Here is a 72089-nt window from a genome sequence, read left to right as displayed (position 1 = left end):
TGCTCCCCCATTATACTTATGTTTTTCAATTCCACTGTAATTTATGTATAAAAAAATAAATAAAACAATAAATAAATAATAAATAAATAAAATAAATAATTATTGAAGTGATAACCGTGGTAACATTATGAGATGTTCTTATTATCACCATGCTTTTGTACTATTCCAGATGATACTAAATGTTACATAATACTTACTTGAGATAAATGTATAGTATATATCAGGAGCCTAAAAGAGAGCTCAGGTTCTCAATTGACTCAGCCATGTTAATATTGTTATTATTATCCACTCTGTATCTGTGTTTTACTGGCTAAATAAACTGTTACAATTCAATTATACAACAGTATAACTTCTTGTTAAGTCCTTATGTTTGTCCCTAGTGTGTGTGTTCTCCCCATTTACTTTTTATTATCTTCTTCCTTTTGTCTCCCTTCTCTGCACCCTCTCAGTTACGCTCTTTCCCCCCCCCCGCTTCCCTCCCACTCCAGTGTTCCTCAAACATCTGAAGGTCATTCACCTTTTCACTGAGGTTATTAGCATTCTTTCTCATTTTAATCGTATTTCATGATATCAAACCCGTAAAAAATAACACTTACTGTTACATGTTTGTGTGACTGGAGTGTGAATTTGAGGAGCGTGATATGAATTGGAATGGAAAAAAAATAATGAGTGGGAATGGGAGTTGGAGTGGGAATGGGAGTGAAAGTGTGACTGCATACTGTAGGTAGTGGGAGTGTGACTGTATGGGAAATAAGTATGTATCTAATGGAGGAGTGGGATTATGACTCAGTGAGGAGTGAGTGATACGACCCTAGGGTAGATCATTACATAAACACAAATCACTGAAGTCTTTCAAATATATCAGTATAAGATTAATCCCAAGTTCTCCCAACAAAGGTCAAGTTAACAGGTCAAAACCCAAGCAAGTCAATAAAAATATGAACATCTATTAACTTATTCCCACCACCACATATGTACACAAAATAAAATAAATAACAATAATAATAAGAGAAGATGTTTGGAAGTGGCTGAGTAAGGACTGAAGGTCCCACAAGATCACACAAAATCAATATTAAGCAATGACAAATCTCAATGGTCAAATGCCAACTCCCAGAACACCAGAGAGATGGTATACTCAACTTAAGACAGCTGTGCCTAGACTGACTAAAGTGTACCAGCCGGCCACCGACCTCACCGCCAAACACTGATGTATCATATCCGGATTGGCCAAAACGTAAACTTTATCTAAATTACCCTACTGACACAAGTTCCACTGTCTAACCTATTTACAAACATAATACAATCAATAACACATGAGAGACAACTGTTTGCATTAACAAATACACAAAGTGATAATGTAATAAAACAAATTTAATACGTAAACGATGGTTCAGTCAGTGTGGGCGAGTAATGAGTGAAACTGCTCTAGCCAACCACACACACCATCCGAACCAACGTATTTCATACCCAGAACAGAAACTTATGGCGGACACTCGCAACAGTGAGTGTGACTAAAATAGTTTTTGGGTAAGAGAGTTTACTGTGCTAATCCAGCTGTAAACATGCCCACCCAATCACAGTTTTGTATAACAATAAAGTGTCGAGACTCACGTGAAAATGACCTCGTATAAAAAAAAAATTAAGAAAACATGAATTCTTATGCATTTGGCTTGTAGAGACGTTACAAACCAATATTTGGAAATAAGGATGTTATGTTAGCCCTCCTATGAGGCACGCAGTCACAAGAACCTGGTACAGCACAAAAATGCATGCACTATTGCAAAGTCAATAGTGATTTCCAAAATTGTGCCGGTAACTTCAGCTCCTATGCTAGGGGAAAGGAATCTGTCTGTTACTATTCGTCTGCATGACAGTTTGTAAGAAAGTAATAGAATATATGTACCGACAAAAGGATGAAAATTTTATCTGAAAAGAGTGCAGTGTCTTTTTGTACTAGATATACAAATACTTTTAGATCATATGTGAAAAAGATATATATTTTTTAATCTGAAGTTACAGTATATATAGCTTCAGGGGACTCATCGAGCCTTTCACTTTTTTCAATATTTGGATGTGTAATTATATTCAGTTTTGAGGTGTCGGAAGGTGATTACTAAGCAGTATTTGTCCCTTGAGTAATTATGCATATTAACTGATGCCTATTTATTTGTTAATGTGGATTAAGAGCTTATCAATGGGTACGCCTCTAGGTATGTACCATGCAAAAACTCGTTTCTACATAGTTTTGCTGGAGCTGCCAAAAGAGAGAATGTTTATGCTAAAGTTACACGCCCATCGCTAGAGTAACAGCACTGAACAATTGTGTTACCGACGAGCCACCGACGTTCACACAAGTACAATCTCTTATCCTGTAAATTATCTAGTGTGACTGAGTGGCGGGTGAGGCGGTGTTTATACCTGGGCTGGGCATGTGAGTATCTGGATGTGGATAATACTGTATGTGTGTGTGTCTTTGAATGTGGTCGTGTGTGGTTCTAGTCGCATGTTAACTGAATACGTTTGTGTAAATTCGAGTGTTTACCGGGCAGTGTAAAATAGTATAGCGTACTTGAGGGCACAAAATTAGATTAATACGCTAGAAGTATATGTTAAGAGAATGTGAATTGATATAATGCAAAGTTCAGAAAGCGTGTTTTATAGTAACAAAAGAGAAGACAATATTACCTAGGAGCTGTAAGTCATTTAATTTATTGAAAAGTTTAGTCAAGTTTTATATTGCCACTATATTACTGAGTTAGGAGTCATTATTTCGCTCTTGGTATATCATAAATTACATCTGACTCTGAATCACTTACTGCTGTCACTTTCATATTAACATTGACACAAGTAATTACCAATTATTCTTTTTTTTGTGAAATATTATCCTAATATTAAAAAAAAAAAAAAAAAAATCACTAATGCCATTTTTGGCAGCTGGGTCGATATGACTGGGTGTTTTATATGTTACTCATTAATCTTACGTAGACCCAAATATAAATTGAAATACAACTGTGCAAAAATAAAAACCTTCTAAAGAGAAGCAGTTTGTCACATGTAATAGCACGTGAATACTTTTTAATTCCCTTTTCCCAAAGCCACTAACTGGATCTCGGTTCACCCTGAGGCATAAAAAAAGGAGAAAATTACGCTGTATTGCAATCGTAAGAGTAATAAACAAAGCAACTTCTCGTAGACTTTGTGCTCAACTTTCTACAGACACGTTTATTATTGTCATTGACCTGTATCAACTTGGTTACCTCTCATTATCTGTACGAGTACACTGAATTATATAGTGTGTTTTAGGCATTACTACCCTCCTCTCCCAGGCCTTTACACTGTACACATTTATCATTGCGTCCAGTTTACATTTTATCATTACAACAAAGACCAATCTACTACCAATCTGTATTCTCCCAGTTTCCTCCGGGCATCATAACAAGATAACTGTGCTCTACAACACACCCTACTACGCTTAGAAATTCAAATTCAAGATTAATTTTAGAGCAAAAATATTTTCTCTCTCAGACTTGGAACTAATCTGTTTAACTACTTTAGTACAGTACTTCCACAATAAAAGAAAAACACCAAAAACCACCACCGATAAATTAGAGGAAGAGAGTAATTAGTGTTACCATTACTAACACCGCCAGCTACCTGTACGTACTCTCTCCCACACTGTAATGTTGATTTTTTTCTCTCTATTTAAATCAAGAGTACGAACCTTTGCTAAACTCGGCCCTTATAATCAACCGTGAAAGTGGTTTTCCGAGGTATGACGCTCCTTGTTTAGCACATAGGAGCCTTTACACAACCTATCAGGAACCTAGAAGCACTCACTCGCTCCTTTGGCGTGCTGCTAACAGCTCTCACGGACTTTATATATATATATTCAGCATTTTTAGTATCCACTCTTGCCAATCGTATGAATATGATTTTTTAAGTTCATATTTTTTTTGTTTTTCGGGTAGGCAGCTATCAAACAGGGAGGTACTACCGCCTGGGAAGATATTGGAAACATATTGTGTTGTCTAATGGTAGACCCTGTCAAGGAATAAAAACAGTAAAGACACAAAGCTGTAACGTCATAAACTTTAGCTCCACCCCATTTAATGACGCATGCTACCTCTGGTGACCAGATGGTGCCCAAGGACTTGCCTTGATTGACGTTTGATCGTTTCATTTTTTTTGTTTAATACTTGTAAGGCTACGACTTTTCTGTGGCCAGGTATAATAAAATGAATGCTTTAATGAGGCATGAGTGTGAGGACGCTCCCACGCATCTAAAACGGGAGGAGAAACCCAACTCATCAAAAACATTGGTTTCTGATGACGAGCTGTGACAGGGTAAACACTGGAAATTCCAAGTTCAAATGGCTCTCTGCCCAAAAAGACCTTAATCCTCATCGCCCCTGAGGCATTACGGTCCTGAGCATTACGGTTGGAACCCATTAAAATTAAGATCATTGGTATTAGTACTTACTGGGATCGGGACGTGTTATTACTAAGCTCCAGTCCCAATGGTTAGCTGAGGTTGCTACGAATTAAGGCTGAAACCTGTTTGACGAATCAACAGCTGATAGAGAGGACATGACGCCTCCAAAACACGAAGCCAATTATCTAATAGCCTGTAAAGCAGGATAATGAAAGCATGGCAGCATGGTGAGGGTCAATTTATCTCAATGTAGCAAAAACTTTCCAGGATATATACGGATGTCTTTCAAACATGTTAGTGGAGATGTGAGGCTCTGACGGGAAGAAGGTTGTGAGGGGGATGACTCCGATACCCTCATACACGGCGTGAGTGAAGGGGAGGTGGAGATCATATAGACAGTGACCGGACCACAGGCGACCACAAAGACGGTGTAAAGACAAGGAGTGAATTAGACATCCGCGTGAACGAGTGAGGGGCATCACGTTAACTCCTTGATAAGGGAGGGACACCGACGTCTTCAAAGACAGAAAGGAAAGCGTAACGTCCCTTTAAACATGTTATGGGATGCGAAAGACTCCAGACTTAGCTGATAATCAATGAATATGATAACTTCCACGTACCTGAAATGGGGTGTGTTAATGTACTTCGAAGTGCTGTTTATCTCACACTTACCTGGAAAAAGAAAAGAAAAATCCATATTAGATTTACCTACCCTGTATCCTACATACAAACACCTATATGATTATTGATTGATTGTGGTGTAGCGACTGAAGAATAATGAATGTAATGTAATATAATGTAATACAGTTAACAATGACTAATTGTTGTAACTAGCAATTCTGTTCATGTAACTGTTGTTGAGTCGGCTGGCTGACGTGGCTGAACTTGGTTTGAGACTTGAGCCGAGACAGCTTCGTTCAATCAGCCGGCATATACTCGTGGGCGGCCTCGGAACGGTCACTCACTCTCGCTTAGTCACCTCCCAGCCAACAGTAACAAATGAGAGACTGTTAAAAGACATTCAAGAAGGAGCAACCAAATACACATACGAAGACAACAGGGTAGAAGAGGGACTCATAGAAACACTAATACACAGAGGAAGAATAAGCAGCAAACATAATAAAATCGAGAGGGTAGACCTAACGAAATTCAAGAAAATAAGAACAGGACTGAAGGAAAAGAGGCAGAGACACTCCCCCTGAGAAACTCGAGCAACCAAACAACACGCACCAAGTTCCTGCGACCCACGATTACGCAAAACAGAACACTGAAAATAATACAACACAGCGTCGTCCTGGCTTGGACACACACAAGAAAAACAGAACTATCAAACATATACAACAACATAGATCCAGATATAATTCTCATAAACTCACACGGACGAAAAAACAATGACAATAAAACTCTTCAACTATTACACACATCAACTGAACATACACGAAGAATTTAGCGAAGGAGCAGCAATAGCCATCAAAAGAAACCTCAAATACAAACTCATAGACAACTACCAAACCAACTTCTTAGCAGTCGAAATCAATACAACTAAAGGCCCAATAGCAATTGGTACAGGAGGACATAGAAAACGGGAGTCAACAAAGCAGAAATTCGTGAAGCTCTCTGTTTTTCGTGGAAATACAGCTGTTGCAGCTGCCTTTGACAGCCCAAAGTTTATTTCAAAGCCCATGAAATCATAGTGCACAAGTAGGTGTAAAGGAATTTTCTGGTGGTGGTGGACGTTGCCAGTTTTTTTCGGAAAACTGGTGGCGCTGGTCGGCCACCTCACCAGGTTTAAACAGCCAAAATGGGGACGTACACACCCCCTTTAAGAAGAAAAGACTCTATCGGACTGTTGTTTTCAGGTAAGCTGAATATGAAAATGTATGTGAGGTAATTTTTGACATACTGAAAATAAAACAGGAACAAATAGTTGGCTTTCAACTCTTAAGAAACAATAAAGTGGTGGTGAAATTTGGGGGAAACACTGTTTTTGAAAAATTTTGCGAAGAATATGATGACAAAATTATAAGAATTCCTAACAGTGATGAGACTGTTAAAGTGATGAATATCAGTAAAACCTTAACTTATGTATCAATTAAAGATGCTCCCTTTGAAATGGGAAATGGAATTATATTGAACATCATAAGTAAATATGGTAAAGTGGAAGAAATGAGGCTGAACAAGTATACAAAAGGACCAGCGGCCGGACTGTTGAATGGAACAAGAACCTTCAAGGGATATTTAAAGAACAACATTACATCATCAGAAACAGTAGGTGGCCATAGTTTAACTTTCCTTTATGCTGGACAGAGGAAAACGTGTTATAAATGTGGACATGAAGGTCATTTGGCAATTGATTGTCACACCGAGGAAGTAGATAAGTTGCACATTTTTAATGAGGAAGACTTCCCTGCGATACAACTTTCTGGTGAGATCCACAACTCAAGGGCAGGTGTTAAAGAAGGAGTAGAAAGTGTCACAGTAAGTCAGGTTCCAGCAACAACCCGGCATGGGGTAGAAAGGGAAGAAGTGCCTGTTCAGACTATATCCCAGGATGCTGTAGATCCAGTAGGTACCACACACCCAGATTGTTCAGAAAATGCAGCACAGGAAACCTCCACTACATGTGAGGCCAAAATACATACAGAGAGGAATAATGTTGATCAAACTAAAGGTAAAATATCTTGTGAAAATATGGAATATGATAAAGCAGATGACACGGAAGCAACAAATATGATGGGGACAGAGTGTGAAGTGGCAAGAGGTGAAAACATGGATAGAATGGAGGAAATTGTAGAGGCTACCTGTAATATGTCACCAAGCATAAACAGGCATGATGCAAACAAGAAAGAACAGAACAAACCGGTGAAAAATGAATTGGAAAATAACGGCAGTGATGATGAAAATCAAGTTAAAGTGAAAACAGATGGTGATACTTCAAAAAATTATGGAAAAAAGGATTGTACGAAGCAAAATAAAAACAATGAAAACCAAAGTAATTTGAGTGGTCAAGTGAATAGCCAGACAGAAAATGGATTAGAATGTGAAAAAGGAAGAAAAGATGATGGGAAGAAAATGGATCCAATTGGAAAAGATGATTCAAGGTGGGAAAAGGTTGAGCATGTACAAAGCTGGAAAGTGGTAGTAAGGTGATGTTAAGTGAGAGGGATGGAAAAGAAATAGCCAAAAAAAGAGGCGAATAAAGGGGATAATAGTACAGATGAAGAAGAAAAACGAGACATAAAGAGGAAAATGTAAATAAATGATCATTTATTACATTATTATAACAATAATTAAGATGTACATAATGTTTGCAACATTAAATGTGAATGGTCTAAATAGTTTAGGTAAACAAATGCAACTATTATCCGTTGTTAAGTATTATAATATTGACATTCTTATGATACAGGAACATAATGTTAAGGATCCAGGGAAATTATCTTATCTAAATGATTACTTTGAAATTATTATAAACAGTACACATTTGTTAAAAGGAGGAACTGCACTATTAGTTAGAAAAAATTCCACTTTCAAAATACTTAACTATGAGATGGATGAGAATGGCCAAATTTTATGTGTCAGAGTTTCCGTGTTAGACCATATACTGTAATTCCCATTATTAATATTTATGCCCTATCAGGGAATACAAGATAAAGGGAGAGAGAAGAACTGTTTTCTGGTGATTTATTATATTATATCAGAAATAATAATGAAAATATAATGATTGGGGGAGACTAACTGTATTACCAGCATGAGAGATTGCAGCATCATGACAACAAAGGGTTGGTATCCAAAGCCTTAACAACTCTTATAAAGGATATAAAACTTAAGGATGTTGCCATGATACAGAATTATCAACCAGAGTTTACATATGTTAGGGATAAATATGGGTCAAGAATAGGTAGGCTTTATGTTAAGGGGCTTGAGAACAAAATAGTAAAATGTGATACAGTTCGAGTTAGTTTTTCAGACCATTCAAAGGTTCTGTCAAAAGTAAACATTAACAAAAATGTAAAAGTTGGTAGAGGTTTCTGGAAACTGAATTGTAGTACTGTATTTTAAACTCGGATGAGGTACAGGAAAACTTTGGAGTGTTTTGGAAACATGTTAAGGAGAAAATAAACAAATACCAGAATATTTTACAGTGGTGGGAACAATGTGCTAAACCAGAATGTAAGAACTTTTTTATAAAAACATGTAAAAGAATGTCGCAAGAAAAATATGGGCTAATTAATTTATTTCAAAGTAGGTTCAGAGAACTTGATGAAGAAGCGAAATACTTTGATGTGAATTATGAAGAAATAAAGGCACTGAAAACCAGAATACATGAATTAAGGAACAAAAGTTGTGAAGGTGTTAAAATAAGATCCAGAATAAAAGACAGAATAGAAGGAGAAAAGCTTTCTCGCCATTTGATCTGTAAAGAAAAAAGTAACGGAAACAAGGAATTAATTACTAAGGTTAAGAGAGAAAATGGTGAAGAAATTGTGAATACAGAAGGCATAAACTATGTAATTAAATAATTTTTTGGGAATCTATATAGAAGAGTTGAAACTAATGATGAATACTGTGAAAACTTTATAGAGAATTGCAAACCAAGACTAAAGGAATCAGAAAAGGAATCTTTAATAAAACCAGTAAACGAGAAGGAAATATGGGAAGCAATTAATAATCTCAACCTTGGTAGATCCCCAGGTAGTGATGGTCTACCTGCAGAGTTTCATAAACATATGTGGAAATTTATCAGGGTAGAGATCATGGAGGTTATTCAGTTTGTCTTTAGCAATAAAGTATTAAGTGTATCACAAAATGCTGGAATAATAGAGCTAGTGCCTAAAAACGGGAATCTGAATTTAATTGAAAACTGGAGACCAATAACCCTCCTAAATGTACATTATAAAATAATTGCAAAAATATTGGCAAGGAGAATTAAACCTTTTTTTTACATTCAATATTGTCAAAGGACCAATACTGTTGTATTTAAGGAAGGTCAATAATAGATTGTAATATCATGGTTAGGGATATAGTGCAATTTGTTAGTAGTGAGAACCAAAAATGTGCCATGATAAACTTAGATTGGTCAAAAGCATTTGACAGCATTGATATAAAATTTGTATTTAGGGTAATGGAAAAATTAGGCATTAACAATGTTTATGTAGACTAGATTAAAATGTTGTATGGAAATTGTGAGAGTAAGGTTTTGGTTAATGGCATACAAAGTAAGTCATTCAGGAATGAAAGATCAGTAAGACAAGGATGTCCACTTTCTATGATTCTCTATATATTTTTCCAAGAACCTTTTTATTTATCAGTAAACAGCAATGCCAGAATAATTCCCCCATAGTTACCAAACAACATAAAAATTCCCATACTGGGATATGCTGATGATTCTACAGTCTTTGTTGTCACAAACAAGTCCATAATTGAGGTTAGCAGAGAAATAGAAAGGTTTGAAGAAGCATCAGGAGCTATACTAAACAAAGATAAAACAAGTATCATGGGCTTGGGTGAGTGGAAGAAGAGAGATTTATGGCCTGTGCTGTGGATGAGATCAGCAGAATATTCCAGAATTTTAGGCACTATATATAATGAAGATTACGAGCACACTGTTAATATGAATTTGAACAAAATCTTGGAAAATATCAGCATTACTGTAAATTGTTTATCAAACAGAAAATTATCCTTGTACCAAAAAGCAATTACTGCATCGTGAACTCAAAAGTTTTGTCCAAGGTATGGTACCGATCCCATACATTTCCATTAAATAAAATGTACCCACAGAAACTTGAATCATGTATTTTTAAATACATATGGAGTGGTATGTACCAACCAATTAAAAGACAAACTCTGTATTTACCTGTCAAACAAGGTGGTATTGGTGTAGTTAATGTGTTTTGTAAAGCAGCTGCTATATTTTGTACAACTTTCATAAAAGTTGCTTCAGACCATGAAAAGAGGAAATCCTTAACTCCATATTATACAAGTATAAGGAGCAGCAATCTATTAGAAATGAAACCTACGGATAATGTTTCCTACTTGTCTCCACCTTATTATAGTATTGCAATCAATACCCTAAGAAGGTTAGCAAGGCATCATAACTTTCCCAATGTCAAGAATAAAGATGTATACAATATGTTAATGATATGGACAAAGCCTGCAGTTGAAGAAAAGTATCCGCTGTTTAAATGGCCTTTTATTTGGGAAAATATTACTTGTAAATATACGGATCCTCACCAGAGAAGCTTCATATATAGGTATATTCATGAAACTCTACCAACAAATCAGAGACTGAAAATGTTTAACATAAAACAAGATGATAGTTGTGTAAGATGTGGTGAGGTAGAATATCCATTACATGTATTTTACTTCTGTTTCCATAACAAAGAGATAATTAAATGGTTTAAAAATCTCCTGACTACAGTCTGCAATGTCAATAGCAAATTATTTCTGCATTTCTTAATGTTTAATATTAACTGTAGTGATAATAAGGATAGGAATACAATGATCATGCTAATGTCAGATTATATTTACTGTATGTGGTTAAGTAGGAAAGAAAATTATAATGTTAAGGAGACTATAGCCTTTATTAAAGGCATGATATATTATAATAAATGGATGATCAAGTGTATTTTAAAAGAAAAGTCATCCAAATATTTCACTTACAAATATGTTAATATGTAATATTATGTATATAGTATACAGTATATGTAAATTGTAAAATTTATAATAATAAAAAAAAATAGCAATTGGTACAACATATTTACCTTACCGACGACAAACATTCCCGACTGGTGACTTACTAAAACTAATGAGACGTAACACACCAGCATATTTTATAGGAGACTTAAACGCGAGACATAACCATACTCGGACACCGAACCAGAAACCCAAGGAGAAAGATAATACGCGAAAACGGCAACATCACACACCTTGGCCCAGATTTCGAAACCTACATAGCTGCATGAAACTCCGGGAAGCCGGATATAGTTCTGACCAATAGACACCACCATTTGAATACACACATGAAACCTGGACCAACCACCACTAGCGATCACCTGCCCATAATTATCACTCTATCAACATCACCAATACAAATCCCCTCCATCCCCAGATTCTCTTTCAACAGAGCAAACTGGGAGGGTTTTAAGGCAGAACTCAACACAAACGAACGAATACATCTACACAACAAAAACACAGCAGACATTGACATAGCCCTGGAAACATGGTACACTAATGTCACCAAAGCCATGGAAAACAACATCCCCAAAACATCTTACCGTACACTACCCCACGCACAATTAACATACGAACAGAAGATAATCCAGACAAGACTGAACAACTTACTAGAACATACAAATACACACGGCTGGAACCAAGAAACAATAACTCTTTTCAGAAACCTAAAGGAAGAGCTGAAAGAAATATGTAAACAATCACACAACGACAAATGGAACCAGCTAATCACAAACACAGAGGCCGACTATCACAATCCAAAACTCTTCTGGAGTAAAATAAAAAACCTAATGGGCACTAACTCCATAGATAACAGCCATCTTACAGATGACAACGGGGTAAAAGCTACAGAATATGTAGACGAAGAACTGATTTTCAGAAATTTCTGGAGTAACATATATAAAATCACAGAAGATGAAAAGAGAAACTACTGTAGAGTAACAGAACAGATGGTAACAACACACCTTACACTAAACACAGAGAAATGGCAACCACCAAGAACAACAGACCTCAACATACTAAACAGTGCAGACACATTAAGCTCGCCAATCACCACAAAAGAAATAACAAACATAATAAACAGTTTTAAAAATAAAGCTCCTGGACTAAGTCAGATAAACAAAACGGTCCTTCAAAACATACCCACAACACTGATAAAACAACTTACACAGATCTTTAACGCCTCACTAGCAACAGGACACTTCCCCACGAGATTCAAAACAGCCAAAATCAGACTCATACCCAAACCCGGAAAAAACCCAACAAGGCCGGAAAATTACAGACTTATATCCCGATTAGAAAAAACCAGGCAAAATACAAGGAAAATAGTCAACAGCAGACTTAGAAACTATCTAGAACAGGAAGATAAATATAACCCCAGACTACATGGATTCCGAAAGAACCGAGGCACAACCACGGCTATTGCACTAAATTACGAAACAATAGCTAACGCCCTCAGCAATAAAAAAAACAGTGCAATATCGTTCTCAGAGATGTATCAAAAGGTTTTTATAAAGTGTGGCACGAAAGCCTCAAAAATAAAATAATTCAACATGACATGTCAAAAAACATGACAACCCTTCTCTGCAACTTCTTAGACAACAGACAAGCCAAATTCATTGTAGACAACTACACTGGAAAAACCTTCAACATACAAAGTGGAGTCCCAGAGGGCAGAAACATTTCACCCACACTGTACACAATCCCTCTTCCTAGTCACAGGCCTGGCATTTGACATTATTAGGGACCTGCCACTCTTTGCCATAAACAGATAAAATGTACCGGGAACTTTCCCCCCACACACTCATCATTCTCTCACTTTATGGAACTTGACAAAACCTATGACCCTTCAGGCTTTTACGCCCTTAATGTACGAGTCATAAAGGCAAGTATGAACTTTTCATACTTCCCTGTTGGGCGCTGTAAACGCTTCTGCGCTTCACCTTGCACAGGATGTAAGGGGGTGCCCAATAAACTAGCCCCCTCGGGGGCAAATCTGAAATCTGAATCTGACTGTACACAATATACACAGCAGACATACCAGACCCAAGACAGTCGGACTACATAGCATGCGCAGACGATATCACACAAATAATACAATGTCCAGGGAGATCTAAACAAATGATGGCCATAAGAACAGGAAGAGAAATTGAAGCAATTAACAACTATGAGAGTGAATGGAAAATTCAAACCAACATCCAAAAACTAAAGATTATATACATTGCAAAAATAAATCCATACTCAATCATAATCAACAATCAACAGTTACCATATGAAGAAAGTGGAAAAACACTGGGACTCAAAATCACCAGAAACGGTATACACCAACACATTAGAGAAAGATTGACGAAAGCCAAATTACAACTAACCAAACTCCGTCGCTTTAGAAAACTAAACACCAAAACACAGCTACACCTGAATCACTCGTCAGACCTCACCTTGAATACCCACCAATTCCACTTAACACAATAACTAAAACATACAAACTCAAGCTGCAAGCAGTTCAAAATACAGCACTAAGAAGAGCAGCACAACATAGCCCGCCATACAGTCAAAAAAATACGAGACATACACATCGAACATAACAGAGAGACAATTAACATAAGAACACACAAACAAGCAAAAGCGGTATGGGACAAACTACACCGAACACAAGACCCTATTTTGCAGGAACTATTACAGGCAAACAACAATATATCACACAGCTGGTGGCCAAGAAGCATCAACATTAACACAATCAGCCCGAAACCATTATACGCTAGAGAATAACACCACTCATATAACTGAAAAGATGGGGACTATCCTGCCAGTTACACAAGGACCTGGTGGGACCCCCCAATTACAATCACAAAAGATGAGGAACATGCCTTCAGCAACACAAGGACCTAAAGGGACCCTCCAACAAACCCTAAAACCACTTTCCCTAGGATGGCACATTAAACCAGCTTAGCTTAGTTTATCTAATCTCCCTTGCCTCTGGAGGACTGAGGGACGTCTGTCACTGGTTAAACCACAAACCAGCCTCCGCAAGGTGGAAAGCCCACCTGCTATCATTTTCCTTCTGTACTTCCCACTTCTTAACTATACCTTGCCCTAAGTCTCCTTGTTCACCTCAGAACCACGGCTCTTTTATGTCGGTGTTCTGACTGACTGTAATTCAGTTGCCTCTGAAGATGTCTTGAGTGAAGACGAAAGCTAAGGTTCTTCAATGTTTTCCTTTTCCCTGTGTGATTTTATCAATATATATATATATATATATATATATATATATATATATATATATATATATATATATATATATATATATATATATATATATATATACTAGCAGAATCGCCGCCCTCTGGGCGGCTCATCCGCTAGGCCACGGTAGGACGCCACCCTCCGGGAGGCTCCACATTGTCTCACTGTTCAGTCCCCAAAACTTCTTCTTCCATCAATAGTTCATTAACGGTGTATGTAAGTTCCACCATGTTTTTCACTACAACGGTACATCAAAGTATATTTTTTTAGCATTAAACGGTTATTATTTTATTGTCTAATCATTACTACATATAACACCACCCATCATCACTACACATAACATCATCCAACATCAATACATATATCAACATCCATCATCACTACATATAACACTACCCATCATCACTACATATAACACCATCCATCATCACTACATATAACACCACCCATCATCACTACATATAACATCATCCATCATCACTACATATAACACTACCCATCATCACTACATATAACACCATAACTCATCAATACTACTACATATAACATCACCCATCATCACTGCATATAACAACATCCATCATCACTACATTTAACACCATCCATCATCAATACTACTACATATAACATCACCCATCATCACTGCATATAACAACATCCATCATCACTACATATAACATCATCCATCATCACTACATATAACACCATCCATCATCACTATTATGTAGGTCAGACAGGAAAAACACTGCAGTGCGGAATCACACACAAACAAAAAACACACAGACATACTTGTTTGTTTTATATATATATATATATATATATATATATATATATATATATATTATATATATATATATATATATATATATCATATATATATATATATATACTTCTATGAAGCTAGTTTGATTAAGGAATTAAAATCAATAAACCTTAGTGATGGTCAGTTCAAAACTGATAATATGTTACATAAATTTATTTGTCAGTGGCCCAAGGTTAAAAATGCTTTGAAAACCTTTGATCTTGATGTATGACAGTTATTTTGTGGGTCCCTTTTTTCTGACCTGACCTGTCTAGTCACGTCACCACCCTTCTCTTAAGCTCCTCTACGGTTGTGTTGGTGTGGGGATTAGTGGATGTCATCATTATGACCTGACCTCATGTTTTTAGGTCACCCTGTATATTTAAGCCTCTCTCTGTCCATGTAATCAGTTGCCTCTGAAGATGTCTTGAATAAAGACGAAAGCTAAGGTACTCCGTTGTTTCCATTTTCCCGTGTGATTTTATCAAGATATATATATATATATATATATATATATATATGTGTGTGTGTGTGTGTGTGTGTGTGTTGGCTTATTTTGGTCACAGGTTAACCATTGCCTTCTAGTATTACCCAATCATTAGTTCCATCTTTACGAGTGATGCTTGAAGTACGTCTGGCAGATGTGTGTGTTTTGGTTGGGGATTGTATATAAGAGAAAACGGCCCAGGAACATCGGTACTAGCAAGCCTCCCCCACCGTATCAAGGCGGTTCCCACTAGGAGGGCTTACAGGAAGAACTAAGGCAGAAACAATGATCCTAAGCATTATTTTATGCCAAGCGGATGACTAAGAGAACTTGTTCAATATGTCAAGAACACAGCAGTCGTAGTATTATAGTTACCTTGTGCTGGTGGTAGCGTAAGACCTGACGCCGTACAGGGTCACCTCCTGGACATCTTGACACTTTTATGACACCTCATGTCCCTTGACGTCACCTTGCTGCTCTCCATGGCACATTTTACAACTTGCGATAGTTCAAGACACTTTGCATCACTTTACGACATTAATGACATTTTACGTCACTTTGCGAAACTTTAAAGCATTATTGGTTTTTTATTGACACTGTACGACATCAATGGCAATTTACGACACTTTGAGAGATTTCACAGCACCTTTAAGGTACTTTTCGATACTGTATGGCACTATTGTATGTTTCTTGGACACTTTATAACTATTCGAGACTTTATGACACTTTGTCACTTTAAGACACTATGAAACTATGTGCCACTTTATGGCACTAAGAGACATAAAACACTTCATAATACGTTAAGACACTGACACTTTACGACACTTTGACACTTTAAGACACTTCATTACACCTCCGACACTTCATAGTGCTTTTTCATTGTGCACTACATCTTATGACATTGTACGATACTTATTAGGCTTAATGGCACTTTATCAGATCTACTGGCACTTAAAAGCACTTTATAAAACTTTTGGATATTGTATGAGTCATTGTGACATAACGTGACTTTATCACTAACACCTTATGCCACTTTACGATACCTTATATCACTCTTATGACACGTATGAGTGTTTTTGGTGCCCAGAATTACTTTGTGGCATTTATAAGTGTTCACGGCACAAACACTCTCCTTCATTTATACAATTTCATAGCAAAAACACTTTACAACACTTATAAACACTTTACGTTACTTACGAACACTTCATAATACCGATGAAAACTTTACGGCACTTAAAAGCACTTTTGAAACTTAAGACAATTTTGAGACACATAACTAACTTACTACACTATAAACACCTTGTGACGCTGGCAAATACTTCATGACACTTACAAACACTTTACAACACGGACGAACACTTTACGTTACTTTGCAGTAGTCGTCAATTTCAGTCTCTTCACCGGCTATTTGTTTGTCTATAGCCTTCGTGTACTTCCTTACCGGCATTGAGGCAGAGACATCACTGCGTAGACGGTAGATCTAGTTTTGTTAGAGACCTCTGTTGACATTCTCATGAATCCGAAACCACAAAACGAACCAGATTCAAGACTTGAGCGAACCGGTCAAACCTCGTCCCAGTGATATATATATATTCTATCATGCTCGTAACTAAAAAAAAATTTTGGATAGGTTTTAGAAACAGAAATAAATATTTTTTTTAAATTTATTTATCCATGCTAAGATTTTCGGGGGTAAGAGTTGAATTTATACCTTGGCTGACTACCGATTAGTTGCTTGGTTTGTGTTTCTGAAGGAGGAAAGTTGCCGGTTAGGAATTTCGAGGTAGCCAGTGTGTCTTATAAGTGACGGAGACTGTTTGTAAAAAAAATAATGATATTGATTTGCCTCTCGTTATCTCCCCACTGTTTCCTTAAATAATATCCCAAGTACTTCTTTAACTTTCATGAGATGCAAATCCACCACTGATTTACGTATTTGTTGTCACCTCTCAAATTCAGTGTATATAATTGCATGAGATAAATTTTAAACGAATCACTAAAGGCTCTCTGGTCTAAAGCTTTACAATATTTCGTTTAATATATTGGTAACCCCATTAAGCTGAGTCTACATACCAGTCTACTTGTAGTAAAAACAAAACAAAAATACTTTCTATATTATTATTCATTGTCTTTCTTTTTTTCCAGTTTAACTCCTTCCGGGATTCTTATCTAATGTGTCTCGCGTTATTATTATTATTGTTTCTACTTCTTCAGTTCATCTTCTCCCTACTTTACGGCATCTCACTAACTTTTAACACGTGTAACATCCTTCAGTTTACGCTCGCCACTATTTGTTATATAACAGTAATCACTTCATCTCCTAACTTTTACTCTGACTCTGTCATTCACTTTGTTTCCCCCCTCGTTAAGTTCTGTATTACTTCAGGGTCGTTGTCCAAGTACCAGATGGTTGTCGGGTAATCCCCCACAAGCCTTTATACTGTAGTGGCCATCTCTAGTCACTTCTGCTCTACTCCTCAGACTGTGTTGTTCAAAGGTGCCTTACAGTATATTGAATGTTACCATGATCACTAGTCTATGTTTCAAATAGTTCATTCATTATCTACCAATATATACAGTATATATTATCTAACATTTGCCCTCTATTGTAATACTCTTCCTGTCTAAACTACTCTGTCTCCAATCCATTACTGATTATAATTATCTTATATCACAATCATTTCATCACTTCTCACAAACTTCAGTAATATAATATCTAAGCGCATCTTACGAGCCTCTTCCGTTGGTCCTTTTTGGTGCGTATACTACCACTCTGTACTGTACCCCGGGCTCATACACTACCAACTAAGACCTACACTACTATGAATACAACCCTCATATGCTTCCACCTATGTACTGTGGTACTTTGGATGCAACCCTTAATCACTGTCATGTATACACTACTATAGATCCGACACTTATACGCCACTATCTATGTACCGCTTTGGACTCACCAATTACTGCTAACATGCTCAGTCTAAGCCTCGTTGCCTCAGAAATTACTATAGTATTTGTGATGCTCTGTGCTTTGTTTTAAACGCTCAATACAGAAGGTCTCACATCCTCACTCTATCGATACCCTTTCTTATCTGTTATCCATCACCACAGCATCTACTAACAGTCTCCTTTTCACTTCGTCTCACTTCAGCCAATACTTTTCATATAAATATAAATATGCATTTCTCTGAATATGTTCTCAGTGCCGTCATCATTCAGACTCAACACATTTCATGCCCCTGCCATAAGTCATTCTCATCCCACTGAAATAAATGAACTTTTACATAATTCGGTCTCTGGCTGCACATCACGACCGCCAAGCGAAGGTGGCGTAGGTAACAATTCGAAGGTCCAACAGTCTTTATTTTGCCCCCATCTAGCTGTAAGTTTGTGGACTAGACGCAAGTGAGTTATAGCAAATTTAATAAAAGAATAGAATAAAAATATTCTTATAATTCTATTTAATATAATCTCTAATGTTGATGACAATTTATGGAAGGACTGCAGACTGTTTATTATGGAAGTTTGCTGTGTTTATAATCTAAGGACCACTTCGTTCAGCAAACACCTGCTGGAGTGTTAGTTTATAGATCTTGGTGAAGAGTTAGTGGAAGAAACATGATGTAGTTGGGCCTCTGTGATCTCTGGTTTAGGGAATAACAACTGCATGGGTACAGCACCATAGATATTGATTATGTCTAGAATTATCTCGTGTTTTGGTGATAACTGTCATTTCATTACCGAATATGAATGTGCTTAAAAATATATTAAATTTAAGTTTTATTATTTAAATGACTAATTCTCAGAGGTACTTTGTGTTATTCAAGGGAGACAGATGTTCATGCCTTAGCTATCTAAAGGATTTTTTGCCAAGTAAATGTATTTCATTTATCATTAAGTAAGGTAAGATTATTCAAATTATCACAATTACAGTGCAAAGCAGCGCAGGATTTCAGCATGAGCAAATTATATAAGTAATCATGTAGATCAGTAAACAATGAAGAACTACCGTTCGTGTTGATAATTTCTGTTCGAAAAAGTAATTATTTCATATTTGTGACGTACTGTACAACTGGGTCGTTAGATTTAGAACCTTTAAGTGCAGTCATGTTGTGAAAAAAGACCATTGCACGCAGTCATAGTGTGAAGGACGTTCGCGAAACGCTGTCGGCCAGCTAAGGCCTTCATGGCTTATTACTTAAACACTTCGAATAATAAAATAACCTTCATTCTCCGCAGTTGTTGATCGTTGTTAATATTCTACAGGTTATTGGTTTAGGTTGTCAGTGAATGATAACTTTGGCTATGTACACCAACAACATTTCAAATAAAACACAACTTCAAAGAGACGAAGGAAAACTTGATATGACAATAAGTGATTAAAATAATTTAGGACAAAATGAAAGGGACACAGTACAGTAGTAATACTGTACTGGAAGGAGATTTAATTCATAAAAAAATCTACGAATAACATTTCATACGGCGAATGTGTCTAACATCGGATGGTAAGACTAGTATTATCATTATCCGATGGTATGAACTCTAGGTCAACCACGTTCAAGCTTCCTGTCATTGTAAAACTGTTTGTTGTGTTGAGCCTTCTGCCCTGGATAATAGTATCTTTTGGAACTTTTGTTAATCATAATTTTCTTCATTTATCTACACCGCGATTCTGATAGTCAAATGTTTATGCTGTTTGTAATCATGTCTCTATAGACCGCACTGGCAGGTCACTTTTCATGTCCTGTTACCCACACCACTATTTGTGTTTAACCTACCAACTTAACCTAACCTCACAACTTCATTTAACGTAATAGTTTAACGTAACAAGTTTACCTAATCTAGCAACTTAGGATAACTAACAACTTAATTTAACCTAACAAGTTAATATAACCTAACCATACTTAGGCTCGCTGAAGTTTGATGATGTTAAGATAATGAACAAAGTCTTATATAAAATCGAGACAATTTTTCGATAAATGTACCAATTTCCATGGACTTATAACGTTAATAACACAAATTATCCCTATTTCAATACAGTCAGTTGCATGGTAAGATGACTGGAAGGTTATCCTTAAAACACATTACTAACACTTTAGTCTATATACACACAATGAGGAATGATTTATTGTTTGCCATTGCTGTTTGTCTGTATTGTCTAGGCACGTAGAAAACTGTATACTCCCACAACCTAAGTACACCTGCATAGTTTATATAAATGCCTATCGAATTGTAATCCTGTATTATTATTACTATTATTATTATTATTATTATTATTATTATTATTATTATTATTATTATTATTATTATTATTATTATTATTATTATTATTATTATTATATCTGGTGTCGTATATACACTTAAATGTAGATGAGGAAGGAAGTGGTGTGGTGACGTCAGCGGCAACAGGTGGCTGGGAGGAACGGGTGGGTAGTACATTCTACTGTAGAACCATCAATAGGCAAGTTTTATGCCTCATTAAACCCTTTAATAGCTCGTCTTGTCCTATATCTACACCACAGTTTATATAAGCTTGGCCATGTCTGTCGGCAACCCTGAGTTAAGGCAGTAAAGTAGTCAACGACACACTGGTTACTGTAATAAAGTATGGTCAACGACACACTGGTTACTGTAATAAAGTATGGTCAACGACACACTGGTTACTGTAATAAAGTATGGTCAACGACACACTGGTTACTGTAATAGAGTATGGTCAACGACACACTGGTTACTGTAATAAAGTATGGTCAACGACACACTGGTTACTGTAATAAAGTATGGTCAACGACACACTGGTTACTGTATGGTCAACGACACACTGGTTACTGTAATAAAGTATGGTCAACGACACACTGGTTACGACACACTGGTTACTGTAATAAAGTATGGTCAACGACACACTGGTTACTGTAAGTATGGTCAACGACACACTGGTTACTGTAATAAAGTATGGTCAACGACACACTGGTTACTGTAATAAAGTATGGTCAACGACACACTGGTTACTGTAATAAAGTATGGTCAACGACACACTGGTTACTGTAATAAAGTATGGTCAACGACACACTGGTTACTGTAATAAAGTATGGTCAACGACACACTGGTTACTGTAATAAAGTATGGTCAACGACACACTGGTTACTGTAATAAAGTATGGTCAACGACACACTGGTTACTGTAATAAAGTATGGTCAACGACACACTGGTTACTGTAATAAAGTATGGTCAACGACACACTGGTTACTGTAATAAAGTATGGTCAACGACACACTGGTTACTGTAATAAAGTATGGTCAACGACACACTGGTTACTGTAATAAAGTATGGTCAACGACACACTGGTTACTGTAATAAAGTATGGTCAACGACACACTGGTTACTGTAATAAAGTATGGTCAACGACACACTGGTTACTGTAATAAAGTATGGTCAACGACACACTGGTTACTGTAATAAAGTATGGTCAACGACACACTGGTTACTGTAATAAAGTATGGTCAACGACACACTGGTTACTGTAATAAAGTATGGTCAACGACACACTGGTTACTGTAATAAAGTATGGTCAACGACACACTGGTGACTGTAATAAAGTATGGTCAACGACACACTGGTTGCTGTTGTAATGAACGGGTTTATTTTTACCTCTTATTTCTTTCTAGTTGTTATCACTCTATTTTTTCCTTCTTTCACTCTTTAAAATTATACTCTTGAGGTGGAGGGGTGTAAGGCGGGAGGGTAATGGATATGAGGGGAGACTGAGGATTTTTTTTTTAGTTTAACAAATTTATTGACAAAGATTGGAGTACAGTTTGCCTATTCTGAATAACTCAGTCAGGTCTTGACACTGAGGGTGGTATCATTTCTCACTGTCACGCAAGACAGAGGTTCATACACAAAGGAATACATCATAGTCATTAACAGTATATATATATCAACAGTATATACAATCAACACCTCAACCCGCCAGGTGTTGATTGTATGTAGAAGTCCGCGTGTTTATTGGGCTAATATATATATATATATATATATATATATATATATATATATATATATATATATATATATATATATATATATATATATATATATATATATTTCATGTAAATCCACAATGAAAACGTGGATAAGATAAATCTTGATAAAATCATATGTGTATATATATATATATATATATATATATATATATATATATATATATATATATATATATATATATATATATATATATATATATATATATATGTACACATACACACACATACACATACCTACACATATATACATAGATCAGATTCATATGGGTAATGTCACTGTTCACTGCCATACAGGACAGAGGTTCGTACACAAAGAAATGCATCATATTCATTAGCAGTATATATAGGTCAGAGTCATGTGGGTGATGTCACTGTTCGCTGCCATGCAAGACAGTTGTTCATATACATTGGACGTCATATTCTAATTGAAGACTAATCAGTGTGGGCTAGCAAATTTGGGATAAACAGCAAGAATGTCCCCAAGCACCCTCGATTCAATATCGTGATTACAAAGTTCATGATACAATAAGCCAGGTGGCCTGAAATCTTTGACAGTGTCACATTCAATAAAATAGTGTTCAAGTGTATGCTTTAAAGGTTTATCACAAAGTTTACATGCTGAGTGTTCCGGTATGGGTACAGCATCACTAACTTGCCAGATGTGTCTGTATCCTAGCTTAATTCTGGCCACGACTACATCACATTGTCTGGTTCTGTCCTTACGCTGGCCATACCAGTACCTCTCGTCACAAAATTTGTCATATTTTCTAATGCTACAACTGTCAGGTCTCTCTGCATTTCTAAGTTCTTCTAGATCAGAGTTCATGATTCTGACTTGAATGTTTTTAAGTACAGCATTGGACAGGCCAAGGTCACGGTCAACATGTTCTTTTTTACAGGTCTCATTGGCCAGTTTATCAGCACGGTCATGGAGACTGAGGAGGAGGGAATAACTGGGAATACAAATAACATATGATAACTGAGACACTAGGGGAAACAGGTGATAGGTGTGTTATTTTTCAGGGCTCACTGTATCACAGCATACAACCAAGACACTTAAAATAAATCAACCTTTTTCAACGGTTATTGTATTCATTGAACACTTTCTACTAAGATTTGATAATTACACTTAAAAAAATAGGCCTATTCTCCTAGCTAGTTAAACAGGGGCCACATGAATCTCAATACATTTCGTGAAACGGATAAAACCTTAAGGGTACTTACTTACCTAGATATATATCTTCATGCTGAAGACCTGCCGACCACATACGGCTACACTTCACTACCTCAAACCAGACTCTGTCTTTTGAAAACAAAGGCGTCCTACAGGATGCCACATGCTCTCCTTATTGGTTCAGGCCAAAGGCATTCACACTCACAGGTCACTGGGATTGGCTCACGCTTGGCAGGAATACTTAGGCTTTTTAGAGGGACTTTCATTCTAAACTCATGGCACTGTTACACTGTAATAAAGTATGGTCAATGACACACTGGTTAAAATGAGTAAAGTATTTCCCATTGCTTTATATTTATTATAACATTACAAACATGATTATAAACAAAGTATATGTAAATTCGTCAACGTGACTTCAAGAATTACATGCTGAATTTCATAAAACGATATCTTACGACCTTATGAAACAAGAATATGGGCCTGCAGAATCATGCTCGGCGCAGACTACTCCGGCTACATCAATGCTCTCTCCACCCTGGAAATGCCATCCCTCAGTGACCTCCACCACCAAGCACTAGCAAGGTTTGGCAGTGGACTGCTGCACCATCCTCGTCATCGCCATCTCCTGCCACCGGCAGTCCCCCACCCACCTCGTGCAGTCCGCCACTACAACAAAATTCAGCTCATAAGAGCCCGCACCGATAGATATAAGAATACCACCATCCCATCTGTTGTTAAAATAATAAAGAACTCCTGATTTATGTACTGTACAGCCCTGTAAATGTATTCAACACATATCATTATGTCTAAATCAAATGTAAGTTTGTATATTTTCAGCCACTGGCGCAACTCTAGTAATAAACCGTATATTATTATTTATTTATTTATTACACACAGACTTCTGTTATCACGTTTTTCTTACTGTTGTTATCAAGATTTTTTCCATCTGTCTACACTACTGGTATAATTATACAGTTACAGAAGATGTCCAGAAGATGTCCAATGCTCCTACATTCTTCCTATTACATTCCTTTACCTTTCTGTCGATAAATAAAATGTGTAAACCCCACACGTTTGTGACGTCAATCTTAAAACTAATATATCCTATCGCTTTGTCTATCATCCCTTCACTCATCTCTCCCGAATATTCATTTTGGACTGAACTATAAGAGTATTTTTGAGTAAAAATGATGAACAAGTGTCTTAATTCTAATAGTTAAAAAGGGTCCCATGGGCCTGATGACAGGTAAGAGGCAGTGGGGTCACAAACTGCCATTTTCCGATGCACAGGGAAGACAGGTCTGGCACTGGACTTATTAGGGACTTTCCACGTCTTATTATAAACAAATGTATTATATCGGGAATTCCCCCACACACACTCATCCTGTCACTATATGTTACTTCCCGATAAAATCCATGGCCCCCCAGGCGCTTACTTCCTTAAATGCGTGAGTCGAGAGGACAAACATGAAATCCGTATGCTTCCCTGTTGGATGCTGTAAACGTTCTTGCGCTTCACCTTGCACAGGATACAAGGAGTGCCCAATAAACTAGTACCCTCGCGGGGCAAATCGTAAAATTGTAGGGAAGCAGTGTGTCAGGCATTATCTTGGTCGCGGATCAACGACTCTTCAAGACAGGAGGTTAACGCTATATCAACTTGGTCACTATAGTTACATAGTTGGTAATTCAATTTACAAAAGCATCAAGTATTACAAGAGGGCACTGTATACCCACGACGTCAATTGGTAGTGGCATCATATCTTCTGTTAACTCTAACATTGTAGCACTTAATACCTCTTAAACCCAAGCACTAGCTCTCTATTATATGTAATACAAGTTCGATTTATTTCTCTTCTTCAAGTACGCTCACGTAACTAAATCTCAGATGTAAATTCTAGAGCTAACTATATCTTGCAGTCTCTCCTGGGATCAAGCAGTCACACACGTCTTCCTCTACTCACATCGTGATTAGAGCAAGACTGGATAATCCTTAGGCCAACATATTTGGTGGAAATAATTCATCTGTTGTAAAATAAACATAATCTAATTATATCGATTTATTATTGAAAAATAATTAGTATGCCTATAATCACTGCCAGGTAATCACCCTCGTTACCGTTATCATAGGAAAAAGTTTTGCACTTACTTCAAATTCAAACAAAGGGTAATTTACTGAGCACTACTAGTGTTATTAGTAACACAAAAAAATTACTGTTCACACGGTAACAAAGATAACTATATTACCTTTTACCATGTCGTCTACTCCTTAATGTTATTTAGTCATTAACCTCTTTTGGGGATTTGTAGTGGAAGACCTATTTATTAACTCTCCTTTGGGGAACAATGAAACAACACCTAAGATTTGAATAAAAGATCACCATTAAAATATATGAAATACTTGAAATTCTAATAATCAAAATTGTAATATATATATGCATATGAAAATAGCCATTTGCTTGGTTATTTTACTCTTGCACACACTTTCACTAAAAGGCCTTTCATGTGACGTAAATTAAATTATATAGCCTTTTGAGTGTCATATTACTTCACTAACTCTGGTTTATTGTTGATGTGGTCACTTGCCACCAATCAATTAGGCATAAATGAAATAATACCTTCAAGTTGGTGGAGGTAGTCTGGAGCAGTGACATGCATACCGGGTCGGTGGTGACATTTATTGGTACAGTGACGGAAAAAAGTCCTGTCTGTCCTCCGTCCCATCCATGAACGCCGAGGCTCATGAACCTGTGAATCCGAGACATCACATAGTGCACCATCTATGGGTCCAACAATGTCTGATGTCTTGGATTCACAGATGCATGAGTCTCAGGGTTCATGGATGGGACGGAGGACTGACAGGTCGTTTTTTTTTTCCGTGACTGTACTTACACTATATCAATTGCTAGGTGAGGCAGACATGGTTGTTTCCTCTTCGTTAAGTCCAGTAAGAACGTTTGTCTTGTGTTGGAGAGATGCTGAAGAATGATCCGAGGAGATTCAGTCCGGAATGATGACCAGGAACTGAGCAAATATGAGTTCTAGCTCAGGACTTTAGACAGGTTTCTAAAAGTTTCCATAGTAATTTGCTTATTGGTGCTTGCAAACAACCTATATATTTTTTATTCACCAGGAAACAGAAGAGTGTTAATTAGTGGCTGAATCTGGTTCCACCATGAGTTTGTAAATGAACAAACAATCTTACAATCTATATTTTTAAATACACCTTTTTTTTACTGTACCTTTTTCAATACTAAGGTCAAATAATTAACCTTTACTAACAAATAATTAGGCTTTCCTGTGGCATCTTAAATTAGAACAATATAATGAATTAAGTTAGAACACTATAGAGTATAATGCTCAGAATCAAAGAAATGCTCACTTAAAAGATTGATACATGATACGTGGTGGTGATTTGACGCCTATATTTGTAATGCGTTTGTAACATCAAGTAATCTGGGAAATAAATGCATATTCCAACACTTATTAGAAAATAGGTTAAAACAACCCTTGAAAAAACCTTATAGTGAATCAACTCTACATTTTGTATTTATTTATTTATTTATTTATTATTATTATTGGGGGGGGGGGGTTATATATCCTGACAATTTTATAAAGTTGGTAAAATAAGCTGGGGGAGATTCTTCAAGTGATCCCGTTATTTCTGTTACTGTTGTTAACGGACATTACGAAACGGGAATGAGCTCCAAAGTCAAGCTTAAGATTTTTACTGTAGATGATCTCCCACATTTCAGGAAGCAATCATTCTGCCAAATTCTAAAATAGATATGCTCGGCCTCACCATTTCCTCTAATATGTCATGGAAGCCACACATCCACAACACTGCTAAAACTGCCTCCCGAAAGCTGGGAATGCTGTACAGATGCCTTAACTACTTTACTCCTGAGCAGTTGCTTCAAGTATAAAAGGGATTCATCGTCCTAACTTGGAGTACTGTTCTCATATCTGGGGTGGCTCTTCTTCTGCCCAGCTGTTAGATAGGGTAGAATCAAAGGCATTTCTTTTTATTAACTCGCCTCCTTTAGTCGATAATTTCTCTTCCCTTTCTCTTCGCCGCAATGTTGCTTCACTCTCTCTATTTTACAGGTACTTTAACAGGCAATGTTCGGTGGATTTGGCATCCAGTGTACCGCCGGCAAGGCAGTGGGCTCGTAACACTCATCTTGCCCGCGGTTCCCTGCACCGTTTCTCTGTTGATGTCGGTCAAACTAGAATAACCCATTATAGTACATCCTTCTTTCCTCACACAGCCAAACTGTGGAATGTTCTGCCTTCTTCTGTGTTTCCATCCTCTTGCAATTTGTCTCACTTCAAAAAGTTGGTTTTCCGGCAGCTTTGTGGTGTAGATTAACATAGTCTTTTTTCCGTCTGATTTTTAATTTCTTTTCACTATTATTTTTTCGCCCCTCAGGCCCTGCTGTGGGTTCATGACCTGTGCCGGGGTGGGTTATTCCCGTAAAAAAGCTAAACAAGAAAGTATCCTGCGGATTTGAATTCATTCGGCATATGAAATTTGTATCTATTAATTTGACAAAATAGTTCTTTGATGTTTTGAAATGGCTCACGATGACTTTAGAATGACCTTAAAGTTTAATTATATCAAAATATTGTACATTGAAGAAATATGTCCTCTAAATACTTTCATTCGATTCGTGACAGTCGGTCATGGTGTCCTTGGAGTGTCTTTGGGAGCTCTAAAATATTCTTAGTTATTCTGCTCTTTAACTTTATACTTATAAAGACCTTTAATGTATCAACTTATCAACTTATTGAATGGACAGTAAATTTACATATAACACTTCAGTATTATTTTTCCTTAGTTTCCTTTATCTTTTCTTTTTTTAATAAGGGGGCAGAGTCTTTCTTCCACAAACGAAGCTGACTTCTTTTTAAGCATTAAAACTATTGACATATCCTCTAATCTGGTATGATGACACCTGACCAGTAAGTCCATATTTCTGAATGGGAAGAATTGCAAGATAAAGGGGCTAATAAATAATGCGGTAGAGACGAATTTTCTGGCTGCACACTATAACTTTGTGTGTGGTGGCCTTGGAATTGGTTGGAGGGGCAGAAGTGTGAGACGTTTATCTTATACGTCATGTGTTTTAAGGATGATTGCGTCATAACAATAATTTTATTATATATCAGATTTTTTGCGATAGCGTTCATTGATGTGTTTGTATAAGTAAATTATATAGATAAGCGTTACGAAAACTATAAGTGAATGGCATCAGTGCTAAACTACTATTGACAGGTCTCGTAAATTGCCAGTAAGTGATAAGTAACCTGAAGGGAAATCACTGAACCATTGTCAAAAACGAGCACAAATTTCACTGGAAGTTCCTTTACTAAATAAGATTAAAACATCTGCCACTGTATATCACTTTGACCTGCAACTTAAGTCACCAGCCATTCCCCCACACATCATCCCCGAGTCATAACCTCAACTACTGAGCCACATAACACTCACAGCGTATTCTGCACTAAGTATTATCAATCACACCTCCACACGGTCCATTAAACATGATCACCTGTGGCCAGTCAGAAGTTCCCCCAAAATAAGAAATATACAGGAGTTATCGCTATTTAGCAAATATCCCTATTTAGCGTAACACTCAAACACACACAGAAACACATTTTATCAAGATTTATCTTATCCACGTTTCCATTGGGGATCTACATGAATTATACACACACACACACACACACACACACACACATATATATATATATATATATATATACTGTACATCACAAGCGTACAGACGTAAGTTCCTACTGAGGCACAGCTCAGATCAATATAGTTTATGCACAGTAAGGCTGGGAAAAAAACGGAAAATTCTTGGGAGAAAATACAGGTGAGAAAATATAATGCAGCATAAGAAATCAAGAGGCTTTCTAGCCCCGGCATTAGCTTGTGTCGCCGCCAGACAGGCTACGACGCCCTAACTCACAACCAAAATATTTAGGAGAGATAATTTGGGCCCAAGCGGGACTTTCTTAAGTTTGCCCGTCATCCTTACCTTACAATTTTATTTCTCGAGAAAAAAAGAGAGATCTTAAAGGCACATCATACGAACAAGGAAGAATTATGAATGATATGTGTCACAGTTATGGTCCAAGTTTTTTGGTATAATTGTTCAAGATGTCTTATAATTGTTCAAGTTTTATGCCAATCCATGACATAATTATCCAAGTTCTCTGGTATAATTGTCCAAGTTCTCTGGTATAATTGTCCAAGTTCTCTGGTATAATTGTCCAAGTTCTCTGGTATAATTGTCCAAGTTCTCTGGTATAATTTTCCGAGTTCTCTGGTATAATTGTCCAAGTTCTCTGGTATAATTATCCAAGTTATCTGATTTTGTCGTCCAACTTTTATGGTATAACATATACGACTTTATCATGTACTGTTATATCTGGGTTACATTGGTGATGAAACGTGTCGGGAAAAATACATATTAATTTGCATCCTGGGTAATGGTAATATAGACTACCTCTGGGCAGCTGGGCACTTCACCGTCAGGCCAACATGCTAACACTAGCAGCAAGTATCAGCTAGGGACACTTCCCGGCAATCAACTACTACTAGGCTATCATACAGTTCCTGGTAATCATCTAATATTAGAACACTGACCACTCAGACACTTCCCGGTAAGTAAATAATACCAGTTAGCTAGACATTTGCTGGTAAGGAGCCATCAACGCTCAGCCACATACTTCCCTGCCAGCCAATAGCCATTACTGGGTGAGTACTGGAAAAGGTCACGATTACCGTATTATTTTTTGCCAATAAGGAACCAGTACTGCTTAACTTTACATTTTCTGGTTACATTCACTACCGGGTTTGCCAGACGCCTCTAAATCATTTCATTATCAACCACCCTGACACCTTTTTGTAAGAAAGCAACAAGAAGCGAGAAAACAGATTTTTCCCGGTAAGAAGACATTGCTATATGAACTGACCCGCCTGGCTGTGTTAACAATACTAGTAAGACAATCACTTTCCGTTAAGCTGCCAGGACCTGGAGGACACAGTTCCTGGTGAACAACCAGTACCATCATGAGGATAGACATTTACCGGTAAGCAGCTAATGTCGGGCTTGGGGCCACACACCCACCTCCCTCTCCCACGTTAACCTGAAACCTTCTCAATAATGACTGTAAGTCATGGTTTTTAAAACTCAATTATAAATTATTTTACAGGCAGTGAAGGGAATTTACACCATGTTTACAGTTGTTATATTTAATTCTGGTGGTAGTGGAGGTGCGTGGCTGGCGGCGGTGCGTGGAGGACGGTCATATATCGCGGGGACACCGCCTGCTGAGTTATGCCGACCTCCGTGCTACTATTTCCTGCCGACACCAACCTGCTATTTCTTTTCTAGCACGAGGGAAAAACATGAAAAATGAATATCCTCCACTTAATAACATGTATCACTGGGAAATGTATCCTCTGCACATAACTTTCTTTGAGAATTCGCATTACATCACGCAAGGTGAGATTTGTAACACGGTAGAAAATATAGTATTTGTATATAGTTTGTAAAGGTTTTTGGTCTGTTGATTTTGCACTACTGGCACAATATCGCTGCTACGACTGACTGTTGCAGATGGGAATATATATATATATATATATATATATATATATATATATATATATATATATATATATATATATATATATATATATATATATATATATATATATATATATTCTCCAGTATAGAGAAGAACCGAAACCTAAGTCGTTACCACAAATCATTTTGATCCTTACCCCAAAGAAAGATTGGCAAATGCTTTTCTATGAATTGTTCTACAATCAGAAAATATTATAGCTGAGAAGAAGATGACGCGTCATTACAGCTTCCATCAATATCACTTAAGAGAATGGACCAATGGTGTCGATAATTTTAACACGGAATTTTACTCTGAAAACTAGTTATGTTCATAACAGTCACACTCCCTTTGTCACGTTTCCTACAGCGCCAGGCAGCGAACAATCCACCCATCTGCCCCCTGGTGCAACAAGGGCAAAACACCAATACCCATATGATATGGCCTATGAGGTTGCCAGATAAACACGTCAGTTACTTGCTTCAAGAAACCACTAAGTAAACATATTAGTTACTTAGCTAAAGGAACTACAAGGTAAATGAAGTAACTCACTGGCAAATTTGATTTTTGGCCTTCAGCTGTGACCTTAAATATGGACACAGACAAGATCCTGCACCTCGTTTAATGATTAGTGTAAAGTTAAAAAAAAATAAGTCAATACATAAGTGGTTTTGACCTTTGTCTTTCAGCTGTGAACTTTTATACAAACACCAGAATATGTTGTTTCGGGTTTCTTGTTTTGATCCATATTTTGTAAAGTTTCATGAACAATCTATAATGATTCTGGTAAGAAAGTCTATATGGTCAAGCAGGGCACAGAGCCTCCATTTGTTTTCTATCAAACCAGACGAATAGTTCCTTGACTTACAAAATTAATACGAAAGAGAAAATACATTGGCAACAAAGCTTCTATGATCACTAATTTATAAAAACAAATGTTAGTGACTTGGCCTGCGAGACACGTGGGATGAATAACATTATAAAGCTGATTGATAGTAATGGCCCAGCGTCCTCAGTATTTAGATAAAGCCGCCCATAGGCTTCCAAAAAAGCGGAGATAAATTATTGATTATTATTGAACTCATCCGAGATCTTGCTAGGTTACCTGTACAAAATACTAAGTTAGCGCCCTTTTGCACACGCTCAGCTGAGTTTCCCAAGAGATTAGCTTAATGTTATGATTACTTTGAACACTAACCTGAAGATTCTAGCACACTGGGACACAGATAACATCGTTACATTTAAAACCACCGAGACACAAACTGTTGCTGTGTCGTAGAAACACGATCGTTTCCAAATTCTCCCTCCTCCACATTTACTCAGTAACCTTCCTTTTATACCTGCCACCTGTGTCAATATTCTTGAGCTTACCTTAACCAATAAATTGTCATGGAAACTTACCACATTTCTAAATTTGTCGAGAATATATTAAAAATTTCAAGGTTTCCTTTTAAGGTTTATTCCACACTCTACTTTTACACATTTTATTATTCTTTGCACAAGTCTTTCCGCCCCTATGGGAATATTATCCACATGTGTAGAGTGACGCACCAAAAGTCTGCTGATCACTCTGTTAGAACAAGTACAATCTAAAGCCATATGTCTTAACAACCATCAATCCCGCCCTTCCTGTTTAAATCACCACCATACCAGACGGTCTGCTCCTAACATTCACTTCTCTACAGCTATTCTATGGTAAATTCTTCAAGGAAATCCGTTCCACATTACTATCCAGTCACAACATACACCCATTCCATATAAGTTTCATTTAGTTTAATGTCATCATCCTTTGCTTCCCTTGTGCATTGCAATTCTTTAAATGGTCCCACATAGTCCCACATATTCACTCAGATTTTCTTATCCAATTAAATAATGCATTGTCGCTTTTCTTATCAATGGTGTACTAGGATAACTTAGCTTGGGTGAAAGTTTCCTATCATATATCTTCAGAGGCCACACTGTTATGGGTAAGTTTCATAAAAAAATGCTGTATGTTCAAGCTATAGCCCTGTTTGGACACATTATTGAGAAGTGAATATAATAACTAAAGGCAAAGTAGACCTACAGTAAAGACGCCGGTGGAGGAAGAGTGGGCAGAGATTAAGGCGGAGAAAAATAGTGAGAGTAAATCTGTTGAAGCTGGACATCCTCGATACATACAGGACGATGAATGAGGAAGTACTTTAGCGGCGTGCCACAACACACCGACAAGAGATACAATAATTACAGATAACAGGTCGAAGCTGTCATTTCTGAAAACATGCTTAACAAAAGTTAGAAGGAAAAGTGTTTACTGATACCGTAGGGCAATATTGCCAGCTTAACTACATGAAAGCCGCTGTTCATCACTCATAATATTCAGTACGGCATCATGTTATCCTTGGCAAGAGGTGAGGTGGTCTAATGAATACAGCACTCGCTTCCTACACTAAGGGACGCTAGTTCGCGCCCCCAGTCCACTTAGCTGAGAACGGGTCCTTAACCTTACGTTTGGGGAAGTGAATGAGGTCGAGTGCAGTGCCGCCCTCACTACCTCCATGTGTACCGAAGGTTTGGTAATCAGTGCGCACTACTTTTGGAGCTTACTTTCACTATAAGCAGAAGTCTGGTGAACACTTACCGTAAAATTATCACTGCAAGATGAGGTGGAACGCCAGGTGAATTTAATTGCTCATGGTAATGTTGTTTATTAGACGGCCCAATAAATCTGTATCCTGGCGGAGACAGTTGGCTTTAAAACGAACAAGAGCGATTATATTCAATAAAAATATACTCGAAATTTCTGATAATTGTTTTCTTATTCTTAAACCTCTAACGTATGACTAATAGTTGACTGAGGTAACCGAAAGAGTTTCATTATAAGACAAAGATTCGTCATGTAGCAGTAGAGGTCCAACTGCAGCACACTTCTATGGCCGGCACCAGTACGGATAAGAAGCATTAAAAAAAATGGCTGAGTTCACCCAACGAAGAGAATAATCATGAGAAGACAGTACAGTATATCACAGGTACATGAACCTTGGTAATTTAGGACGCGCCAAGTTCCGAAATTGCTTAAGAGCATGGAAATAATAATGCGTATTTATTATCCCAAACGACCGTCAGTTTTCCTGTTAACACTTCAATAAGTGGACCAAGAAGCCTCATAATCTTGTCGTTGTCTCCGGTTTAAGAGCTATATGGCCACTTGTCGGTTTTCCCTCAAAGTAAAAAATCTAGAAAGGAGCCATAATGAGACAATAAGTTGGTCGTTTTCCCCGAGACACACTATAAAATCCCTCAAATTACTCTGGCGTCATGTGCCGAACGTAATACACGAACTTAACTCAAGGAGTTGCGGCTGAGGTTGTGACTACAGTGATATCCTCAGGTAAACAATTTATTTTGAACTATCTTTTATGGCTGTTGTTACGTAATAGGTCTTTGTAAGCTCTTCCGCCCACTGACAGAACTGAACCTCGTGTATTCACCTGATTTAAAGCTCACGAAACATGTTTCTTTAGAGATGTGGAAAATTACAGAATACAACATCGTGCATTTAATTCACCTTTAAAATACCACAGCTTTGTTCTTGACATCCTGTACAGCAGATGATAAGGTTTCACTCAAGATATCATATACACCAAACCCCCTACAGTACACACTTTTGTTTAGCAGCACCTTTCCTAGATGGATTAAATTAGCTTACTTGTAGAGGGGACCCGGGCGGATCACAGGTTCCCTCACCACAAACTTCATCACACACACACACGGGAAACATCCCCAGCCCTCACCACTTGTTGCCATGTCTTCCCCTCGTGCTATCTGTGACAACATTGCACACGCCTTACAAAGTCTTTACTATTCAATGTTTCAAGTTACACAAGGGGATTTATGCTGAAAACTGGAGGACATTGAAATTAATTTGCTTTATTCATGTGTTTTTCCGAGTTATTGTATTTAACGCAAAGTACTCAAACATCTCTCCACAGTTTTGTATACCTATATTATTACTGTATTAACATCACATTATTACAGGCAACATGCTTTTCCCCTTAAGTATTCTTATAAACAAAGCTTCATATACGTAATAGTTCAACCAATAGAAATGCTGTATTATTTTCAAAGTCTTATATAATTATTCATAAAAGTGTAGTTAATACTTCAGCGATACTTGTGTAAACATCTATAAAAGTTAAAAGCAAAAAGTGTGAAACAGGATAATAAAAAATAATAGGGGATTAGCGAAACCAATGTTGTGATACACACACACACACACACACACACACACACACACACACACTCTACATTAAAATCACACGTCATAGGTCATTGAACTGGGAGTCATTGTCCACAGCAGGAAGCACTAACACTTGATGAGTGACACGTCAGCAACACTGGTATGTGAAGCGTAAAGACACGAAAGCAACACTAGTATGTGAAGCGTAAAGACACGTCAGCAACACTGGTATGTGAAGCGTAAAGACACGCCAGTAACACTAGTATGTGAAGCATGAAGACACGTCAGCAACACTAGTATGTGAAGCGTAAAGACACGTCAGCAACACTAGTATGTGAAGCATGAAGACACGTCAGCAACACTAGTATGTGAAGCGTAAAGACACGTCAGCAACACTAGTATGTGAAGCATGAAGACACGTCAGCAACACTAGTATGTGAAGCGTAAAGACACGTCAGCAACACTAGTATGTGAAGCGTAAAGACACGTCAGCAACACTAGTATGTGAAGCATGAAGACACGTCAGCAACACTAGAATGTGAAGCGGGAAGACACGTCAGCAACACTAGTATGTGAAGCGGGAAGACACGTCAGCAATACTAAACGCTAAGGAGAACACACAACAGTCAAGATGAAAGGTGAAGCGGAAACACTCTATAGCAACACCTACACGTGAGGCGGAAAGGGAACATTCTGATATGTTCTTACTACCACCATGCTATGTGTGCTATTCTAGATGATACTAAATGTTACATAATACTTCCTTGTGATAAATGTACATTGTATAGCAGGTGCCTTCAAGAGAGCTCAGGCTCTCAACTGGCTCAGCCATGTTAATATTGTTATTATTATCGATTCTGTATGTGTTCTTCTGGCTAAATAAACTGTGTCAATATCAATATCAATACCAATATCAATAACACTAATCATTTAAGTAGGAACAAATCACAGCGAATATATCTCAGCAACACAAGAGGGAACAAAGCACAACAATTGTATAATGTGATGTGGGAACATGCCTCTGCAATATCAATATGTGAAACGTGACGACACCACAACATTACTGATAAGTGAAGCGGGGTCACAATACTCAGCTACTGACAACTGCTTACTAATATTGTCTAGCATTTGTTATATACACAAAGCAGAAAAAAGAGACACAACAAATAGTACGAACATCATCATCAACGGCTGTGAAAAATAAACAACAAATTATTCTTTATTCGTTTTATATATTTTCAAAGCTACAAAAATTCTCAGCTCTATTGTTCACTCCAACACCTATATTTCAGTCTCCCACACACCTACAGCAATTGATGTTCAGTGAAAGTTTCAGTTGTAAGTACTTCAACATTTCACTCTAATCTGTGACCTTGATTTGTTACACACATTTCAAAATTTAGTACGCAACACTTACGCCATATAGTTAAATATTATAGACATTTCTTCAACAGCTGACAGGTTATGGACCGGGAAAAAATAAGCAGAATATACGAACGGACAGAGCGGCGACTGAATGCTTCCTGGAAAAGGTTTGGGGAGTATAAAAAAAAAATGATTCGCGTGCGTCATTATCCCTGTCAGCTGTGCCAAACTTGAGAGATATAGATATAGTAAGCTTTCCTTGGTGACTTTCTACAGGATAATTAAGAAAGGACCATCGCACCTACAGATGGACAGAGGTACGGACGGACATGCGGACAGACAGAATAATGGGCGGACTTAAGGACAGACGGACATAATTGTGGATGAAGGACACCCCATTAGTAAATAAATACCAAAAAACCTAACTTCACCTAACCTAACCTAATCTAACATAACATAACATAACTAAGCATAACATAACATAACATGCCGTTATACGTGTCATTAATCAACACTCCTCTAGGTTCTTGTTCATGTGAAAGGCTCATAAAGTTGGATTATGAATATTACATAACATAATTGTCGGCTCTAACTGAGAATAGAACTGTAACAGGTAAACAAGACTGCTGCCCCTTAGTCACGCTACTCGAGTGTATGTTGGTGTACTGGAGACGTTATGCTGTTAGTGACCATAAATATTGCTTTAAAAAGGACAACGAATCTAGTGAAGCTGGGTGTCTAGCTTATGAAAAGGCTATTTACCTATTGCGAAGGCTATCTAGATAATGTTAAAGCTGTTTATCTATTGTGAAGGCTGTCAAGTGGGAGAGTTTTACACCCAGTAGGAAGGCTGTTGACAGACTAGAAAATCTGTTTATATAGAAGCAAGGATATCTCCGTGGTGTAAAGACTATGTATTTACTAATAAGTCCGTCTATCTGGTGGTAAGTTTGTCTCCTCAAATAGAAAGGCTATCTAGTGGAAGGCCATCTACCAAAAGGAGATCTCTTTATCTTGGGAAAAGACTGTTCAGTGGAAATGCTATCTAGGTGCTGGAAAGCTTTCTGTCGAGCGGAAAGGTACTGTACTGTAGTCTATACAGTAGAATAGCTTTTTATTGCGTACAAGAGCTGTCTATTTTGTGGGCAAGTTATCCATTTAACAGGAAAGTTATCTAATTATTGGGAAAATTGTCTATCTAGTCAGAACCTGTCTGTATTTGTCTCGATAGTTGAGAAACTGTGTATTAATTATGAAGCTCTAGGCTCTCTAGATTAGAGGATTGAAAAACGATACAGTGAGAAAATTGTCTACATAGTCAAATAATTATCCATATTGTTAAAATATTAACTAGTAACCGAAAACGCTCTTTTTTAGTGGAAATGCTATTTTTCTAGTGAACCAACGAACTTTCTAGAGGAAAAGCTTTCCATCGAGTTAAAATTTTACCTGAAGATAAGAAATTTATCTGGGAAACTGGAGAGGTTGTCTAGTAAGAATAAAAAAAAAGCTTATGTAATGACGAAAAATGCTCAAATAAGAGTTAAACTTATTTATATAGGATGGAGATTATCAAAACGTGTAACTACGAGGTTAAAGGTAAACATTAACGGCAAAACGCATGCAGTATGGACGTTCAGAAGAACATTTTACGTTCATTGATAGAGAACTTTTAAGGGATAAAATATTTGTTTGTTTCGTGATCCTGTACTCTTGATGTCCTGCACTATTGAGGTCCTACACTCAAGAGGTCCTACACTCTTGAAGTCCTGCACTCAAGAGTTCCTTTAGTCTACCTGTGCCCATCAGTTTTTTTTGGTCCTGCACTCATGAGATCCTGCACACTTGAGGTCCTGAACTCATGAGGTCCTGCACGCTTGAGTTCCTGCATTCATAAGGTCATACACTCTTGAGGTCCAAAATTCCTTAGGTCCTACATTCAAAAAGTCCTTTAATTAACTCGTGAACTTCGGTGTTCTTGAGGCTCTGCACTCGAGGTCTTGGGTTAAGAGTCCACAGCTAACAGGATAACAGACCTTACTGAAGAAAAACCTCAACTCAAGACTGCGATATATTCCTGGAGGTCGTCGCCTCTCTGTATGTGCTCACTAACTTATCGTCTATCCTGTCTTGATTTACCGTTCTTATACCATAACTTAACAACTTCAATTACGTTAAAGATGAATATACTGTAATAATGAGGGTACATATGGCAAAAAAAAGACAACTCAGCACAACTTAGTCCTTCCTATTTATCACTTAAAATTAATGTTAGTCAATACACGGCAAACAATGTTAAATGCAAAAGTTACAAACACAAATATGGATGAAATTGTGCGTCATAAGTCCAATCACAGCCCTCTTACTTTATCACAACAGTTCAGGAGTGAAGATTTGTAATTATACACGTCACGAAAAATTTAAATAAAGTTTAATAATAAAAGTTTACCATAATAAGTGCACAGGTTACATTATGAACCGATAAATTAAATCAAGAGAATAAAGAATAAACATAATCCTTAATAAACAACTAATATATGCACAGTAAATAAACTATAAACTGCTTTACCACACTTCTATTGACTGCACTTTACACAAAATAAATAATTATAGAGCAGCACTGAATAAATAATACTCAACTAAACCCTATTTGAAAAGGTATCCACCACTGACAAACTCAGACGTCCTCCCACTTTGAAGGCCCACCAGTGACTGACAAAACCCCTTATCCCGGGGGACTACAAGCCTAACAGCACTAATAAAAATAACTTCCATATTAAGCTGAAAAAATAGTTAAACAAACATACATACATCCCGAACAGTTTTTATGTATCAAGTACCAGCCCTGCTCACCCATAATTATACAAAATATTTTACATACATAATTCAGGGGTAATGAACAAAAATATTTAACTATGCACAACGCAACGCACCACTGTGCATTACGACATGCCTAACAACGTCTATCCTTCTTAAACAATTGTACAATATTTCCCTATAAAGTACATAAAGTTTAATGATGTAGTAGTGATTTATTTAATGTCACATTCTTGGACATTCAAGTGTTATATCTGAAAGCCCGTGTGTGTGTGTGTGTGTGTGTGTGTGTGTGTGTGTGTGTGTGTGTGTGTGTGTGTGTGATTATAAAAATATACACATTAATTAAATTATATAAGTATTTCTCTTTTTAATATGGGTTTTCTTCAAGTGTTTAGTTAGTTTTAATTGATCATTAAAAAATACCCACACGCAATTAACTAAAGAAGACAAGATGGCGACAACCCATAACACACACACACACGGTGGGAAAATATACGTGTATATTTAACATTACATTGGTCTTGACCCTTGACACAGCAGCTTAGATTATAATTATTTGCCTAACTTAAACTAATGATGACAAATATTCTATTGAAGTTTTATTAAAATATCTACATCTAAAGAAGAAATGAAGCGCTAATACTGAAATATTGTATATATTCTGTCTCTTAAATGTATCTCACGTCTTCTCATTCTGGTGGAGCTGTTGTCCTCTATTTACCTCCCATAACCTAACCTCCCATAACCTAACCTAACCTCCCATAACCTAACCTAACCACCCATAACCTAACCTAACCTAACCTAACCTAACTTAACCTAACCTCCCATAACCTAACCTAACCTCCCATAACCTAATCTAACCACCCATAACCTAACCTAACCTAACTTCCCTCCCATTAAACAACTCTCATCATTTTACTTGTCTCTTTATTTATTTCACTTGTTTACTTAAATGTACACAAAATTAGTCAACGTTTTTTCCTCTTCTCGTTGTAATGTATAACCACTGGACGCTATTTATCTTCCTTCTGGTGATAAATATTAAAATCTTGCTTTTTCATATTTCATCTTGTGAGGAATACACATTTTACTCTGTTATATTACTTCTGAAAGGTGAACATTGCACTCTCTCTCTCTCTCTCTCTCTCTCTCTCTCTCTCTTGCTTCTTACGAGGGATTAACACTGTACTCTCTAATGTCTTCCTTCTGCTGAAAGTTAAACATTTCACTTTCTTCTGTTACCTTTGCAATAATCACTTTCCTCAGAAGATCAACAGAAACACGAGAAGAATAAGTTATAACGAAACAAAGTAAATTCAGTCCTAATAAGTAAAAAAAAAAACAAAAGTAGAAAAACAGTATTACATAAATTTAGTAAAAACGGGCGACTTCCCCGGGAGAGACTAATTTCACATCAACGTCGGGGTCCTAACTAGCCATTAGAATTACTCTTATCAACCTTCGTAAGACAGTTTCCCTGGACGCTACCTAGTCTTCAGCTGCTAACGTTTCTTCATACAGCGATCTTAAAATGAAGGTCTGAAATGCATATGGTCTTCCCTTCGCCCTTCACACGTAGTCACACCCTTGTCTTAACTCAAGCTTTCATCTCTTATTTTTTACTTATAAACATACTCGCTGTTCTTGTATTCTTTGCCACTCACAGTTATTAATTTCTTTTGTCCTCTCTCTTTGCTTTACATAAACTTATTCTGTCACCTTGACTTCTTTTTTGTCTTTATATGCAATCCTTTCTTTCTGTTATCTGTTCTTTGTTATCCTTAATGTAAACATGCTTACTCTTCTATTTGTTTATATCGATTCTTCACTCTTTCTCACTAACTCCTTTATCTTTTACACACAGTTACCCTCATCCCTTGCGCTTCACACATTTTCTCGCTTGTCTTGGGTCTGTGAGCGAGCGCCGTGTGCCTCAGCTTGTCCACTCTGTAGCCACAGCTACCCCGACCACACTATCCAGACCCCATTTTTCTCTTTTACTGCTCTACTTTTCCAATTAGTCTTGCTTAAACCCATCGCATCCATCTCACTCTCCCAAACACCTCACAAAATTCGTTCTCTTAATTTCCCACTTCAGAACTTTCACAAGCTCACACAAAGTGTAACTCAAAATGAGTTTTTACAATTTTAGGTATACCTTTCCCCCTCACAACATTCACATACCCACTAGTCTCTGGCATATTTCTTTGTATGACCGAAAAACTTCCTTCAATTATTCTCTCTTTCAAAGTTTCACATCATCATGTAGTCCACAACCCTCACATAGTGTTTTGATTTTTTAGTGCATCTGTGTAGGTAGCGACTGTGTGGCGCCCACCCACCCGCACGCTGATGATTTGCGATATAATCTGCGCCAGTCTCCAGCAGCGACACTCAAAAATTTGTGGGGCTGCACTTTGCATGAATTTTCCGATATTATATTTTGATGAGTTGTGGCTGGCTGGCTCACGCACTCCATCCCTCTTAGCACAAGTGGCAGCTGTCATTTCCCCTGCATTTTATTCTGAGATTTGTGCAGTGTTCACGTCCCTATTTTTTAGCTCTCCGACACACGAGTTGATTTGTGTCTCACTGGAAAATGTGATATTAATAAGCTTGTCTACATAGCACGAAGGCAGAACCTGGAAATCACAAGAAAAAAAGGGAAATAGCGTAGGGCGAAATATTTCATTTATTTTCTGATTAAAATAAACAGTGTGGTTTTATATTGTAATTTCTCCAAGTAAGTTCAATATCTCTTTTCACTGTCTTTGAGAATTCAGTTGAAATCTTTGGTTCTGTACAAGATTGTTTTCTTTACCCATCAACAAATATAAGAGGTTGGTCAGTAAGGATGCGATGGATAAAAAAATAGATGTTTAACTGCACTAATGCGTCTTTTTCAGCCATGTACCAAAAAAAGAGAACAAACCAATAAAAATTAAACATATAAAAATACATACATTCGTGATTAAGAAAAACAGTCACAAACAGTTTTCAGTTACAAATGCATTATCCTTCTCAGTGACATCAAATTTTATGATAAAGTTTTATATCCGGTTCATGCTTTGCAGTGTCATATATTATTAAGTTGAGCATCAGTAAACATATGCTAGTGACTCATTACACGACTCTACTGTTATTACAGGGCTGTGTGTTGACTACCTGGGAGGCTTATGATAATGGAAACACCTGTGGCCAATTTATGAATAGGTGGATATGAAAAATTCCTTAGGATTCCTGTGTAAATATCGGGAGGGTTAAAATAGATGCTTGAAGTACTATAGGTAGATATCTAGAGGAGTCACTATAAATACTTGGAGTATTACCTAGAGCTAGAGGGTTCAAGTTAACCCTAGCCGGCTATGTGTAAATATCCGAAGGACTCTACACACCTCAATATACCTGGAGCATTGCGAGGACTACGTTGAAGTGTATATGAAGGGGTTTGTAGAAAGGTTTGGAGGATTTTGTGTCTATACTTAAATTACTCTGAGAAAATACCGGGAGGTCGTATGTGAATAACTAAAGAGCTCTTGTAAATAACTGGAACGCTTAAGTAGATGAATTACAGGTTCACATAAACACCATGCTAATGAGCGCAGGTGTTTGTGAAAATAATGAGACATGCTTAAACAAATATCTGGAGTCCTCTGTGTAAATAACTGGAGGATTCGTGTAAATAAATTGAGGCCCATGTAATATATTTAAAGAACACGTGAACTTTCTTGAAGTATTTTAATTAGATATTGTGAGGCTTCCATAAATGCTACTGAAGGATTCTGTGTAGGTGCTTAGAGGTCTGTGAATATACACCTGGAGGGATCTGTGAATATTATTGTGTGGAGAGGTGTTGGTAAAGACTCTGTGTTTATGTAATTACTTGGTGGAGAATGTGTCAATAACTGGAGGCTCTATAAATGTTTGGATGGTGTTTTGTGAGCACTGACATGACTCATTTATAAACATGGAGGGTTCCAGGTACACATATGGAGGGTTACAGGTATAGTGTTGATATGGAGTGTTATATAAAGGGTTTCAGGTAACTAGGTAGAGGATTTCAGGTAAATATATGGAAGATTCCTGGAAAATTCGTGATGGGCTTTGGGAAAATACTGACGAGGTCTGGACAAGTAGCTGGAGATCTCTTTGTAAATGCTGGGAAAGTTCTATATTAATATCGAGAGATGTCTGTGTAAATGCATGGAGAGTTGTGTACAGGTATTTGGAAGGTTCTCAGTACAGTAGCTGGAGGGTTCTCGGTATATTATCTCTCAGTAAATTAGCTTGAATGGTTCTCACTACATTAGCTAGAGGGTTATGTTTCAACACTTGGGGATTTATTGTGTATAGGTACATGGATTAGAACTTTTGTATATAATCAAACAAATTCTATAAATACCTGTGGGGATATATGGCCAGGTGACATGCTCAAGTATATACGAAGAGGATGACTGCTGATGGTTGGGAAGTTCAGGTAAAAAAGAGAGATCATGAACCAAATAAATGCCCACCTTGACAACCCTAGCTGGCTCTCTCGAGAGGGCAGTTCATAAGATATCGAAGTCTTTAAACTGCTAGGGGAACATATGAACACGGGGGTGGAGGAAACTGCAGTGGGAGAGAGTAAACAAAGTGAAAGGTTACAGGGAAATAGTGTTAGGAATAATGACAAAACTAAATTAGGTAGGAGTTAAAACCTAAATGCGACAAAGAGAGGACTCAGAACACGACTAAGTTAAATGTCTAGTATGCAAATAGTAGAAGTATGAGAAACAAAATGGATGAAATCAGGGTGTTGGTATGTACCGAAAGAATCGATATAAGCATTCACCGAAACATGGATAAATGTAGACTCATGTGAGTTACCTGTCGAATACCAAATTGCAGGTTACAAATTATTCCATACCGTTAGGCAGATTAGAAAACGAGGTGGAGTAGCAATCTATGTCAGGGATAATCTGTAGTGTGAAATAAATAAGGAAATAAGCAGAGCGGAATACAGAAACAATTTGGATAGAATTAATCGATGGTAGGGAAGAATTAATCACAGGAGTAATATATAGACCTCCTAATCTTGATAGAGTTAATGAGCGACTTATTTGGGATGAAATGTGCAGGGTTTCCATACATAGCAAAGTCTGTATTGTAGGCGACTTTAATTTTAGCCAAATAGATTGGATTGACCTTAAGGGAAACTCAGAATCAGAGGATTTTCTTGAAACAATCCAGGACTGTTTCCTTAGCCAACATTTAACCGAACCCACCCGGGGTAACAATATACTCGATTTAGTTCTGTCAAACAGAGAAAACCTCATTAATAATGTCAAGGTAGGGAAGGAACTTGCTAACAGCGATCACAAAGAAATTAGATTCCAGTTAGAATTTTAGGACAGCCGCAAGGGAAATTCCACTTAAGTCCCAAATTTCAGAAGGGCAAACTTTGATAGTTTGAAGAGGTAGGTGAGAGAAGGGGTATCACGTTTGGGAGTGAATTACATGACCTCACATGGGGTGACCTCACACAATGTACCCACAGAGGGTGACCTCACCTTACCTGGAGACCCAACGGTTGAGGATGGCCTAATAACGAGATCTGACTTTGCTGAGTTCCACAAAATTTTAAATAAAGAGTTACTCAATGCACAAAGGCAGAACATACCATTAAGAAAACTCAAATCAAACAACAATGACCCTTAATGGATAAATAATTATTTAAATAATATTATTGGACAAAGGAAGGCTATAGGTAGGAGAATAAATCGCGGTGAAGTTTACCTCCGATATTATTATAAGGTACTAGCGGAAGCGCCGCCCTCCGGGCGGCTCTTTCGCTAGGCCACGGTAGGACGCCACCCTCCAGGAGGCTCCACATTGTCTCACTGTAGTGCATTAAGGTGTCTGCTTTGATCCTGGCTTTGTACTCGTCAGAAGGCATGTTTTCTAGGGCATTTTTAAATGACTGTACATACGTGTTGCGCTCATGCAGTATTTCTTGGATAGATAGGACAATGTCATGTCTGACACCTTGAATGTTGCCACACCTGATAGTAGTCTGCTTTTTATGATCTCCCATGAAGTAAATTTGGAAGAACTTTGCCTGCTCATCTTCCAGTGGTAAGAGGGATCCTGCTTTGTGATAGACTTGACCCTGGACTTTGAATGTGGGCATGTATCCGTGCTCACGAACTACTCTGGTAGCTCCAAAGGATGTCATCTGGAAGCATGAATTGTACTTCCGTATATTTTCCAAGAAGTGTTTTGACTCTGGTGTTGTTCCCAGCATCAGTCTTCAATGGTTGTGGTGGTTTTTCCAAATTTTGGCAGTCGTACTTTCCCATGAGAGCAGCACAGTCCAGCAGATTCTCCTTTGTACTTCTTTGCACCGCAGTATTCACATTTCTTATCCATGTTGCCAATGACAACAGAGGGATACTTTTCATATTCTATATATAACATCATCCATCATCACTACATATAACACCATCCATCATCACTATATATAACATCAACCATCATCACTACATATAACACCATCCATCATCACTACATATAACACCATCCATCATCACTACATATAACATCATCCGTCATCACTACATATAACACCATCCATCATCACTGCATATAACACCAACCATCATCGCTACATATAACAACATCCATCATCACTGCATATAACACCATCACCATATCATCATCTACATATAACATACATCATCCATATAACACCATCCATCATACATATAACACCATCCATCATCACTACATATAACATCATCATCACTACATATAACACCATCCATCATCACTGCATAACCATCCATCATCACTACATATAACATCATCATCCATCATCACTACATATAACAACATCCATCATCACTACATATAACATCATCCACCATCACTACATATAACACCATCCATCATCGCTACATATAACACCATCCATCATCACTACATATAACATCATCCATCATCACTACATATAACACCATCCATCATCATCACTACATATAACACCATCCATCATCACTACAGATCGGTAAAGTAGTTTCCGAAATTCTCGTGAGGACACACAAACACAAACACACAAACAAACACACAGACATATTTCTTTGTTTTATATATTTAGACTGGCCGGAAGGGTTAAGACCGAGATAAGAAAATCACAGAGGAATAATGAACTGAAGATAACAAGGGAGGCGAAGTCAAACCCCAAGGTATTCTATCAAATGTATCAAACTGAAACACGAGAAAAGATAGGAACAATACAGTCAGATACCGGCGAGCTAACTGATAATGATGGAGAAATGAACAATAATATCAATAAATATTTTTCAACAGTTTTCACCACCGAAAATTTAAACATGATACCCGAGGCACCGACTCTATACAGAGATAGTGAAGGAAATAAATTAAGCAACATTGTAGTGACTAGTAACGATGTTAGTAAGGACATAGACAAACTAAAGCCTAATAAGGCAGCCTCACTCCTCTAGTGTTCACAACCTCTGGTGGGATGGGACAGAGTGCAAGATGTTTCTGCGCCAGACTCGTTGAGGTGATATCCGAACAGAAGCAGCAGCCCAGAAGTTATGTTACAGCCTGGATGAGATGTCGGGTAGCTCTGCCTCAGGGGAACGAGGGCATCGGCCCCAAAGCCGACAACAGTCGCAGATATTGACTATGAGGCTACAGTCACTGAATGCAGCATAGATCTGCGGCTCAACTAACTCAACACAGCTAGGATAGCTACTTATGTATTAGGTTATTTAATATTAAGGTAATAAAATGGTGGCGAAGGAATGGCTATTGGGGGAGGCTGGAGGCCATTAATTAAAAAAAAAAGGTAGTAGGCTGTGGGTGAGGGTAGGCTGTGGGTGATGATAGGCTGTGGGTGAGGGTAGGCTGTGGGTGATGATAGGCTGTGGGTGAGGGTAGGCTGTGGGTGTTGATAGGCTGTGGGTGAGGGTAGTCTGTGGGTAGGGTCTGTGGGTAAGGGTAGGCTGTGGGTGAGGGTAGGCTGTGGGTGAGGTAGAGGTTGTGGGTGAGGTTATAAGCTGTGGATGAGGTATAGGCTGCGGGGTGAGGGCAGGGTTATGGGTTAGGCTGGGTGAGGTATAGGCTGTGGGTGAGGGTATAGCTGTGGGTGGGGGGCATAGGTTATGGGTGAGGGGCTGTGAGGGTATAGGCTGTGGGTGAGGGTATAGGTTATAGGCTGTAGGTGAGGGCATAGGTTGGTGTGGGGTGAGGGTAGGGCTGGTGAGAATATAGGTTATGGGTGAGGGTATAAGTGATGGGGTATAGGCTGCGGGTGAGGGGCATAGGTTATGGGTGAGGTATAGGCTGTGGGTGAGGGGTATAGGCTGAGGGGGTATAGGCTGTGGGTGAGGGTATAGGTTATGGGTGAGGGTATATAGGTTAGGTGGGGTGAGGGTAGGCTGCTGGTGAGGGTATAGGTTATGGTCGAGGGTATAAGCTGTGGATGAAGGTATAGGCTGCGGGTGAGGGCATAGGTTATGGGTGAGGGTATAGGCTGTGGGTGAGGGTATAGGCTGTGGGTGAGGGTATAGGCTGTGGGTGATGGCTTATAATTAAGGAGCGTTTCTAGATGTTGGGGCGAGTTGTAGTGGTGATATGTGATGCTAAGTGGAGGCTGGGGGGGAGGGTTGTATTTGTAAGTTGGTGCAGGATGCGATGGGTGGAAGGGCGGCAGGGTGGCAGGAGAGAGGGGCGGCTATACAGTAGCTATTAGAGACCCGACCCTACCAGCGAGAAATATGGTAGACACAATAAACCAACTTAGAGAGAAAGTTAGAAGATACTGCCAGTCGCGTCAGGAGCGGAAAGACCCAGCCTGATTTAGAAACACTCGTCGGAGATATACTGTAGAGTCTGCCCGGACCATCTGTAATAATGGTAGTGGAGTATGGGGCGGTGGAGTGTGGAGGATGAGGCGTGGTGTGGTGGAGTGAGGAGGGGTGGTGGAGTGTGGGGGTAGTGTGGAGTGGTGGAGTATCGAGTGGTGGAGTGTCGAATGGTGGAGTGAGGAGGAGTGGTGGAGTGTGGAGTGGGGGAGTGTGGTGGTGGGTGGGTGTTGGGCGGTAGAGTGTGGAGGATGAGGTGTGGGGTGGTGGGGTGTGGTGGATGAGGTATGGGGGGGTGGTGGAGTGTGGTGGATGAGGTGTGGGGTGGTGGAGTGTGGTGGATGGGGGGTATGGGGTAGTGGAGCTCAGGGTGGTGGAGTCTAAAGGATGAGATGTGAGAAGGTGAAGTTTGATGGAGTACGACTAGGATAGAGGTCTGTGGTGGAGTTGGAGTGGGTTAGTGGAGTGTGGCGGAGTTGGAGTGGGATATAGCGGAGTGTGGAGGAGTAGGAGTGGGATATAGCGGAGTGTGGATGAGTTGGAGTGGGATGATGGAATGTGGAGGAAGTAGGAGTGAGATTGTGGAGTGTGGAGAATAAGGTGTTAAGCAATGGAATGTATAGGATGAGGTGTGGGGGTGATGGAGGCAGAGTAGTGGAAGGAGGTGTGTGGAGTGTTTTGGAATTCGGAGTAACTAAGAGTGTGAAGGAGTAGGCTGTGACTTGTAGGGTGTGGAGTATGATGTGTGTGGATAGGTCAGTATTGTGCTCGCAAATTATAGTATGTAAGCTCCAGGGTTGTGGGGTGAAGAAGAGTGGAGGAAGATGAAGTGTTAAGGATACTAAGGAAATAAGGATCTTGTATTGAGATATATTGCCGGAAGGAGAAGGTGGCAGGTTGGGGAAGATGTCAGGGTGGAATGGATACTAAAGTGAAGATCACGGGATAGGGAGGATGCGGGGATGGTGAATACAAGAATAAAGGCTACTGATGTGAGGAGGATGTTTGGGTTAGATCCCAGAATAAGGAGTAGGAAGGTTACGTGTAAGCTTCTAGGATGGCAAACCGGATAGTCAATCTGTATGCACTCAGAGCTGCATTCGTGGCACATCAATCAATCCGAGTACCGTCCTCATACCTGAGGATTGGTGACCACAGTCCTCCACTCTAAGAGTTCTCGGGTTGTTTTTACCAGTCCTTCAAGGTTTTGTATCACTCTGGGGACCCAGTTTTTCATTTCATTCATCCATCCCAGCCTCTGCCTTCCTCTGGCCCTCCTACCCTCAACTGTGTCCATTAATATTTTTGTTATTACCCTCTCATCCCTGATTATATGACCAAAGTATCTCATAAGTACTATTTAATTATTTTATGCTCGTGCCAAGCCCAGAGGTGGCCAGAATAACCTTCAGCACACGTGAAATCCCACTTGATATTGTTGTAATCGTGGCTCGATTACTGAAAATAGGACTTTCCTAGGAGTTTTAGGGAGGTTTTTGCTATGTCTATCGATCTCGATCTCTCTCCTCCTGACGGTCGCTATCAGGTTGTTGTCAGTTCACCAGAAAGCATAACACTGCAAATGGTTACAGCATGCTGACGGCTAATGATTCCAATCCCAACCAGGGAAGGCAAAGTCCACAGGTCAAGTAACATCAGTCAACCTTGTCGTCAATCAGTACATATTGCAGTCGGGAGGGTAACTATTGGGATTTAATTTGGTAGTTAAGGGAGTCCTTCCCCTGCCTGCCTTGATGGAGAAATATGGGAAGAAGTATGGATGAGCCATCCATACTTCTTCCCATATTTCCTGCAGGCGGTGTCCTCTTTGCTTCTCATGTTTTTTTGTTGGTGAGAATAATAAGTGGATGTGGCTCCTAATTAACTACCCGTGGTGATGCTGGAGAGCACTCTGTGTGTGATGGCAGGTGTCTACGTGTGTGTGTGTGTGTGTGTGTGTGTCCCAACTAAACATATGACCGTGCTGAGAAGAGGGAAGTTTTTTCCTTTGCCATTTGCCTTATTTACCTGTATGTTCAATATCTCATGGTTAATGTAAATAGACTTGGTTTGTTTGATTATTATTTGTTATTTTATTTCAAGCTGCTTGAATGAACATGTTCCTGTACTTTTGACGGTACTGTATGTTATTAAAGATCCTGAACCCATAAGTTAAGATAACGGGTGACATACCCCAAGGTACAGGTTCCCTGAGGGTTCAAATAGTTGTTGTAAATTATAAAATAATAAATCTGTTATTACTATTATGCTATTTTTACCACTTTAAAAACATATTGTAAACAGTAAAATATCAAACTAAGATGAGGAGCCCAAAATTCTTGCCAAGTGTGCAGGGGCCAGAGAGTGTCCTGTCTTAATCCACCACTGATTGACGTAGACGGATCCGTCATGAAAGGACTAGTAGTCATCAGGGTTGTTACAGGTTTATACTACAAGGGACAAACAAATCGCAAGGACACTAGAAGCCAAGTGGGGTAAGATCTGAGGGGGCAGGAGGGCAAAGAGTAACAGCAATACTCAGAACAAGTTGCTACGGCTCTCCGAGTTCTGACCATTGCCAGCGGCTGGCGGCGGCTCAGAAGTACCATAACAAACACCATTTTGTGGATCTTCTTTCATATTAACCTAATTATTCTGCTTACCTTAAATGTTTATTGTACTGCCCAGTGCCAGGTGTCATTTTGAGTAATTATTATACTCCGTATCGTGCTGAAACACGAAGAATTCTTGCTAATGACAACTAATTAATTGACTTAAAAGTCTTTCAGGATATTAGTTCCGAAAGTGGGAAATTCAATGGCTGCTACGTTTGTTTGCTTCCATCTTTCATCTCTTTGCTTTCTTGTCCGGACAATATCTCAAGGCACTTTTTGACCAAGAAGCTGAAATTTGCAGAGTGTAGTGACCAAGGCTTTAGCATTTTTGTTTTTGTTTTTTTACTCACATTTTGTTCATGATACTTTGATAAGCGGTATATTAATTGGAAGTTAATATATTTTACAACATCTAATTATTTAACAAAAAGGTTAGAGAAAACTTCTGCAGTAAAAAGTAAAATTAGAATAAACATCTTCTAATTCTTAGACTGGCGGGCAAAAAAAAAACAAGACTCTCCACATCACTTTTCAAACCCAAAATTGACTATTGAATGCGTCTAGTTCTTCAGTATTCACATCATTACAAACAGATTCCTAGCAGAGTAATCCTAAATAAGTGCACAGAAAATGTAAAACAAAAATAACTACTGAATTAAGGGAAATTTAACTGATTAATTGCTGTGTACTGCTCTTAAATATGAGCGGAGAAAATTATTATAAAAATATATCAATAACTATGGGAAATTACTATTAAAAATATCTCATATAATTCTTAAATAAGCACGAGAAAAAATATAAGAATATATTCCTACAGAACAAGTGGCAACAACAAGTAAATTCACAATAAACAGTGCAGAAAACATTAGTAGAAAATATAGTAGAAATATTAACAGTATTGAGCAAACTTTAACATACTCTAATACTTCAAAAACCTTGAATATAATATAATACAAAACTACTACAGTATTGTGAACGTTAAAAATACACTGTTCCATGAGTATAATTTTAGGAAAGGGGTGTAGGAAATATAATGACAAAATTACTACAGCGCAATGTCAAATATACATTCACTACCCGGTACCTATAATTTTTAAATCGTCACACACAATATAATATACAAGAAAATCGCTACAGCTCTAAGGGGAACCACGTTTAACATTTACCACTCTGAAATCTTAAAATATATCTACAGAAAACCTATTAGGAAAGCCACTAATGGAGAATAAATCCTCTCGCTATGGTTCAGCCACACCAAATTTAGTGACCAACGCGACTGTATACAAATATTCGGTGGCCAGGTGAAACTATTATATTTAACTCCTAATATATTCACCACAGAGAGTGAAATACTGAGCAAACATGTACAGAATATCAATCCACAATACCAATAACTTACGTATGTTCTGTGATAGGCAAGCTGACCCGCCAATCACACGACAAAAAAAAAAATTATGAGAAATTTAAATTAAAATTCTTAAAATATACATCTCAAGAAAATTATTATTAAGTCGTCACTGACTATGAAATTCACTTGCCTAAAATATCAAGAGAAGAACAAAACAAAAGCAACATATAATACGTTGTTCATTATTACTTTCCCGTACGATCTAACAAAAATTAAAGAAATTATTGTTAAATGTGTAATTAAATAACCTTCATTCTGTGGTGAGCTCGTTCAATAGTTGGAAATGATACTCTTTGTCGATAGTCATTTAATATCCAACTGTTGTTCAATGGTATATGTGTCTGCTTTATTTCTACCTTTTCATCAATGGATATACAAGAGGGGAAGAGCTGAGTTATAATCATCATCGTTTATGTTCACAGATTAAACTTGGAATATCACCATGTAAGAGCGACTCAGCGATGCCTAAAAGCTAGTATGTTGGTTCAGTACATACAGTAATTATGCTGGCAGCCGATCAGTCAAATATACAACACCGGATTATTTTTTCTTCTGATAATACTAATTTCTTATTATTCTAAGGCCACGAGGCAGTGAGGTTGATCCATTCATCTGTTCACTATTTGTAGCAATAGAGATCTTCTTTAGTGGGTTTTATTACACGTGTGACGGTCCTATTGTTGTTGTAATCACCTTAACACACAGTGCCTCACGCCTTTCACGCATTAATCAAGACATACTCTGAAATAACAGTCAAGGTTAATGCACACGGGAATATGTAGACAAACTCGCAACCGCTGGGTAAGACACTTGCTCAACATTTCCTGTGCCAACACTGCATGCATACTTCACAATAGTCAGGGCAAGAAATATAGGCAGATAATCAATATATAAACTTCTAATTGAATAACATATGAGTACAAATCACAAATGGGCACCAGCTTCTACAATCCTTGTGATAGGCACTCTTTCACCTTCCTGTATACACATAAGATCTCCTATGATCAACTCAAAACAGTAAAAAAAAAAATATCACAATGCCAAACTCCTCCAAAACACGAGAGAGAGAGAGAGAGAGAGAGAGAGAGTGTCTCATTACCCATAATCCCCAAATCCCAAATTATTCACATATCATATAGAAATCATTCTGGGGCATCAACTAGTCCACTTGGACAACATGTGCAAAGTTATTTAATACTATTACTTTCTCTTGAGGCCTATAACTATGGTATATCATAAAAAAAAAATAATAATATTAAATTCTCTACCAATGAGGAAACCAGCCCCGAGGTTCCAACACTAAAGAAAATGTAACTCTTGCAACGGGTACCAAATAAAATGAACGGGATTCTGGGGCGCTAACAGCTTGATATAATAAAATATATTGAAAACATGAAAGTTGGTCTCATAAGCATGACTGCCCGCTAGGAACATTGTGGATACAACGCATTGTATACTAAATCTTCGGTACACAAGAGGCAGCGTGACCGGTACTGCACTCTACCACATTCACCTCACCAAGCTGTAAAGTTAAGAACTATTTACAGCTGGGTGAACTGGGATTACCAGGTGATCGAACCACCGACCCCTGGAATAGGAGGCGAGTGTTGTATCCACTCGACTATCACATTCTTGTTAAAATTATGTTAAAAAAAGATTAATAAAAGCGTAAGTTTGAAGTGAAGAGTGAGAAGGGAGAGGGAGGGGAGGTGAAGTGTTGACACAGTGAATGGAGAGGTGAGGGAAGTCTCAGGTGGTGCCAGGAGGAAGAAACGATAATGGCTGAGGAAAAGGGAGAATCTACCATAGGCCATAAAAAATATCCATTATTTTAGACCTGATACTTCAAGATGGATCCTGTTCGATTTAGGAATAAGAGAAAGGGCTTTCTATTTAAACCTGGTAATAAGAATGATACAATCATATTTTAAGATTTGGAGTAAAGTTTATGTATATTTAATTTGTGATACACCTCGCAATGTCCACTTGGCCCAGAGTCACTCTGCACACACCCGTCTAGCATACAACTCAAGACTGTCTGTTCACACTGCGCACACTGCTGTAAGTAATCATTAATCAATCATGGGACTTCACATTTATGATGTCTACTATAAACTTGCCCATTAATGACTTCCTAACAAGTGGGCTGGGTGTTAGGGAGGCACTGTCCCTTGCTCCCACTATACCTGATATGACAATTATATTACCCTTAGAAGTGATAATTGACATTGCTTAGGACAGACAGTTCACTCAAAACATATTATATAATTATCCGACGCCCCTGCGGCCCACGGGCGACGTGGGCGGAGTGGGCACCGTAGTGCGCAGTGTCGCATGGGTGATCTAGCGTGTTGGAACTACTCTTCATTGAGTGGGGAGGATGCTGGCTGGGGAAGATGCATGAAGGGGTGGATACGAGGGCGTGGAGGATGTAATGGTGGGGAAGGATTAGAGGAAACTTACGTTGGGAGGACACTAGGATGGGGAGAGTGCCATGAAGGGGTGAAAATGATGGAAACTGGGGAACGTGCCTGCATGGGGAGTATACCAAAGCCCCGGGGAGGATGTAGGGAAAGCAAAAATGTTCGGGTGTAAGGGATACTACACGAGGGAGATTGCTTGTACAAGTTTGCAGAATTTAGAGGATGGGGAGGATGCTGGATGAGGAGGATGGATGACAAGCAGGGGAGGATACCAGGATGAGGAGTGTGGTGAGTGGGGATAGTACAAGGGCAGGAGGATGTTGATGTCGGGAGAAATCTGGATGGGAATGATACCAAGGTGTAGAATGGGGTTGGTATAGGGAGACTACTAGGATCAGAAGAATACCGAAGTGGAGAGGCTACCAGGACGAGGAAAATTCCAAGATGACAAAGATGGTGAAGTGGGAATGAAGCTAATGTGAGGACGATGCTAAATTGAGGATGATGTAGGTTGAGGGGAATACTACGAGTCAAATGAGGGAGATGAAGTATGGGGAGAATACGAGGGTAGAAGATTTTTTGGGTGAGAGGAGGGCTGTGTGTGAACAATGTTGATATTGGATGGATATCAGGATAAGGAGGATGTGTCAAAATTGAGGAGTCTGAGGCGGGAGAGCGTTAGGAATTTGAAGATATGAAGTAGGAAGGATGCCAAGACTGAAGGATGTAAGGGAAGGAAGGAGGGAGGGAGGGGGTGTGCCAGGAAGGGAGGATGCAGGCGAATGGATGGCTTTTAAGATGCGTCTGTTACAAAGATGTATTTAGCCGTATATACGAGTCACATATACATTCATACACATACATTCATATAAGTGTATACACACATACACAAACAGCATGTCGTTGCCTCATTTGTAAAAAGTCGGCACATGTCATACATTTTATAACAGCAGGTGACGGAATAACACGGTGATCCATAGTGCTCCACGCTCCTAGTCACGCTCCACACATTTACCAAGAATGTAACTATAATTTTCAATTTGCAGGCATGATGCATGAATGTTTCGTAGCATATCCATTAGTCTAGTATGCAGGTCGGAGTGTTAACAATTGTTTCCTCTTGTACAAAGTTTTGTATGTTCACGGTTCGTTCCTGATGGTCATTGGTCGGCTGTGAGGAACGTGCTATGACGGAAGTCGTCGGCCTTGTGACCCATTCGCGTTAACAACACTCCCGTTATAAACAAACTTGTATAGCGTCATCAACATTATATAAAGAACACGATGCCAGTGATACTGTAAGTCCTTTTTCTTGTTGAGTGTGTCTATGTAACTGTACTCTACAACCTGTAAATTTTTGTACAGTAAATTCATCTAACTGTACAAGTTATACTTCTCTCTTTCTCTGTCCTTACCTATGCCCGGCGGTGTCTCTGCTTGTGTGTTTGTTCCTGTACCTCTTTGTTTACTTTGCCAGGTAACGCAATGAATCTGCGATCATGTCTGTCTTAAACTTTATCACCGCGTACCTGAGTGTACCTGATTACTCTCACAAGTTTGCCAGAAGTCCTAAAGAACGAATCGATCAGTCAATGACCGCAGTTACGGTATAACACACAAATGACACATTACCTTTGAGCTTAATTTATAGTTGAGAGGAGAGACTTTTTATAACGCAAATATTTGTTGACCCACAGCACTCACCCAGCTACCCTGGCACCACCCTAAGTCACATAGTATGAACTTCTATGAGTTCTAGCTAAACTTCAAGCTAGTTTTAGCATTTTGTATACAAAAATCATTGTCACATTTAACTCTTACACTTAATTTCAACACTTATACCCACTATTAAAGCCAAAATTTTATACTATTATTATACGTACGGCGCTCCCATAACTACCAGCACATTTTATGAGGCTCATTTACCACACACGTCGCTCACACTGGATGCCCATACCTATAACATAGAAAGCATTCATACTCTTCCTTCAGTCCCCCTCAAAAAAAAAAAAAAAAGCCCTCACACCACTATGCTTCTTTACTTTCACTTGGAATCGAGTATGACGATCTTCCTGCTATGGTAAAATGATGAGTTATTAAGGATGTCACCTTCGTTGGTGACTAGAGAGGCCAACACGGCACCGGCAGGGTCGGTCACAGATGTTGCACATGCGGAGGGCTACATCGAGTGCTGAAGGGGCTGCGGCAGCGTCTTTACGGAGTTAGAGCTTGTCTGCCTCTGTTTGCAGTTTGACTAACTCGAAAGTATTTACAACTTCTCGTGTGGTGCTCCCCCAAGCGTCACCGTGTGGAGTGATCGTCTCTCTCGGTTGCCCGCTTGCGTTACGTTTACTATTCGTTAGGTGACTGTAAAGTAGCTCCTTTGATTGTCTACTGTCGTAAATGAGACCAATATGGCCAGTCCAATGTAGTAGTTAATGGATAATGGGAGCCTCGATACTCCTACAGTTGGTGTCAACGAGAACACTGGCATTTGTTCTCTTGTCTTCCCAGCGAACTCGGAGGATGGAACATAGACTATGTTGATGAAAGTTTTCAAGTGTCTTGAGCTTCCTCCTGTATGTGACTCATGTCTCGCTGCCATATAGCAGAGTGTGGAGAACCAGTGCTCGATATACGTGCAGCTTTGTAGATAATTTCAGCTCCCTACAGCTGAAGACACGGGTACGAAGTCTGCCAAAGGCTTGTGATGCACATCTGATCCGATGTTGAATCTCTTCATCGATATCCGTGGCGGTGGACAGGTGGCATCCGAGATACTGAAAGTGGGTAAAATTAGAGAGGGTAGTACCATTAAGCTGGATGGATGGTGGAAGTGTGGCTGAACCAGGGGCAGGCTGAAAGAGAATCTGAGTCTTACGTACATTCATGTACAGAGGTGCTCAGGATCTGTTAATTGTGAGTGACAAGGGTGAGGTCGTCTGCATACTGAAGTTCAGTAATGGAAGCTGCCAACACCTTTGTTCCTCCCTGGAGTCGTCTTATGTTGAAAAGACCCTTCATCTAGTACTCGATGTCCACCCCGCCGGCTAAATTGGCACTGGCACAAGTAAGGAAAGCAGCCAAGAAAATGGGAAAGAGAGTTGGTGCCAGTACACATCCTTGTTTTACCCCAGTTTGGATGGGGAAGAACTAGCACTGGGTATCATTGTGCAGGACACTGATGTTCATGCCTTCGTGGAGTTGCCTCGCAATGGCGACGAATTTTGGTGGGCAGCCAAAACAGCTGAGGGTCCGCCAGAGGGCTTCCGTGTTGACCGAGTCGAAGGCTTTGGTTAGGCACTTTTCCTGTATCTGGCGGGCAACAAAGAACATGTCAGTTGTGCCACGTGATGGTCTAGAGCCACATTGAGATTCTGGAGGAAGTTTTCCGCCTTAGGAAGAATTCTGTTTGGGAGGACTCGGGCGATAATCTTGCTAGCTATGGGCAGTAGCGAGATACTGCAGTAGTTGCCACAGTCTGACCGGTCTCCCTAGTTCTTACAAATATTGATTATGGAGGCTTCTTTAAGATCTTTGGGAATTCCTCCCTTTTCCATATATTCTCCAGGAGAGAGTGGAGACAGCTGGTAAGCGGAGGTCCTCCTGCTTTATACACCACGGCTGGGATTCCATCAGGCCTTGCGGCATTGTTAATTTCCATCTGTTTGATGGTAGTAGCTACCTCATCCAGGAATGGAGGATAGCTGAGATAGGTCAACTTTGGATGCTGAGAGACCTGCTGGATAGTCAGGACATCCACAGCGGTGTTTTGGTTGAGCAGTGTATGGTAGTGCTCTTTTCAGTGCTAAAGGACGTCTTTTTTTTTGTCTTTAATTAGGGAGTTACGGTCAGATGAGTGGAGGGGGGCTGCATCATGAGTGATTGCCTATAAAATGTTTTAGTGGAATTGAAAAATTTGCGCATCTTGCGCTGATCAGCAAATTTTTGTATTTCATATGTTTTATTATTAAACCAGTCGTTCTTTTGATAGCGAAGTTCCCGCTGGGCCGCTTTGGTCCGTGACTGAGGGTTGTTCTGCCAGTCAGTTAAAGCAGCACGTTTATCATCGACAAGTATATCGATTTCCAGGTCATTTTCATCAAACTAGTCTTGGTGTATTCTTTGGGATCTGGCTGAGTGCCTCTCTGCGGGTTTTTATCATAACAGTGTCGAGAATACCAAATTAGGCACTGGGATTTGGGTTATTTGTTGTCGAGTTATTTATCAGCCGATGTTCGAACTGCTCTCTGAAAGCACGTGCTACTGCTGGATTCTCGTCACACTTAGTGTTAAAACCACTTCTTATAGATTATTGCCTTTGCCGTTTTGGGGCGACGTGAAGTGAGAGCTTGGCTCTGATGAGCCGATGTTTTTAAGGTCACCCTGTATATTTAAGCCTCTCTCTGTCCATGTAATCCAGTTGCCTCTGAAGATGTCTTGAATAAAGACGAAAGCTAAGGTGCTCCGTTGTTTCCATTTTCCCGTGTGATTTTATCAAGATATATATATATATATATATATATATATATATATATATATATATATATATATATATATATATATATATATATATATATATATATATATATATATATATATATATATATATATATATATATATATATATATATATATATATATATATATATATATATATATATATATATATATATATATATATATATATATATATATATATATATATATATGCTCGTGAAAAATAAAATGGAGGGACTGCAAGCCTCACACAACAGTAGGATACACAAATTTGACCTACCTCAGGTATGAGTTGTAGTTGATGTCCACGAATTCCCAGGGCATGGTAGTAGTAGTGTTGGTGGTAGAAGGGATGGCCGAGGTGGTGATGGACCAGTATTAATTGAAAATAAAGTCGGCGTGTCTGCTCTTCGATGTAGCAAAATTGTTTATTACTATTTCATTAAAATCCTTTATTTCTGTTATCATTTTATTTTCAATGGATATCACTGCTAAAGCAGACAGTCTGTCATTCACCATGTCCTCTAAGAGGGAGTTCAAATTTTCCACAAAATTTTACACAGTTTATGATTTTGGATAACACATCTCTGTTGTTTTTTCACCTGTTCATTGTGTTTTGCAACTGAGAGCTTGTATGCTGTGTCAATCTGAGCTGCAATGTTCACTTTACCCAGCAACGATAAATTAATCATGTTATTCATATGTTTGGCTGACTGCTCATGTTTCACTATTTTCTGTGGCAAATGCCTCAAGTCAGTCACACCACTTTTCGTCCATGCCGAGTCCCCACCAAACAATAAGCATGGAAAGCAGAATAAGGTATTTGCCTCGTCACAACCACAGAGCCATTCACATTTCTGATAAACACTGATGTTAAACTGGCGTGTATATTCTTTGTTCCTGCTTGTACTGTTCTGTTGAATGGATAAAACTGGTGTAGGTCTTCCTCTTGCTTTGATTTCAGTCTTTTCATTTAATGTCAGCTGGGAAAAGTTGATGTTTTGCAAATACTTCACTCGATTTTCCATCGTCAAAGGGTAATTAAAGAAAGCACGATTTAACCACACCGTCCACACGCAATGTAAACACGTTGTACGAGACTGAGCTGCTTCAAGTGCGCCAATTAATAACAGACATGAATCGTACAGCATTGACAGCAACTTTGAAAGTAACTTAAATTTTGGTCTTATTTTAATGAAAATTCACTTAGCAACGTATTGAATATAATTAAATAACATATAAAATGATATATTTGTTGGTAGTGTATTATTCAGCTGTCTCTCTAAAGGAATCATACGCCTGGCAGTGAGTGTCTGGGGTGACTGCAGCTCTGCAGCCCTATGCTCGAGCCGCCACTGTATATATGTATATATAATGATAAAATCACACAGGGAAAAGGGAAACAATAGAGAACCTTAGCTTTCGTCTTCATTCAACACATCTTCAGAGGCAACTGAATTACAAACCATGAACCATGTTTTGGGGATTACTGGCCACTTCGCCGTTAGGTTATTTCGGCCGAAGCTGTTTTTTCCAGGGTCGTTTTCTTTGGACTTCTTCCTTTTTTTTTTTTTTTGCTTTTCAATTTCCATTCTTCTTCTTAGTCTTGTTCTGGTATATTCTCGTAAAAGTCTAAAAACGCTGATGTTCTTAATATTACGGTCTTGTTTAATTCTGGCTTCTTTTCTGTGGTCTTCTTGGGGTCTTGATTTGTCTTTTCTGTGGTCTTGTTGGGGTCTTGATTCTTCTTTTCTTCGGTCTTCACTACAAGGAGAGCCTCCTTGTAGCTCAGTTTTTTCTTGCTTCGCATCTTAGCCACCCTACACTCCTCCCTCCACTTGAGACACTCCCGGTCGGAGGAGGAGTGAGGGCCACCACAAGCTGCGCATTTTTTGGCGGCCGCCGAGCAGTTGGTGTGCTGGTGCCCGGGTGTCCAGCAACTGCAACAGACTTCCCGAGCTCGACACTTCCCTGCCAGATGGCCATACCTCTGGCATTTGTAACACCTTGTTGGTCTTCTTTCATACGGTCTTACTGGGATGTTCTTCCATCCCAGCAATACGGTGCTTGGTAGATTCTTTGGGTAACCAACCAGTATAGTTACGCTGGTCAGCTTCCGTACTATTGAGAGCTGGTCTCCGATCAGCTCGGCCAGTTCTTCTTTTTCAAGGTGTTCTATCTCGGTGTGGGAGATGACTCACAACGCCAAGTTGTCCTCTGTGCGAGCTTCCACTAGTATCTTGATCCCGTTAATTTCTGTTATGTTTGGCTATTTGCTGGGCCTGTCCCCATTCCGCGAAGGTGACGATAAGGCCACCACTCACTGGTCTGCGGACGACCCTTGTCACCCCCCGTGATTCCTAAGGAGTCAAGAAACTTCCTTAGGACAAGGAGGTTCAGTTGCTTCAGCGAAGGGCATGTGACTGGATACAGTCTTACGACCTTCGCCTGGTCACAGGTCAGCCTCATCGTCAGGTTCAAGTAGTACCTCGGGAGCAGAGAAGATCTTGCCTCGCCGAGGTGCAGTTCTCAGTCTGGAATTACAAAGACTGAGAGAGAGCTTGTGTACACAGGGTGACCTTACAAAACAATAGTTTTGAAGTGCATAAATCATCATGTGACACAGAAAGACTTCAAGTTGAAGCAAGTTTGAGTAGAGAAAATAATTCTATAAACCTTAGTGATAGTCAGTACAAAGCTGATAATATGATACACAAATTTATTTGTCAGTGGGCCAAGGTTAAAAATGCTTTGAAAGCATTCGGGGTAGATGTAGCATAGATGATTAGTGGGTCTCATATTTTTTACCTGACTTGCCATGACTAGTTACGTCTCCCATTTTATAAGCCCTATATTTATATATATATATATATATATATATATATATATATATATATATATATATATATATATATATATTAAATAGGGCTTATTACTTAGTATGGTTTAGAACGGAAACATTTTGCGGACTAAGATTAACAGGGCTGTTACCTCGCCAACTAACGTAAATTGTTCGAAATGTTATAAGTTAACTGAACTGGTATTAGCTTGTACGGAAAAAAAAGTTTAGTAAGTTAATATACTTAGGTTAGGTTAGGTAAAGTTAGCTTATGTTAGGTTAGGTTAGATTAATGCATAGATTACAAAAATATATCCAATTAATTCTTAAAATTTTTAATTCTACAACACCTAATCTTGCAATTTAAGGCTAGCAGGCACCAGCAGAGCCCTAAACCTCACTGAGCAGTTAGCCCTATTTAGTGTAATATATATATATACCGTCTTTATTTTCTGTGTTTATATCCCTGCCTAATCTCCTCCATACTTCTCTCCCTCACTCTCCCTCTCTTCGTCTCTCCCTGTTTTTACTTTCCTCCCGCTCCCTTCTATCCCACCTCTCCCAATTCCTTTCCCTTCCTCACGCTTCTTTTTCCCTCCCTTCCCCTTCCTCCCGCTCCCTTCTCCGTCCCTCTCCCTCTCCGGCTCCCCTGGCCGTCAGACTCCCTAGGGTGATCGCCTCCCCTTGGAGTGTTCGAGGGAGTTTTCCAAATCTTCCTTGCGTGAAATGACCAAGAAAATTGAGTTCAAATTTTGGAATGGACCATAACGGCACTTAGTTTAATTATATAGTAAATGGAGGAATGACGTACAAAACTTTTTATGGCTACAAGATGGAAGATTAAGACTGGAATAATTTGACGCTACTTTGATTTTCGTTTGTTGATCGTTCACCTCTCTCCTCTTTTATAGTGAGTGTGAGGTGTAACAATTTATTTCGTATAGAGCATCATTGTATTTATGAGTCATTAATATTTCATTTATTATAATCCACAATAAAGGTGAACACTAATATACTAGTTTGGTGCGGTTTATATTTATTAATCAACTTTTTTTTTTACTGCGCACGTCATGACTTAGAGAGAAAGAGAAAAATGTAAAAAGACCTTGATAGATAGAGATAGTTAGAGAAGGAGGTAGAGTTTTCGAGATATATAGAAGCAAAGATAAAAAGATAGATAGATAGAAAGAAAGCAAAAGGTATAATACAAATAACCGAGTAAACTGTGTACTAGACATTATAAGTATAGAGTATAACGCAGATGTTAACTGTGAGCTGGGTGCCGTCCTCCTCGGCCGGGAACACCATTATCATATGCATATATACATGAAACTCTCACGCCGCACAACTCCTCTCTTGGTATTCATTGTTTTCTTCCGTAACGAAGCTCTTTACATGCATTGTGTAGGCACTAAGGAACTGCTCCAGTGATACACTTACTGCCTCCTCTTACCTAGCTTCCCTTCTCATTACCTATCTACCTAGTTCTCTCTCTATCTATCTGTGTCTGTCTTGTTTATATCCATCTGCAACAGAGAAGACAAATAACTATACAGGCTTCATTCTGTATCTGCTTGGCACTCACACAACCATATACCCCCCTACTGCCAATGCCCCTTGTGTTCGAGGCCGGCAGGCTCTGTCTAGGGCAACCTAAGCCCAGACTCCAGTGTCAAGGAATAACGGCCGGACAACTCACCAATTGCACTGGCTAACCTTTACAAAAGAACACGGTCCGCCATCGATTAATATTCAGGTTCTTTATTAATATTATATAGACGAGAGACAAAATGTCGCTAATAAAAAACTGTTCCTTAGTTTTTCTTTGCCCCGGAAATCAACTTGGAGACATTCGCTTGTACTGACCACTGCACCACAGGACACTATACTGTATCTACCTACCTTAGTTTCTCTCTTCTATCAGCCTACCTGTCTTACACCCGGTCCCTAAGCTTACTTAACCTAACCTAACCTAACCTAACCTAACCATTGAGATACCATACCTGGCTAAATAGCTCCCATGTTCTGCTTCTCCAACTTAGTACTAAATATTCATAGTCTTAAGACTGTCCTGGTGGAGGCCGTGAACGTCCAGGAGTAAGATTTCCATTTTCTGTACCACTACCCACGGTCCCTCCTGGGAAATTTCCCGCTGTTGTCGAGGAGGTGGGGATTAACGAGACCAATTTGTTGCTGCTAAATGCTGTCTAAATAATTAACAATTCCTAATGCCACAACGCCGGTTATATGAAAAAAGAGAAAATTTAAAATAAAATATTTCTGGAATAGGCGCCTCTGTTTTACAAATATATTTTCAAGGTATTTCATCGTACACGAATTATTTGTATAACTTTAAGATGAAATATATAGGAGTTATTAATGATGATAATGTTGTACAAGAAACAGGAATTAGAAAAAAATAAATATTAACTTCTACTTTTATTTATACCAAACTTGTTTATTTCATAATTTACAAACTTTATTATTTACATACCAGAATAAAAACAAGAACAAATAATTAACTCTGCAATTGATCCAATATTCACCACAGTTTTAATAAATGAGATAAGATGATAATGGTGAAGAAGCGAAAACCATGGGGTGTGGAGAGTCGCTTCAGGTGAGAGATGGACAGTGTAACTTGTTCTTACTGAAATGTGAATTATGCTATAAGTGTAATGAGAATATAAATGATCATACTGAAACTCTAGACTATATAAACGGTGGTGATTGTGATAATGACAAAAGGAGATGATGATGATGATGATGATGATGATGATGATGATGATGATGATGATAATGAGAGTGACGATAGGGGGTGATGGTGGCGGTGGGGTGATGGTCACGGTAAGGGTGATGGTGATGACGATGGGGTTATGGTGACGATAAGGGTAATGATGGTGATGGTAGTGATTTAAGGTTAACGAGATATGGGGGTCATAAATAAAAAAAAATTAAGAAAAAAAAAGGAAATAAGTGTAATAAGTAGAGTCTGTTAAAATATATGGAAAAGGTTAAAGTATTTACCAGAATCTACAGGTATAAGTCCAATTTTCTTTCAGCAAAGTAAAGTTACAAGTATTTAGCTTCCAGAGACAGTCTACATACTTTGAAGTCTTATCCACATGTACTTAGTATGTAAGGACAAGTAAAGGTAGTGTGCTTTATATATGGTATTGGGGGATAATTGTACGATTAATTTATAAAGGCTCGTTAGCCGTTTGGGCGGTCAGCCACGTCTCTGTTACGCAATGTTAGCAAGTACTGAGCATGCACTGGTTCCTGAATGTATCTGAACCTGCTCCAGTGTTGATCAAGTCTAGTCTTGAAAAAGCTCACACTCTGTGCCGTCACAACACTCTCTGGCAGGTTGTTCCAAGAGTTCATAATTCTCACTCCGAAAAACTTCGCCCTTACAGTTTTATGGACTTGCGGCTTCTTCAACCGTGAGCTGTGACCCCTTGTGGGGTGAATGTCCGCCTGCTCCAGGTATGGACACTCGGCTGAGTAGTGTGTCCTTTGAGATGTTTGTACACCTCAATTAGGTCACCCCTTGCCTGCCTGTAGTATAAGATAGGCAGTTGCAGGCGCTCTAATCTCTTTGGATAGCTGTGGTACCGAAGTGCAGGCACTAGTCTGGTGGCCTTTCTTTGGACATTTTCAATCAACTGACAGTCCCTAGCATATCTCGGGGACCAGGCAGGGAAGCAGCGTCTAGATATCTGAATGACCTTCTTATAAGACCTAATAGCTAAGTTGCTTGATTCATCTTCTTCTCACATTGGGCCGAGAGCTTCAGTTCATTGTCAGCATACACACCCAAGTCCTTTTCGTATTCAGTCTCTATTAATGCAGTTTCTTCGTCTCGTTGGGACATATGATTTGCCTCCTTACCGTTGGTACGACCCAGATGCATCCTCTCACACTTCGTGACATTGAATCTTAACAGCCATTTCTTCGACCACCCTTGAAGGTCACAGAGCTCTTTCTGCAGCTCTATGAAGTCTGTTTGGTATTTAATTTCCCCAAATAACTTGGCATCGTCCGCAAACATTTGCATGGAAGCGTGTATACCTTCTGGCATATCATTTATTTAACAAACAAACAACAACGGGCCCAGTATACTGCTCTGTGGTACCCCTCTTGTCACGGGTACACATGACGATTTCGTACCAGCAATCACCACACACTGCTTGCGATCATGCAGAAAGTCTCCGATCAAAGCCAGGACACTTCCCGAATCCCGTACCCTTCCAGTTTAATTCTCAGCCTCTCATAGGGTACGCTGCAGAAGACCTTGGCAAAATCTTGGTATATATTGTCGATATTACCACCCTGTTCCAGAATTTGGGTCCAAATATCCAGTACCTTGAGTAATTCTGTTAAGCAGGATCGTTCCAGCATAAAACAGTGTTGACATTCCTTTACAAGGTTGTTTCGTAGTAGATGTTCCATCATGGCATCTCTCTCAAGTACTTTACACACTATACTGGTGAGGCTCACTGGTTTATAATTATTCGTGGAGTGACGATCGCCCTTCTTGATGATAGGACTCACATAAGCCATTTTCCAATCACAGGCGACCTTTTGCTCATCCAGGCATTTACAGACCAGGATCTTCAGGGGCTCAGCAAGCTCGTTGCACAACTTTCTTAGCGCTCTGGGATGCACCATGTCAGGGCCGGAACTCTTATGAACCTTTAGCTTTGACAATTTATTTCTTATACCCTCTTCTGAGAACTCAATGTGGATCAGTGCTGTGTTAAAATGTCGGTCCTCAAACGCAGAAGATTGTTCGCATCCTCTCTTGTGAACATCGAGGAAAAGAAACTGTTCAATGCCTCCGCCTTGTCCTGGTCAGAATCTGCGTAACTACCATCTTAAGCCTCAGGCCCGATAATCATACTCGCGTTTTTAATTTCGACTTTGGGTAGCGGTAAACGTCTTTGGGTTTGACTTGATCTCGCTCGCAATCCGCCTCTGGAACTCGTTTTCAGCCCTTTTACACTCTGACTTTACTTGGTTCCTGGATCTGACATACACCGTCCTGTCCTGCTCATTATTTGTTCTAACCCACGTCTCGAATTTCTGAGTTTTCTTCTTAACTGTCGACCGCCGCATGGTTCATGTGTAGCGGCACTGGATTTGATCTTGGGTATATATTTATCGATCAAATGACTCACTTTACTGGCTATGATATTCAGCGTAGCATCTGCGTTCTTATATGTTAGTGAGTCAGGCCAGCGTATACAATTCATCTCCTCCCTCATCCCGTCGTAATTTCCTTTGTATTATTTGAACCTGAACCTGGTTTTGTCATGACCCAAGTAACAGTTAAATTTGAAGGACAACGTTACCTGGTTACTGGTGACAACCGGGGCTAGGTGTTCCAGATTGGCCATCATACCTTCCTCGTTTGTTATGATGAGGTTCAGACGCTTGGGTGTTTGCTCCCCCTTATAGCGAGTCGGATCCTTAACACGTTGGAATATAAAATTGTCTCTCAGAGTTTCTACAAAAAGAGTAGCGGGGTTATTAAGGTCATTTGGCGTGGTTTCATTTCTCCAGTCGATGTCGCTGTGGTTAAAGTCCTCCAAGACCCAAGAATGGGCTATGGTTGAGTACCGTTGCGTTGTCTATTAAGGCTTTTAATTTCCTTTGGTTTAATAAGCTGCAGTTTGGGGATCTGTAGACACACCCGACAACAAGGTAAGTCTCTTCCCTTTAGTTTAATTTTACACCACTTTGATTCTTCAAAAACATTCTCTCCCTGTACCCTCACCTGGCTGGCTCTAAGGTCTTGCCTAACATAGATAACCACCCCCCTCCTACAAGTTGCTTGAGAAAGGTTCGTAAATGAGTCATATTCATCTATATTGAACTCACATTCCACAGGGTCGATTCTCCTGTTCTTGTACAACAGTTCGAGAACACCTACTATATCGGGTTGATGTACCTTTAGTAGTGTTTCAAACTCCGCTCTTTTATCAAGGAATTTGTTCTCGGTAATGTCTTTGATCTTGGTAGTGACTCCGGCCTCCCTCCATTCTCAGCAGCTGCAACGTTTACTAAATACATTGTATTTTGTGTGGTGTACTCAGAGATGACATTGTTAAGTTTGGCTAGGTTAGGTTATGTTAGGTTGTTTAATGTAGGTTAGTTAGTTTAGGTTATGTTACAGTATGTTTATTAAGTTAGCTTGGATTAGGTTATGTTACTTTAGGTTACTTACAGTAGGTTAGGTTAGGTTATTTACAGTTGGTTAGGTTACCAATGTTATTTCCCTTACATTTACAGTATGTTTATCTACATGATTACTCACATGTAAAAATTAGTTCAATTTATTAAGCTCTTGAGATATATTTTGAAATAATTTTGTTGTAAGAATTATTCATTTACATTCTCTAAGTCGAGATCAACGATACCTGTAAATGGGTTTTAAAGGCTTCCACTAATTATGTTTATATTAATGGGAAGTTCTCCCCATTACTCATTTCTAACTTTTCCAATTTCCCCATACCCTTCACACGAGGAAACATTCTGATCGTCAAACATCATAGAAATCTAATTATTGCTTCAGAATAACTATCGACAAAAACTATGCAAGTCCTTCCGGCATTTCTGTTCGATAAGCAGTATCTAAGGTTCACCCATTTTGTCCCCCATGATTATAGGCAGTGTGCCATTAAGAGCTGATACGTACTGTATGATCAACAAAATATAATAAATAATAATAATAATAATAATAATAATAATAATAATAATAATAATTATAATAATAATAATAATTATAATAATAATAATAATAATAATAATAATAATAATTAGTACGAGAGGTTATGAACAGAGAATTGAAACTTGAACCTTGAGGACATTACATGAAGATAGAAAATACGGAAAGTCTGTCCGGATGGTGAAAATTACTTAAAAGTTGTGAAACTTATAAATTTCGGAAGGATTGGCAATATTATCTCAAAAACCTAACCTAACCTATCCTTCAGACCAAAGGGTGGCACCTTACACTGAACTCATCTAACAGTTACAGTACAGGGTAAGTAGTTTGTTTATCGGAACCAAATTTTATGAAGGTTTTACTAATATCATTAATATACACTTTCTATTATCAACCAAACTTCAACATTTCAGTAGAATATTTCATATCAACACAAAACGAACAAAATACTATGATGAAAAATATGTTCACCAAATATACAACACTTCGACCGCTAGAATAATTCAGACTTGCCACAAAACACAAGTAAAACGTTGAAATAAAGAGTGGAAAACGATCAGACAACCAATAACTTCCTTTGCATGAATTGGAAAAATAACCGTGAGGCGTTGATGGAATGTCTGTAGTGTAAATCAAGTTGTTGGGTATGAAAATGTACTGTTCATGTGACTGAGGTTTGATACCGACCAACGGGTTCAACATTTCTTTTACCCATCACACAGATCAATACTAAGTACAGTCACTAAAAAAATGATCTTTATAAAATTGTGATGAAAAAATATCACACAACGGACGAAGAATTTGGGCAACCCAACGGAGACAACAGTAGTTGCAGTATTCATTTTGAAATTCATCGACCCCCTCCCCAAATAGAGATGGTTTTTTGAGTGACTGTACACACGTTAATAGTATATTCAGAACCTATCAGCGGCGTCAACAGCTAATGCATCTTTTCGGATAAATGTAGTTGAAGACTTATGGTTGAAGTCTTAATAACAATGTGGATAATTATGATCTAACTCACAAACGGTCAAAAGTATTCAAGGCAATTTTTCTAATCATAAGTGAATAATGAATAAACAATATCTAATTAAAATAAGAGGAACGTAATTAGCAGTTGAAAAAGACTAACTGGACGACAATAGACGAGTGTACCATAAACACAACAAAAATCAGATGTAAAGGTACAGTAGTCTAATGTAGTTTCACCCACCTGTTCTCTAAACTGCCAGTCTACTGTTTAATCAACCCCTCACCAGTCTACTAGTTCACCATGTAATCAATCAACTACTAACCTTGGCTTGTTATTAAAGTGTTTTACCAATTAACAAGTCACTATTTTACCAGTCCAGGGTGTAGCTTTTAATAGCCTAACAAGCGTATCCAATCAATCTGTCACTACCCAAACACTCCGGTGCCACTCTCACACCAGAGTCTATTACTGAATACATCTCCGATAGAAGTAAACCTCCTCTAGTAGTGGGAGTAATTGTATTTAGTTCTCATAATCATTTTTCACTCCCCTAGCTATGTTCTTATGAGGGAAAATACAAACTAAAGATATAGTTACCCCACTACTTTGTTTTGTGTGTAAAGAAATTTTTAAGAGGTTTTCCTATAAAATAAAAGTAATATGGGTTCTCTGTATACTGTAATTCCTGATATGATACAGGGTGTCCGGACAGAAGAAGTTAACCTGTTATTTTCACATTTCTTCGAGCACAGGACCTAAATAATGTGTTAATATGTCTGTGATTCACTTGCTGTGTCTTATAACATCTTCTTTTGTCTTAATGAATCGTCGTCCAGGTAGAGCAAGACCAATGAAACCTGTTGATTTTTTCGTAAGTATTCTTCGTTACCGATAATTAAACAGATTTATATCTTATACTTCCAGAGCGTGACCAAGACTAGTGTTACATCCTTCAGGTTTTACGATACGTCATAATTATCTTCTCACATAATAAATCGACTTTCTCTCACCTTTAATACAAACATGATGTTTTAATCACCATTATTGGTATTTACCCTAATCATGTTTTCCAAGACGATCGTTATATAACCTCATAGTGTGTTTGTCATTGTAGTTCTGTAGTTCATAATATATTTATTTAACCTCAAAATAATACTCGTTGATTAACGTTAGATCATAAACCAATACTGTCTTTACTTGCCCTCATAATATTAGTCAATAATGCTCTTGATTCTAACCTAACCTAACCTAACCTAACGTAATAGAGTCAACGAGATGCCATTACTTACCCTCATGATATTTGGCAACTCTCTCATTAGTTACCGTGATAATATTTGCCAACCCTCTCGTTATTACAGCCAACACTACCTTTAATTACCCACATAACGATACAATTAACATTTTCCACATTAAACTTCATACCAACGTTTTATAACATGAAAATATTTGTCAACATTTGTGTATAGTGATCATTTTACAGTCCTCGGTGTCATTAATATACCTGGTAATGCTACAATGAACATGATTGGTAGTTATAGTCACATGTTACAGTTCGTTATCTACATTCATGATAATATAGTCATTGTTGTTAACACTCTCGTTGCTTACCTCTATAATGTTACAGCCAACGTTACCTATCCTCAACGCTCTCATTATTCATCATCATCATTATCATCATCATCATCATCATCATCATCATCATCATCATCATCATCATTATTATTCTTTTCTTCGTAATTAACCCTCAAGTGGCCTCATCACATTCCCTAAGAAAGTTTCATC

This window comes from Homarus americanus, unplaced genomic scaffold (assembly GCF_018991925.1).
Source record: "Homarus americanus isolate GMGI-L3 unplaced genomic scaffold, GMGI_Hamer_2.0 scaffold4060, whole genome shotgun sequence".
Classification (NCBI taxonomy): domain Eukaryota; kingdom Metazoa; phylum Arthropoda; class Malacostraca; order Decapoda; family Nephropidae; genus Homarus; species Homarus americanus.
Note: the sequence above shows the minus strand (reverse complement) of the source record.